The sequence below is a fragment of the Lactuca serriola genome, chromosome 1 (genome assembly GCF_051521515.1).
Source record: "Lactuca serriola cultivar US96UC23 chromosome 1, Lser_US96UC23_V15, whole genome shotgun sequence".
NCBI classification, from domain to species: Eukaryota; Viridiplantae; Streptophyta; class Magnoliopsida; order Asterales; family Asteraceae; genus Lactuca; species Lactuca serriola.
In genome coordinates this window covers 51,168,678-51,240,766 of record NC_136408.1, presented here as the reverse complement: position 1 = coordinate 51,240,766, position 72,089 = coordinate 51,168,678, and the positions used below count along the sequence as shown (strand labels likewise).

At 34.2% G+C, this 72,089-nt stretch overlaps 6 protein-coding genes across 11 annotated transcripts; 3 read left to right on the top strand and 3 right to left on the bottom strand.

The window, feature by feature from the left end:
- The first annotated feature begins 25,714 nt into the window (after positions 1-25,714).
- LOC145088051 (uncharacterized) lies at positions 25,715-30,633 on the top strand. Of its 3 annotated transcripts, XM_079026257.1 has the most exons (13): positions 25,715-25,819; positions 25,949-26,094; positions 28,437-28,485; positions 28,594-28,740; positions 28,836-28,912; positions 28,988-29,057; positions 29,158-29,248; positions 29,313-29,382; positions 29,470-29,565; positions 29,633-29,732; positions 29,808-29,891; positions 30,179-30,255; positions 30,383-30,633. In XM_079026257.1, exons 1-13 carry the CDS (start codon positions 25,768-25,770, stop codon positions 30,521-30,523), a joined length of 1,200 nt encoding a protein of 399 aa, XP_078882383.1. In that variant the 5' UTR covers positions 25,715-25,767; the 3' UTR covers positions 30,524-30,633. The 3 variants fall into 3 exon arrangements, with proteins under 3 accessions (XP_078882383.1, XP_078882376.1, XP_078882391.1); XM_079026250.1 differs by having other exon boundaries at positions 28,836-29,057; XM_079026265.1 differs by lacking the exons at positions 25,715-25,819; positions 25,949-26,094 and adding an exon at positions 26,573-28,167.
- Positions 30,634-34,657: 4,024 nt separating this feature from the next.
- On the top strand, positions 34,658-39,243 carry LOC145088043 (phytochrome B-like). Its single transcript, XM_079026237.1, has 4 exons — positions 34,658-36,923; positions 37,564-38,374; positions 38,456-38,749; positions 38,825-39,243. The coding sequence occupies exons 1-4, from the start codon at positions 34,856-34,858 to the stop codon at positions 39,027-39,029; spliced, it is 3,378 nt and encodes a 1,125-aa protein (XP_078882363.1). The 5' UTR covers positions 34,658-34,855; the 3' UTR covers positions 39,030-39,243.
- Positions 39,244-39,657: 414 nt separating this feature from the next.
- On the bottom strand, positions 39,658-45,436 carry LOC145068595 (putative serine/threonine-protein kinase SIS8). The gene is made up of 11 exons (XM_079015585.1): positions 44,891-45,436; positions 44,768-44,808; positions 44,596-44,664; positions 44,414-44,514; positions 44,230-44,308; positions 44,045-44,143; positions 43,897-43,965; positions 43,619-43,668; positions 43,453-43,534; positions 39,943-40,037; positions 39,658-39,843 (listed from the first exon to the last, which is right to left on the bottom strand). The coding sequence occupies exons 1-11, from the start codon at positions 45,357-45,359 to the stop codon at positions 39,747-39,749; spliced, it is 1,251 nt and encodes a 416-aa protein (XP_078871711.1). The 5' UTR covers positions 45,360-45,436; the 3' UTR covers positions 39,658-39,746.
- LOC145054795 (uncharacterized) lies at positions 45,429-50,846 on the bottom strand (the record flags this gene model as incomplete). The annotated part of the gene is made up of 3 exons (XM_079003055.1): positions 50,614-50,846; positions 50,152-50,500; positions 45,429-45,497 (listed from the first exon to the last, which is right to left on the bottom strand). Coding segments are annotated over exons 1-3 (651 nt in total), but the record flags the coding sequence as incomplete, so codon positions are not given.
- Positions 50,847-61,641: 10,795 nt separating this feature from the next.
- On the bottom strand, positions 61,642-63,391 carry LOC145088022 (uncharacterized). 4 transcript variants are annotated; one of them, XR_013700952.1, is made up of 6 exons: positions 62,685-63,390; positions 62,508-62,586; positions 62,310-62,399; positions 62,151-62,209; positions 61,900-62,076; positions 61,642-61,814 (listed from the first exon to the last, which is right to left on the bottom strand). XR_013700952.1 is itself a non-coding variant. In XM_079026213.1 (6 exons), the coding sequence occupies exons 1-5, from the start codon at positions 62,695-62,697 to the stop codon at positions 62,019-62,021; spliced, it is 327 nt and encodes a 108-aa protein (XP_078882339.1). In that variant the 5' UTR covers positions 62,698-63,391; the 3' UTR covers positions 61,642-61,814; positions 61,900-62,018. The 4 variants fall into 4 exon arrangements, 2 of the variants coding, with proteins under 2 accessions (XP_078882339.1, XP_078882345.1); XR_013700953.1 differs by having other exon boundaries at positions 62,508-62,559; XM_079026213.1 differs by having other exon boundaries at positions 62,508-62,614; positions 62,685-63,391.
- Positions 63,392-65,017: 1,626 nt separating this feature from the next.
- On the top strand, positions 65,018-66,356 carry LOC145054786 (uncharacterized). Its single transcript, XM_079003042.1, has 3 exons — positions 65,018-65,402; positions 65,663-66,103; positions 66,181-66,356. The coding sequence occupies exons 1-3, from the start codon at positions 65,018-65,020 to the stop codon at positions 66,354-66,356; spliced, it is 1,002 nt and encodes a 333-aa protein (XP_078859168.1).
- Positions 66,357-72,089: the final 5,733 nt, after the last annotated feature.

Here is a 72,089-nt window from a genome sequence, read left to right as displayed (position 1 = left end):
TCACAAAATGAATTGCATTTTAGGCACTAAAAAAATACACACCTCAAACTGTGTATTGTTTGTAGCATTTCTAGCAAGAGTCTTTGCATCTTCCTACAACATAACAAAAAGCACAAGTAAAAAAAAAACACCAAATATTAAAACAGAAATACAAGAAGCAAACAAACCTATGATATCATTGTAATAAATAAACTCCTTCCATGTTTCCCTATGCTTAGCTGCAAAGAACCTTATTCACACCACAAATGGAAAAACCCAAATCAAACATCAACACATACCAAAATCAGATAAATCACATATTACACATATCGGAAACTAACTACATAATGATTGAGACTTAATACCACCGAAAAAACCATATAATCAATCTGAAATTACCTCACTGGCTCAATGGTCCACGTCCTATAATCGAAAGTTATAACTATTAATATCGTCCATAAAGTCGTGTGTACCTTCAGGATCCATTACTCGTTTCATGGTTTAACAATATAATACTTATTGATACATTCACATACAAATACTCACAAACACGTATACATACACATATACATGTACACATATATCACAACTCATTCATGTATATAGATATACATATACAAACATAAACCCATTACAAGTTAGTGAAAAGTATATGCATTACAATGTTAAACCATGAAACGAGTAATGGATCCTGAAGGTGCACACGACAATATGAATGATATTAATAGTTATAAGTTGGTGAAAGTATAAATAGTCATGTATAACAGAGATGTGAAAAGACGAAGTGGAAAAAGCGACGTTTGGTGCCCGAAAAATCGAAAATAAGAAAAATTTGTAGTTAATCCGTACTTAATTAACTACGAATTAGCTAGAGAATTCTAACGGAAAGCATATTTCGTAGCTAATTACCTACAGAATACCTACTGATTAACCTCCGTCGCTATTCTATAGCTACCCGTAGCTATTCCGTTGATAAATTAGGGCATCTCATTCCGTAGCCGATCCTTTCCGTAGTTATTCTCTGTAGGAAAACCTCTTCTTTTCTTGTAGTGCATATTATTTCAAATTTGACCATGCATACATTTTTGTAAGTTAAATTTTGTTACCATCATGCAATGTGAAAATGAAATCTTCATCTTTCAAAGATCATGACCCTCCTCTAATCTAGGGGTGACAATTTATGACACGAGACGACAAAAATACAAGACACGAAACGAAATTGTGACGAAACTGAAATTTGAATTCGTGTTCATGTTAACTGTAAAAAACACGATGTCGTGTCGTGTCGTTTTCGTGTTTAGAAATTAACACGAAATTGACACGATTTAGCACTTCTTTATCGTGTTCGTTGTGTTTGTCGCGTTATATTGATAAAGTATTCATTAAAATAAACTAGTATCTGGTATATATGTTATATTTGTCGTGTCGTGTCGTGTTTATCGTTTTTTAATTCGTTCGTTTTCGTGTTAGTTAGAAAAAACACGACATCGTGTCGTGTCGTTTTCGTGTTACATAAAACCTTGTCGTGTCATGTCGTGTCAGACAGAAACACGAAACGATGACACGATTTGTCACCCCTACTCTAATCGGGTTTAACTTTCATGATGTTCTTTGGTGCATCTACTTAATTTGGTAAAACGATATCAAGAAGGAAGCGAAGTAGAAATGCATGATGAAACGGGGTTTCTAGTAATTTAATATTTACATTTTTTGCAACATATATACGCACTTGCTACACATTTTATGTTATTTTCTATCGAATATAACGATTCAGAAGGAAATTGTTAGGCCCCCCACTATAATTACTTTGTTTAAGTTTGTTTATATATTTCACTGCACTTGACAAATGTCACTGTAGAAACTTTGCCTGCAAGTTTTTCGTGTCAATGTTTTTACATGTTAAGCCATTATTGTGTAGGTTGTGTTTATGTGAAGTGATATCGGTTAAAAGATTATTTAAATTGTAATGTATCCAACGGATTAACAACTGTTTTATTGTTTGACTGTTTGTGAGAGGTTTTCGAGAAAATTACCCCATATATCCCATGGTTGAGTTCTAAAAATATATCGCAAAAATGCATATCACATGATATGTCATTTTCAACGATAGATTTGCCTAGGGGATAGTTAGCAACAATTAATATCTTTAGCTAAGGTAAAAGTAGCCAACACAAATTAATGCAATTTTTGTGTAAATCTTGTCCTATTCTCATCAACGTCGCATGTGACAAAAGAGTGATATATATATATATATATATATATATATATATATATATATATATATATATATATATATATATATATATATACACACACACACACAATAGTAGGCTACCCGTGCGATGCGGCGACGCTAGATAATTCCTTTCGGGTGTCAGTTTTCATCAGACAATTAGTTTCATTTTCGTGTTAGTTCATTTCAGTCTTTTAGCGTATTCTTTTGTGTCATATATATATATATATATATATATATATATATATATATATATATATATATATATATATATATATATATATATATATAAACACACACACACACTAATAGGCTACCCGCGCGATGCGGCGACGCTAGATAATTGATAATTCCTTTCGGGCGTCAATTTTCATCAGACAATTAGTTTCATTTTCGTGTTAGTACATTTCAGTCTTTTAGCGTATTCTTTTGTGTCGGATAGTTCCTTTCAGCGAATAGTTTTTAGCTATGTACGTAGATGCAAGAGCGGAATAGTTTTTATCCGGTGTTATCTATTTCTATGGTTTTTATTTTACGCATAATTGCTAGGGATGTGTATAAAGTTAATAAAAAAAATAAAAAACTGATATGATTTTGAAAACGGACGATGATGGCTTTTTTTCAAGCATATTGTTCCTGATAATGTCTTTTTGAATAATACCAAGTATTTTGCATCACATTTTAAACATTATTGTATACACTCCGGTACCCATACAATGCGACAGATGATGGATACAATGACACTGGAAAGATTCTTTTCATAAACGGGTTCCTTTTATTGGTTATTTTTTAAAAAAAAATATAAGGATAAAATGCTAATTAATTTGATTTTAATTAGTTGTATTTGTTAAGTATTTTACAAAAAACACAAATCAATAAGTTAATTTGTTTATCGAAATGTACTAAAAGTTAAAGCAAATAAAGATTTTTTAGTTATATTTATTAGCAACCGGTTATATAAATAGGTCATAAATCATGATTGTGAAATTGAGATCAATATTTTTTCATCAATTCGTTGTGAATATTTTATTATTATTATTATTATTATTATTATTATTATTATTGCTTTTATAATGAGCTCACACATGAGCTCCCCATAAATATGGTTTTTATATAGCAATTTTTTTCCTTTTAAAAAAAATATATTAACTGATATAAGATAATTCTTTATTTAAAAATTATACTGATCAAATTTTATCTTTTAATTTATATGGAATCTTTCCTACATCTAAAAAATTAAATTGTTTATTCTATGTAAATTAAAAAATTCATAAGGCATATTTAATGTGAAATATATCAAATTTCCTAAGTTTCTATATTTGATTGTTTATTATCATTTTTATATATGTATGTTTCTTTAATTCGCGGTATCCTGTCAAGTTTGCAAAAGAGTTTGAGGAATTTTGGTTTCAATTTAATGCCTTTAGGATTTAAAAGATTATGCATTTCATAGTAATGTATTCTTAAATAATTATAAAATCACAACAAACCTTAAAAATAAAGAAATATTTTAGTATGACTGAAGCTCTGAAAGAATAATTATATACAATGACATTAATGCCAACAGAATCATGAATTCCTAGCACAATAAGATTGACTTGCCCAACATCAGAAGAAGCTAAAACCAAAAAAATGACATAAGTCAGCCAAATTAAAAACCAAAAAATATGAATGTGCGTACATTGTCATTACTGCATTCAACCTGTTATATTACTTTCATTCTATTTTTCTTTTATTTTTATTTATTTCTTTCCTCTCTCGCCATCTTTTCTTGAAATCATCAGTTGTCTTCTTGTGGTTATCTGCAAGTTAATACTTACATATCAACATATCTATATCTTGATGTTAATAGGCAAATATTCTTGATGTGATATCATGAATTGTGATTAAAAGGCTTCGAACAAATAAGGATAAAAGGAAGCCATGTGTAACAATTTACAAACTTAGACAAATAAGGATAAAGTGAAGTCCTCTATCTCTAAGCCTCTTTAGCCCTTTGTCATTTAGATTATCACACTATTAAAAGGACAAATAAACCCTTATCACCTTTATAGGGACTCAAAAAGTCAAAAATATTCATTTTGGACGATCTGCAATTGGGGGAAATGATCATAAAGTGTGAGAGTTTTGGGTTAATCACCCGAGGCCATGGTTTATGACTTTATCATTTCCACCCATTATTCATTGACTTAAGCAGAAAAGTATGTGAACTTGGCAAAACAATAATCTTTCATTTACGTGAACACAAAACAACTTCAAAACCAAGATGTCTCTTAATAAAACTGGGCATGGATCCTTACCTTGCAAAGAGATGAACCATCAAACCAATGTAATATCTACCATGACCAAGCCCATCATGCTATTAGAGAGTTCAAATTTCTATGAAAAACAGAAACATAGATATGCTCAATTTTTTTTTTTACAAATACAGTTATGTAACAGTAAATGGTTCCGTAATATAGTGAAAATAGTAGTACTTGGGAACCAGGAACCAAAATAAAAGGATTTTCATTTTGACTCTAATTTGGTTTTCTTAAGATATATTTTTCAAGAGAAATAAAATATCCTCCTACCTTTTATTCCTACTTTTCTTCCTACCTATTTAAGATGATGACAAGTGTACAAATTTAAAATCTCAATCAAATTTAAATTAAATTTAATGACACTTGTCAACATCTAAAATAGGTAGGAGGATAGTAGGAACAAAAAGTAGGAAGCTATTTAATTTCTCATTTTTCAATAAAATGGATCATTGTGAGATAAAAGTTATGAGGGTAAATATGGTAAGAAAGAGTACACTAAATTGTGAATGTGAGGTAAAATTGTCATAAATAACCAAATACTTGATTCTAACTTGTTCATCAACATCATGGGCATAAATGATTCCCCAAATCGGTTGGACCTACATTTAAATTCTCAAAAGTGTCAGCAAATTTTTGAATCAATGGTGTACCTGTAGCTCAAGAAAACTCAAAAAAATCTCATTTTTCTTATTTTACAAACAATAAATCACTAAAAAAACAATAAGTTGAAGAAAATTTAAGTAATGGGAAGAACAAACCCATCAGCTCATGTCATTCCAAATAATCAAAGCAGATATGCAATAGAAACCTAAACTCTTGATAAAAACATATAAACACAAAATTAGGAGAATATTAACATGTTATTCTTGCCAATTTGTTAAAAACCTTCACATGAAGTAAAAGTACCCATCTTAGTGTTTTGTTAGGTGAGTACTGGAAAACAGATCCAATGAACGGTGGATTGTAATGCAATTTTATTTGAATATCCTCCCAATCATGCCATCAAAATTAGGTTGTAATGCTTCAGAATTGATGTAGATATTAGAAATTGAAAAAATAAACACAATAAACATAATCATAACCTAAACCCGAATTTCAAAAATCCATACTTTTGATGTGAATATAGATTTTACCAGAGAGAGGACATTTGTCGATGGTGGTAAGGTGTTTGAGTGACCAGAAAGAGATAGAAAGCTGATGCTCAATGTAAGTGTGTGTTCGTGATTCAATAGTTTAAGGAGATGAGAAAACACACACACATACATAAGCAGTTATGGTGCGGTTATGGTGGTGAGGATGAAGGAGGCAAATTGTAGACTTCATGAATAATACATATAAAAAATTAGAAGCATGATTATTAAGAGAAAAAAAAAAAGACAAACCTGGTGAATTGGAAGGTACTTTGAACCTGGTTGGGACGATTCTGCTGATTTCTCCACCAATCACACTTTTAACTCTAAAAAAACACAAAGTGAAATCAAAAACAAATATCAACATAGATGGAAGAAGATTAACCTTTTTAGTGGATCGAGAGTAAAAGCGATGGAACTGCAATGAGAACAGTGTTTCTTTCTCTGCGATTTAATGACCACACATACAGAAAAAAAGAATAGGGTTCTCGTGTCGCTTCTCCAATGAGAAATGTTGACACTTGTGCAAGAATCCAAAAATTGAGACAAAACTTAAAAAAATTATCAACTTAGGGCTAGAAAACATAAATTGATTAGGACTCTTACCTTGTACTACTGAACATGGCATTGTTGTCGATATTTCAACCACAACCACCTGGAGTGACGCAGAGGACGATGCTGGAGTGGCATGGCGGCGCTAGAGGGGGTGTCGCTGACTTGGTTCTGGTGGCGCTTAGTGGTGGTCGTGGTAGCGGTGATGGGTTGCGCTTAATGGTGTGGAGATGGAGTCGGAGAGAGAGAGTTGAGGGGTAGGAGAAGAAACATGTGTTCATATTGAAGGGTGTGCGGTAACCCAGTTCGTCCTAAATGCGAAAGGACAAAGGACTAAAGGAGAGAAGTGGAGGTATAGCACTATAGGGCAGAGGAAATGGCAACATAGTGGGAAAGTTTGTTGGACATGATAGGAAATGGCGACCAAGTCAAAAAGCTAAGTCAAACAGCTGATTATGTTCCTTGACTTTTTCAACATCAAATAAGGTTTTATGCATACGTCTTAAAATTGTTTTATATTTTTATGCATAAAATTGTTTTATATGATGTTTTAAGGATGATACGTCTTAAAATTCAGCAAAACATCCTAAATGCTTATTAAGGTATATATATATATATATATATATATATATATATATATATATATATATATATATATATATTATCTTATAAAAGAAATCTCACTATTTCTATAAATAGATTGAATATAATAATATTATTTTTTAAAACGTTCAAAACATTAAGCTAACAGTACAAGTAATCACCAATAGAATAATATTAAATTTCAAATTTACCCACATTTAAATTAAATTGTACCAAAAATAATACAATAAATACAAATGTTCAATGCAATAAATAAAAGATGTTAGCCCGACTCACTTTTCCTTCTTATCTTTGCTAATGACCCGATCTTGAACTATTGAATCCCATTTAATTCGGCATTAAAAAAACACATTAATTCCCACTACAACTCAAATTCCGTATCTCTCAGATTTCTTCAAAAAACCCTAGCCACCACCACTACGACCATTGTGGTAGAACACAACCAGCAATCTTCGTTTTCATCTATGCCCCCTTCAACCACTGAATTCATGTCCAACTGAAAATTCTTTTTCTGCAAATGCTTTCTATTTCCGGATCTCTTTTTTTCTCAGATTTCTTATTTTCTCTTTTGTTATCCGATTTCTCTTCTTTTAATGAAAATTCTTTTCCTATTTCTTTCCCTAAATCTTGGATGGGTTTCAATTGGTTGATCGATTGCAATAGATTGAGAAGCGTTTTATGTTTTCGATCCCGTCGCCGCTCCTGGTTTGAACTACTAACAAATACAATACTTTCTTCTCCTTCACACACATACACATACACACACTCTCTAAGAAAATGCATGTAAAATCATTAGGATTTTTACATCACCTCCGGATTTGAAACACTAGGACTTTGGTGTGTTTTCTTTTTCAACCAAACATATAGGAAAAAAAACAGACGCCTCCTTATTTTCTTCTTTCTTGGTCCGATGAAGGCTTTGGTTTTGGTTCTCGATGGTGCTGAGGTGTTCGTTGGCTGCCAAAGGGAGGTTCACGGAGGTTGTCTCGGTGGTTTAAGGAGGCTGTAATCGGATGTGGATTTCAGTGGTGGAGAAGATTAAGGCCGACTGTAATGGTGGTGTGTATGATGGCAGCAATGATGACAGGTGGTATAAGGTGAAGGTAGTTTATGAAATGTTTTTTTAATCTACCACCAACGACCAGACAACTCTGTTTATTTTCAGGTGTGTTTACGCAATTGTGAGTAGGATATGCAGGACTTCAACAGCAACATCAGGTGTGTTTGTTTAATCCACCACCAACCACCACTCTACCGTTTATCAAGACCGATCTCTCCTTTTCATCTCCAAACCATACTTGTAGTATTTTATACTATTTTTTTATCAATTCTCTTTTATTTCTTGGTATTTTTTGTTGTGTTTACAGCTAAAATCAATCAGTGCAAAGTAACACATTAACCATTTTTGTTACCAACACATGATTGAAAACTTATGCTATGGATACCGCGGATGGTGCTCCAAACCGAGACAACCAAAGTCTTTGCAAGATAGTCACCCAGTTTTAATGCATTTTGTATGCTCTTTGATTTTTTTGAACCGCTCAGTAAGCTCTTCGATTTTATATTTATTTAATTTTCATAAAAGTATTTATTTTGCTTCATCTTCTAAAAAAGATACAAGATTTTATCTCTTATTATCTTTTACTATGGGCCTTATCTTTGGACTATGGGACTTTTCTTATTATCTAAAAATATCATGATGAGTTTTTTCATAAAGATCCTGGATAATGTTTGTTAATTTTAGTTTCATCATTTTGGGGATTGTATGTCTTAACTTTGTAAGTTTTAACAGTTTTATGTGATCATTTAATTGATGGATGAACTCATGAGGATATGGAATCTGTGTGTCATGCTGACTATCTGTACATTAGTTTTACGATTTTTCATGTTTTATTTGCAGAAATGATATAAACTGACACAACTTAAAAAACTCAAGACCGAAGCTGACTAAAAAGTCATGACTTTGTACTTCATATCATGTTTTCCATCTTTCTTATCAAATACTCATTCTCTTGATCTTCATAAACTTGAATTATGATCGATTCTGACCAAAACAAATCCAAAAAGAGAAATGGATGATAATAAATGTCAATGCAATAAAACTATGCTCAATTTGTTGTGTTTCTTTCAATTTTTTCATTTTCATTTGTCATTAGATGCCAATTATATATATACTAATTAAGTGATATTTTTATTAGTTATGTGAAATTATAATCATTGATTCAAATAAATATATAAAAATAATGTTTAATATATATTAGACTTTTTTTGTGAATTAATGAAAACAATAATATAAAATTTAAAATTTAATTTAAATTAAAATGGATAATAAATACATTGAAAATAGCATCACATTAATGAGGAGGTTTAATAAATTTAAAATGAAGAACTAATAGATTGACAAGTGGCAACACATTAATTAAGAGGTCTAATATAATGACACATGGCAAAAGAACTACTCTTTTATTAGTATAGGGAAATATATATATATATATATATATATATATATATATATATATATATATATTTGTATTTGACTATTATGTTTGTAGTTTATTTTGCAACCAAGACTACGAGTAGCTCTTTTGTTTCATGGCTCCCTTCATTATGGTATTTTTAAGTTTAGTTATAAAATTGATCAAATATTATGAGAGGTTGTGTGATGATTATGGAGTTTAGGAAATTGGTTAACTTGGTAAATCATGTTTGTGCCGTTTGTGTGATGTGTGTATGAATGAATGCAAAGTTCTGCAGTAAAAACATACAAGTATTTCGTTTTTATTGGTAAAATGACTCGAGTAGGTTGCTATATCTTGCATGTAACCCTTTTAATTTTGGGATAAATGCGAGATATAAAAACATACTTTTACTTATTTTTTCAATATGTAGTTACGACCAACATTATTAGTAAAACGAACAAGAAAATGTCACATTAACAGGGTCCATATTCATACATGTTTCATTTTTAAGTTACAAATTTATGATATTCAACTCTGATGTGTGTATGCATATAATCTGATGCGGGTTTATGTGTATGTGTATAATCTTATGTAGGTCTCCAATTATTATCTGTAGCCCCTGCACTATTTCTCTAACTCGGATAAGACGGAAATCACTAGAGTCCGTCCTACTTGGGGAAAAACTCTTCAATAAATTATAATATTTAATTTGATTTTAAGTATTTCATAGTTTGCTTAGTCTAGAAGGCATATATGTATTTAGAAATTGAATCTCATATGCGTTTGTAAAATTTATGAAGCGATAAACAAATTGTTGCACTTATGGTTTATTTCTGGAACATGAAAATCATTTTTGCTTGTTACATGTTATATAGTCTTTGATTGTAATCTTTTAATTAGTTTGGTGGCTTTTATTGATGTCGATGTGAGTGATAAGAAGGTATCAATTTTAGATTTTGTCCCTTGTAATTATGCTGATGTTAACTTAATAAAAAAAGAATAATATATTGGTTTAAGTTTATCAACATATTATGACTTTTATGTTGGAGTGTTAAGAAAATATCAGTGGATTTTACATTATTTTTTTCAATGTTATCAGTTAATTCAATTACTTTGACTATCGAATTTTGAATTTAACTTTTATATAAATTTTCAAATATAACATCAAAAGTTTTAAATTTTCTACATTTCACATATTAGATCAAAATTTTAAAACATCAAATATTAACTATTTTAAGAAATATAAATATTTGAATGATTTTTTAATAAATTACTTATATCCAAAATAAGTATGTAACAACAAAAAACCGTCATTTATTAATTTTGTTTGAAGATAGGCAATATTTATTTAAAAATAAAATCTAACACGATTAAGGATCTCCGCCTATGTGTCGATGAGTCGTTTGACCTCAGTTTGACCTCAATCTGTTTTGACAAAAAAAAGCAACATAAGTCATAATTATACTGAAAAAACGAAGATTTAAATGCATTTTTATTAATATTGTATATTTATATAAAAACCACAAAAAAACATTTATTTTTAATTCAGAACAACACTTTCTTTTTTAACAAAAAAACGTTTACATACTTCTATTTTTAATTAACTAAAAAGTGACATATTGAATAACAAAGAACACTGAAATGAAACGATTCGTCGAAAAGTAGTTTATGTTCCTTGAAATATAACATATTTCCGTATTGAAATAATTGCTGAAACAAATTATTCGCCGCCCGCTGCTTTGTGCGGGTAAACGACTAGTATATATATATATATATATATATATATATATATATATATATATATACACATACATACATACATACATACATACATATATATATATATATGTAACATCTCAAAATACGAGCCAAAAATTTCATTTTTAAAACGTATACTTTGCAAAACGTTAGAAATAAAACATTCACCGATCATATCATTTCATAAAAGATGTCGCGTGTCTGGAAACCATTTTATAAAACATAATAATGTTAGAGTACAAATCCCCAGGAAGATCTCATAGTGCGGAATACAAGGCATGTATGTGATGTGCCGCTACCGCGCCAGCTCCTTCCCCTTCGAAGAAGAGGTACCTGAAACCAAAACTGTAAACAGTAAGCACAAAGCTTAGTGAGTTCCCCCACTGTACCATATACCATATAACCACATAACATACATATATTGCCAGGCATATCTGGCTGCCCGACCTACCCCTTCGGTCCTCTCGACCGGATACTGCCTAGCACATCTGGGTGCTGGCCTCCCCTTCGGTCCTCACGACCGGATACTGACTAGCATATCTGGGTGCTGGTCTCCCCTTCGGTCCTCTCGACCGGATACTGCCTAGCATATCTGGGTGTTGGCCTCACCTTCGGTCCTCACGACCGGATACTGACTAGCATATCTGGGTGCTGGTCTCCCCTTCGGTCCTCTCCGCCGGATACTGGGGACTATCTCACCCCCTACTACTACCACATAACACATATCACATAATCTATCTAGCATGGCTGGGCATGACTGCCCCTTCGGCCCTATTGACCGGTAATGTGGGGACTATCTCCCCCTACTGTCACTAGCACATAACATCATATCATACTAGCACATTAACATATCACAGGTAGTAGCAACCCTAGATGAATATCACAAAGACAATCATCTATCATACAACTCCTACTGGTGGGCCGGCATTGTGGCCGTAGACCCACCGCTACTGGAAGGTAACTCACCTCGTAGTAGCCGCTGATCTGCGTGAGAACTGTCTGTCTGCTACTGCTGTTTGGGAAATCATCCGGCTGAAATTCCCACCAAGCACTCAGTCAGATACTGCCAATCGACCTTAGAGTAAAATGACCATTTACCCTTAACCAAGTCAAGAGTCAAAGTCAAAGTCAACTTCCAGTTGACCCGACTCGCCGAGTTGGCTCACCAACTCGTCGAGTCCCTATTCATTCGATTGGCCATAATCCCGCTTCTACTCGTCGAGTTAGGCATTGACTCGACGAGTTTTCCTTCTTAAACTGATGTCCAATAGTCCTTCATCCTACTCGCCGAGTTGTATGAACAACTCGTCGAGTTCTTCTGCATCCGAAGAACACTCTATGCTGAGACTCGCCGAGTTGTATGAACAACTCGCTGAGTCTGTTCTTGAGGCAAGAAGATTGCCTTGAATTCGCCGATTCAGGGCGTTGACTCGCCGAGTTGCTCCATGGGTGAGTCTGGCTTCCGACTCACTAAGTCACCCCCCTCCCCCATGACTCACGACTCCACTCAGCAAACACGAAAAAGGGGAAAACTCGGGGACTCGCGACTCGACTCGCCAAGTCTTTCACATGCAATTACTATATACTTAATTTTGCTTGAATCCAGCTCATTCCATACATAGATATGGGTTCTTAGGGCTTGATTAACACGTAAAGTTTCCAATTTTACGTGTAAATCAACACCAAAGAAGGTTTTAGGGCTCAAAATGCACTAAAAGAGTAGATCTAGGGCTTTCATGCAACATGGCTCCATAAAGGTAGTAGATCCGAGATCCTGGAGCTCAATCATGCCTAGATCTAAAGGTTAATCAACTTATCGCAAACCCTAATTCATAATCAAGCTTGGAAATGGCTCAAGAAGGACTTTAATGGAGCTCTAAGGGACTTTTAGCATGAAAACAGAAGGAAACTGAGTTATACCTCAAGGAATCTCTGAAATAACACCAAGATGTCTAGCCTCCTTCTTCTCCTCTTGATCTACTCTCCTTTTTCTCTCAAAATCTTCAAGAAATGACACCAAAGCACTTCAATCTCACAAGGAACGAGGTTAGGATGATATAAGGAGCTCTGAGGGTGAAAGGGGCGAGCTTGGGGGCGCATACGATGGTTTAAATAGGGTGCAAACCGTTGAAATTAGGGTTTCATCAGACAGCGGGGACTCGCCGAGTCCAGAATATGGACTCGCGGAGTCGCCAACTTAAACGTGTTCCATAACCCGGCTCTACTCGGCGAGTCGGGCCTACAACTCGCCGAGTCCAAGGCTAAAAATGCAAAGTACTTGGGTAAATTTTACATACCAGGAACCAGGTGCTACAAATCTCCCCCACTTATTTTAGACTTCGTCCTCGAAGTCTGCTGCTCGATCCTGGAACAGCTCGGGGTAATGCTCTATCATTTCTTCCACCGGCTCCCAAGTCCACTCCGAACCCTTTCGGTGCTGCCATTGCACCTTCACTAATTCCACCCTCTTGTTCCTTAGATCCTCCGACTTCCGGTCTAGAATATCGACTGGGCGCTCAATGTAATTCAGATTGTCATCAACCTGGATATCCTCTAACGGCACCACCGCTGAATCATCCACTAGGCACTTCCACAGCTGGGAGACATGGAAGGTGTTGTGGATCTGACTGAGTTCGGCTAGCAGATCTAGCCTATATGCCACCTTGACCACCCGGGTTACAACCCTGAACGGTCTAATGTATCTCGGGCCCAACTTTCCCCGCTTCCTTAATCAAATAACGCCCTTCCAAGGAGACACTTTCAGGAGAACCATATCCCCGACCTGGAACTCCAGGTCTGATCGGCGCTTGTCGGCGTAACTATTATGCCGACTCTGCGCAGTCTGAAGCCTGCTTCGAACCTGCTGGATTCTCTCGGTCGTCTTGAGCACCACCTCAGTGCTCCCCATGACCCTTTGGCCAACTTAAACCCAACATATCGGGGTCCTGCACCTCTGTCCGTACAACATCTCGAATGGAGGACGGTCAATACTCGCGTGGTAGCTGTTGTTGTACGAGAACTCAGCTAAGGGAAGATAGGTATCCCAACTACCACCGAAGTCTAGCACGCACGCCCGTAACATATCCTCCAAAGTCTGGATGGTCCGCTCGCTCTGACCATTCGTCTGCGGGTGAAAAGCGGTGCTAAAATGCAGACGAGTGCCCAACTCATCATGAAACTTCTTCCAAAACCTGGAAGTGAAACGCACATCTCTGTATGATATCACTGACATCGGCACCCCGTGCCGCGCCACTATCTCCCGGATATAGATATCGGCCAACCTTTCGGCCGAGATGCTCTCTTGGATCAGAATAAAATGGGCGCTCTTGGTCAATCGATCCACGATGACCCATATCGAATCCACTCCTCGCACAGTCCTGGGAAGTTTTGTGATAAAATCCATCGTAATATCTTCCCATTTCCACAACGGGATATCCAACGGTTGCATATTGTCGTGCGGTCTCTGATGCTCGGCCTTGACCTTCTTGCAGGTCAAGCACCACTCGACGTACCAAGCCACATCCCGCTTCATGCAGGGCCACCAATAGTCTAGACGAACATCCCTATACATCTTCGTCGCCCCTGGATGAATGGAGAATCGGGATTTGTGCGCCTCCTCCATCAAGACCTGGCGCACACCTCCGTGATACGACACTCACACCCTACGGTGCAGTGTCAATAATCCTCGACTATCATAATTGAAGGAAGTGACTTGACCCACTATTCGCTCGCTCTTCCGATGCTCCTCCTTCATAGCCTCCTGCTGAGCTTCCCGAATCTGCTCTAGCAGTGGAGTCACCACAGTCATCCTCATACATACATCCCTGATCGGTGCCGCCTTATGGCTAAGCGCATCGGCCACCACATTGGCCTTCCCCGGGTGATAAAGGATCTCGCAATCATAATCCTTCACCACGTCCAACCACCGACACTGCCTCATGTTCAGATTCGGCTGATCCATGAGGTACCTCAAACTCTTGTGGTCCGTGTAGATGGTACACCGAACTCCATAGAGGTAATGTCGCCAAATCTTGAGGGCGAAGACCACCGCCCCCAACTCTAAATCGTGCGTCAGGTAGTTCGCCTAGAGAGGCTTCAGCTGCCTCGAAGCGTAGACGATGACATGCCCTCTTTGCATCAATACCGCGACCAAACCCGAAATGGACGCGTCACAGTACACCACAAAATCCTCAACGCCCTCGGGCAGGGCTAAGATTGGCGCCTCGCACAACCTCTGCCTCAGAATCTCAAACGCCGCCTGCTGCTCAGGCCCCCATCGAAAGACCACGACTTTCTTAGTCAACCGCATCAGGGGTACGACTATCTTGGAGAAATCCTGAATGAATCTTCGATAGTAGCCTGCTAATCCTAGGAAACTCCGAATCTCGGATGGAGACTTCGGAACCTCCCATCTCATCACGACCTTCACTTTGGCCGGGTCTACTGAAATCCCGTTCTGGTTGACAAGGTGCCTAAGAAACTGCACCTCGCGCAACCAAAACTCACATTTGGAGAACTTGGCGTACAAGCTCTCCTTCCTCAAGGTCTCTAAAACCTCTCTCAGATGCTCCTCGTGCTCCTCCTGCGACTTGGAATAAACCAAGATGTCATCAATGAAAACTATCACAGACCAATCCAGCATCGGTCTACACACGCGGTTCATGAGGTCCATGAACGTGGCAGGAGCATTGGTGAGCCCAAACGGCATCACCACGAACTCATAATGGCCATAACGCGTCCGAAACACGGTCTTCTGCACATCCTCCTCTCTGACCCTCATCTGATGATAACCTGAACGCAAATCGATCTTAGAGAACCAAGATGCTCCTCATAACTGATCAAAGAGGTCATCAATCCTTGGGAGTGGGTAACGGTTCTTCACCGTTACCTTATTCAGCTCCCGATAATCTATACATATCCGATGCGACCCGTCCTTCTTCTTCACAAACAGGATCATGGCTCCCCAAGGTGAACTGCTCGGTCGAATGAATCCCTTGTCTAACAGCTCCTGCAGCTGTGTAGACAACTCCTGCATCTCAGGAGGAGCCAACCGATATGACGCCTTGGCTATCGGGGCCGCACTAGGAACTAGGTCGATCCTGAAATCTACCTGACGCTCCGGAGGTATTCCAGGAAGCTCCTCCGGGAACATATCAGCGTAGTCTCGCACCACCGGAACCTCGCTCACCGTCGCCTTACCCGCCTCCCGGGTATCCATAACATACGCGACATATCCCGCACAACCCTGCTGAAGGTAGCGCCTAGCCCTTGCGGCTGAACATACTGTGGGTCCACGCTGCGGCCTCTCGCCGTGGATCACCAACTCTCCCCCACTCGGGGTCCTGATCCGCACTAGTTGTTGTGTGCAATCTATCACCGCCCCATTAGGGCTCAACCAATCCATGCCTATAATCACTTTGTTCCCACGCAACGGAATGGGAACCAAATCCACCAAGTAGCACTCCACAAATAACCTCAGGACACAATCTCTGAACACCGATGATGACCGCACCGATCGATCATCGGCAATCTCTACTTCTAAAGGGCAATCCAACATGCCTAAGGAATCAGTAAACTTCTTGCTAAGCGCAAGAGAAACAAACGATCGGGTGGCTCCCGAGTTAAACAACACGTGAACAGGGATACCGTTCACATGGAACGATCCTAACGCATGTACATAGAGCACATATCAATATCATAACATCATAAAAATAAAATAGAGGGAAAGAATCATACCCGTCACCACATCAGGTGCGGCGCGTGCCTCCTCGGTAGTTATCTGAAATACCCGACTCCTCACCACTGGAGCCTCTGCCTTGCCCTTCCGGTCATCGATAATCCGCAGGGTAGCTGGAGTTGGTGCCTTTACTGGCGCTGATGCTGTCAACTGGGGGCAATTGGCCTTCTTGTGGCCCCTCTGGTTGCAGTGGAAACACAGCAACTCAGACGTCTGTATCACAGTTGCAGGGGCGGTACAATCCTTGCTGAAGTGCCCTGACTTGCCGCACTTGTAGCAGCCTGACGATCCCAACTTGCACGCTCCCTCGTGCGCCTTGCCGCATTTCTTGTAGCAACCCCCCTGTTGGCCTTTCGGCCCCGCATCCGATCCCTTGGGCTTCTTCCCCGAATCCCCCATAACATGCCCCTTTTCCGCCTTCCTCTTCCGGATGTGCTCCAGATCTATCTCCCTCTCTCTTTCCATGGCAATCATAGAGTCTAGGGTAGGGCAAGCTGAAAAACTGACATGCTCCTGAATATCAGCTCGTAGCATGTCATGATAGCGGGTCCTCCTCATATCCTCATCACTCGCGTACTGGGGCACCAGCAACGCCCTCTCCCGGGACTTAGCGGTGATCTCCGCCACAGTCTCCGTCATCTGTCTCATATCTAGGAACTCCCTGGCCAGCTGCTGAAGCTCGACAGCCGGCGCAAACTCTGCCCTGAACCTCGTCACGAAGTCCGACCAGGTCATAACTTCGACAGCCGAGGCTCCCAACGAGTCACCAACGGACTCCCACCAATCCCTAGCTCGATCTCTCAAACATCCTGCTGCAAATCTCACCTTCGACCCCTCAGGGCAGAAGCTAGTCAACTGTGCAGACTCAATGTCTGCAATCCATCGCCTGGCAGCTATGGGGTCCTTCGCCCCGTGAAAATCCGACGCACCACTGCCCCTGAAGTCCTTGAAGGACAGTGTGCGAGATCCTGACTGGCCAGATGCCATGTCGCTCCTGAATGGCCTGAGGCGATCCTCCATTAACTCAACTATCCCCTCCTTGATCGACCCGAAGATAATGGGGGTCGACTCAAGGATGCCTCTGGTGATCTCTGACGCGATGAACTCACGTAGCCCCTCATCTATTGGCTCGGAACCTGATCCCAAACACGATCCCTCTCCTGAACTGCCAACTCCTGGCCTCGAGCGTAGTACCACCATTCGGAAATACATAAATAATAATCATTAGCGATACTGATACCTCTGGAGGGACCGCACCTACTACAAGTTCCCTGGTCTTATCTTGGCCTTCCTCGGTTTGGGTACGGATCCTCTACTTTCAGTAGTACGGGCCCATACTACCTTCCACATCTATCCGTACCTTCTCCAAGGACTGCCTTGACTCCATTAGGTCCTTTTCACTATCGCTGATCACTGCTATACTTATCCTAGGCTTGCCCTAGGGAAATCTCTAACTCCATCCTACTCGGTCCTCAGCTGCCGAAGGCCTCCTTGTAATGCCAATTAGCCATTACCTGAATACCATCACATGTGGTGAGGCTTAGATAATCCTTCGAGTAACAGACTCGGCTCTACGACGGTTAGACTCAGACAAGAGCTGTGCAATAGGGCCAAATCCAGCACTCTAAGATTATTCAACCCTAATCACATGTGACGTGACGTATTCATCTAATGTCTAACTCCCATCACTCAGAGTCCCACGAAGCACAAAGCAAGCAACATTCAGACAAAAGGGAACAATCTCAAGCAAATTCGTCCTCATAGAGAAACTGAACTAGCATACAATGCTAAACTCGTACTATCAGACATAACCTAAACAGACTATCCTAATGCTGCCTACTCAATTCTAGCATGTAGTTTTTCATACACTGAAGCACATAAAGCAGGCACATAAGGCATCACTCCTAGATCCTTAGTCCTATTCTACCATGTTGTTCTACTAAAACCGATAAACATAACATAAGCTTGTATGGGTACTTTGGGGAATACTTACTTGAGCTCGGCCGGTCGCGCACATCACACACTTTGTTCTTTCTTAAAACTCTTTACTTAGCCTTTTTAGAAAACATTTTCTTTTTCAAAATCTTTTAATTCCCTCGATTTGAGTTCAGACACCCCCGAAGGTGTGTCCGAATCCCTCAAACCAGGGCTCTGATACCAACTTGTAACATCCCAAAATACGAGCCAAAAATTTCATTTTTAAAACGTATACTTTGCAAAACGTTAGAAATAAAACATTCACTGATCATATCATTTCATAAAAGATGCCGCGTGTCTGGAAACCATTTTATAAAACATAATAATGTCAGAGTAAAAATCCCCAGGAAGATCTCATAGTGCGGCATACAAGGCATGTATGTGATGTGCCGCTACCGCGCCAGCTCCTTCCCCTTCGAAGAAGAGGTACCTGAAACCAAAACTGTAAACAGTAAGCACAAAGCTTAGTGAGTTCACCCACTGTACCACATACCATATAACCACATAACATACATATATTGCCAGGCATATCTGGATGCCCGGCCTACCCCTTCGGTCCTCTCGACCGGATACTGCCTAGCATATTTGGGTGCTGGCCTCCCCTTCGGTCCTCACAACCGGATACTAACTAGCATATTTGGGTGCAAGTCTCCCCTTCGGTCATCTCGATCGGATACTGCCTAGCATATCTGGGTGCTGGCCTCCCCTTCGGTCCTCACGACCGGATACTGGGGATTATCTTACCCCCTACTACTACCACATAACACATATCACATAATCTATCTAGTATGGCTGGGCATGACTACCCATTCGGCCCTATCGACCGGTAATCTGGGGACTATCACCCCCTACTGTCACTAGCACATAGCATCATATCATACTAGCACATAAACATATCACAAGTAGTAGCAACCCTAGATGAATATCACAAAGACAATCATTTATCATACAACTCCTACTGGTGGGCCGACATTGTAACGCCTGTGTTTCCGGACTTGCCATTTTTAGCAATGTAATAGTCTAGGTTAACCTTTGTAACCCGTTTTGAAATAATAAGATTGTATTATTTGAGTATTATGTGTTTTGTGCTTAATTACTTAATTATGTGGTTTGATTAATTAAGAATAAAATAAGCGTCAAAATTTAAGTGTAAAATAAACTTGATATCTTTGGTTAATGTTGTAGTAGTTGAAACGAGGTTTCCGAATATATATAGAACGCCCAAATCTGACTTCGTATGAGGAAGTTATGATTTATCGAAGTTTCAGCTTAGAGGTATGCAGTCTGAAATACTCGATTTGAGATCAAGCGGTTTTTAGCCGAAGCAATCTAAACGAGAGTCGAAGATCTCGTTGTTGGTATCGAAGCGATAAAAAGTTAGGTGAGAACGGACGTCAAACGAAGAAGTTATGAATTTATAACGAAGTTTTTCTGTCCCGGCCTATTAAAAATAAATAATAAAAATAAAGTTAAAATTAGCCGACGGAGTCTAAACGAAAGTTGTAGAGCATAGTCTCACCTTCGCGTGGATATAACGAACGTCGAAAACGGAGTTCGTATGAAGAAGATATGAATTTCCGAAGTTTATTAAATAATTAATATTTAAAATTAATTATAAAATCCGGTATTATCCGAAGGGGAGTCATCGGACTCATCCGAAGTACGCCCAGCGTACCGCGAAGCATGACGCACCTCGCACTCAAGTGACTTCGGATACGTAAGCAATGACGATTTCGGACCAGTACGCCCCGCGTACTCCGAGGCTCCAGCCTCCTATAAATAGGATGCGAGGGCAGCCGACTCAATTGATATTTCTCTCTCTTCTCTCTCCCGTTTTACCTCGATTTGTGTGCCAGAAGTACCCCGAAGCCCCGATAATATTCTCGAGCCCCGAAGCAAGTCCCGAGATCCCGAAGATTCCGAGAAGTGCGATTCCCGAGTCGAAGCTCTGCCCGGTAGAAGTTCGATTTTTGTGAAGATCTTCTAGATATGCTGAGAATTACTACTTCTACAAGCCGTAGTGTTGTTTGATCATCTTCTGATCAAGTGAGTGTATACTACCTTTCATAAACACGATAATAATACAAGTATGGTTTGAGTGTATTAAGTATATTGTTGTTTATATGTGTGAGTGTGTAGTTACTTTCTTCTAACGCATAATTATGAAGTATTTTATACGGAATACGTATTATGTGTATAATTTTGTGGTTATGTGTGTGAATGTGTATTAACTTTCTTCTATCTCATAGATATGATTTATTCTCTATGAAATACGTGTTATGTGTGTGTGTGCCTCATCTGTTATGTGGAATATGTATTGATTAAAGCATGCTATACAGGTTTTTTAAACTATGTATAAAAATGTATATTTTTATCTACTAATATGTTGGGTAGAACATGGGTAGATAGTTGGTGTGTAATAAAACAGATGAGAGGCCTCGTTGTTGTTTGATTTAGTCATCTAGCGGAGTTTAGATGACGACCACAGACTTTTCTAGACAGTCTTGTGGAAACATTAGCAGGTTCGCCACCTGTAGGTGTTAATGAACTTGGGTGTTCATTCGCTGTACTCCATCCCCCTCATGGTTGCCTTATTTGACTTATATTGCTGAGGAACCCCCGAAGCATGTGTTGTCGCCCCGATGAAATATTCTTAGACTAAGTCCCTTGTGTTAGTTATTTTAGGGACATAAAGTGAGAATAACGAGAATGGGTAATTGGGTTATTGTTGGTTGGTGGAATTAAATATAATTATTTATTGTGGGTTGAAAACCCTATATGCTCACCAGGCTCCCAAGCCTGACCCACTCAGTTTTATTTGTATTACAGGAAGTGGCGCAAGGGCATGAGATGGATGAACCATCAAGTTGTTTTGTTTACAAGTGTGTATATGTATATATTTGTTGAATGACTTATAATGTTATCGTTTATGCTTATTGGTCTGTATCGGAACATGACATCCCGAGTTTTGATTATATAATGAAAATACATTTCTTTTATGAAATGCTTTGGTAAACATTTTTTTTATCACGTTTTGTTTTTGGGAACAAATTCCGCAACTCTTTCAAATCAAAAGGATTTACTCTGAAATTATTTAAAAGCATAAATGAAAATCGGTCTTTTCTGACCGAGATTTTGGGGATGTCACATACATTGTGGCCGTAGACCCACTGCTACTGGAAGGTAACTCACCTCGTAGTAGCCGCTGATCTGCGTGGGAACTGTCTGTCTGCTGCTGCTGCTCCGGAAATCCTCCGGCTGAAATTCCCACCAAGCACTCAGTCAAATACTGCCAATTGACCTTAGAGTAAAATGACCATTTACCCCTAACCAAGTCAAGAGTCAAAGTCAAAGTCAACTTCCAGTTGACCCGACTCGCCGAGTTGGCTCGCCAACTCATCGAGTCCCTACTCATTCGATTGGGCATAATCCCGCTTCTACTTGTCGAGTTAGGCATTGACTCGACGAGTTTTCCTTCTAAACCGATGTCCAATAGTCCTTCATCCTACTCGCCGAGTTGTATGAACAACTCGTCGAGTTCATCTTCATCCGAAGAACGCTCTATGCTGAGACTCGCCGAGTTGTATGAACAACTCGCCGAGTCTGTTCTTGAGGCAAGAAGATTGCCTTGAACTCGCCGAGTCAGGGCGTTGACTCGCCGAGTTGCTCCATGGGTAAGTCTGGCTTCCGACTCACTGAGTCACCCCCCATGACTCACGACTCCACTCAACAAACACGAAAAAGGGGAAAACTCGGGGACTCGCGACTCGACTCGCCGGGTCCGATGAACGACTCGTCGAGTCTTTCACATGCGATTACTATATACTTGATTTTGCTTGAATCCAACTCATTCCATACATAGATCTGGGTTCTTAGGGCTTGATTAACACGTAAAGTTTCCAACTTTACGTGTAAATCAACACCAAAGAAGGTTTTAGGGCTCAAAATGCACTAAAAGAGTAGATCTAGGGCTTTCATGCAATATGGCTCCATAAAGGTAGTAGATCCGAGCTCCTGGAGCTCAATCATGCCTAGATCTAAAGATTAATCAACTTATCGCAAACCCTAATTCATAATCAAGATTGGAAATGGCTCAAGAAGGACTTTAATGGAGCTCTAAGGGACTCTTAGCATGAAAACAGAAGGAAACTGAGTTATACCTCAAGGAATCTCTGAAATAACACCAAGATGTCTGGCCTCCTTCTTCTCCTCTTGATCTACTCTCCTTTTTCTCTCAAAATCTTCAAGAAATGACACCAAAACACTTCAATCTCACAAGGAACGAGGTTAGGATGATATAAGGAGCTCTGAGGGTGAAAGGGGCGAGCTTGGGGGCGCATATGATGGTTTAAATAGGGTGCAAACCGTTGAAATTAGGGTTTCATCAGACAGCGGGGACTCGCCGAGTCCAGAATATGGACTCGCCGAGTCGCCAACTTAAATGTGTTCCATAACCCGACTCTACTCGGCGAGTCGGGCCTACAACTCGCCGAGTCCAAGGCTAAAAATGCAAAGTACTTGGGTAAATTTTACATACCAAGAACCAGGTGCTACAATATATATATATATATATATATATATATATATATATATATATATATATATATAACCATTTATTAAAAATATAATATAGTTTTTAGGGTGGGATTGCTTATTTAACTTAATAAGCACTTTTTCATAAAAATGTTTATTATCTTATGGGTTGACAAAAAATAATTTCTAAAAAAGTGTTTATATTAGTTTATGTGGTAGCAAGAAACCATAAGTTTATAATCCAACAAGTCATTTTAGGTGTTGAAGTCATAAACATTTTTCAAAGTTAGGAGCTAGTGTGTAACCTGTTAAAAACTCATTTTTGAAGTTAATAAAACATTCTTTTTTAGGATAATAAAAATTTGTTTTCAAAAGTACTTTTTTATTTCCCAAATATTTTTAAGTTTATTGAAATTTTGAAAAGTTAATAGGTTAATAATCACTTGTAGAGTCCAAGCTTTTCACAATGCTCATACCCGTAAAGATGATACATTCGATAACCCAATAGCCGAACAAAAATATGTAAGTGTCTATTGCTTAACATTAGAAGTATATTGCTGTTTAATGCTTAAAGTGATTTATAAAGTCGTTTTTATTTAAAGTTAGAAATACATTACTATTTTTTTGCTTTAATTAGAAGTATATCTTAATCATCTTTGTCCCTTGATAACAGTATTTTAGAAATACATTACTGCCTGCCTAGGCTTTGATTTTTTTTTTTTTTTTTTTTTTTTTTTTGTTTTTGTTTTTTTTGTTTTGTTTTTTGTTTTTTTACGTTTGTTTTGTTTATATATTTAAGGTTAATTTAGTATTATTATTTTTATTATAATTTTGCTGCCTTTCCCTTACCCTGCTCTGAAATCTTTTGAAACATAACTAACTGCCTACACATGTAACATTGAATCATCTCTTATGTTTCTTCACGTCCTCTGTAAATAATGTGCTTTTTGTTTTCGAATTAGGGTTTTCTTGGGTTGTTGATTTCTTTTATACTCGGATTTTACAACAGTGTTTATCTTCCTTATTGGAAAAGCTTCTACATGTAAGAATGAAAACTCTATTCTTTTATTGATTGACTCTGTAAATATTTCAAGTATTTGATTTTCGATTTAAGGTTACCATTTGTTTCTTTCTATGGGTTCTAACCAGGGCCAGAGAGATCAATTCATGTCAATATTGTTGTTATGTAGGATGATTATGCTAATTAGTTGGCTACCCGAATAAATGCCCAACAAATAAAATTTTATAAACTTAATGAAACAACTATAGAAAGCAACATATCTATTTGTAGATTTTGTTTATATCTTCCAACAAAAAAAACATAGAAATTTATGTAACTTCCATATATATATATATATATATATATATATATATATATATATATATATATATATATATATATATATATATATATATATATATTCAGAATTAAGAAAACTCATGACATAGAGTTTATGATTTCAAGTAATATTATTTATACAACACAGGTTTTATTGCATGATAACTTCAAATAAGATTTTTATATAATCTTTTTTGATATTAAATTTCCCTTGGTTTTTTTTCTTGAGGAAACCCCGATGAAGTTGTTGGCTTCCTTTGATTCTTAAGAGTGTTGTGTGTAGGCAACGGGGTTATGAAGCCAAATATTGTGATCTCATATTTTAACATGAAGTGAGAGTAGTGTTCCCATGTTATAAAATAGTGTTAAGAGGAGAGAGAAAAAGAGAGAAAAAGAGAAATAAATAATCTGATTGGGTGTTGTCTCTCGTGGTCATTACCACATTTCATAACGTCACATCTTATAACTGGAGGTTGGGACGGTGTTCCAATCGTCACGACATTGAGGTGCCTCCACGTAGGCAAAAACGCCCTTCCACGGGCCCGTACCGAGTACTCTAAGCCATGAAGTAGTTAAAGCACCATGAGTTGTCATCACATAGCATTCAAATCTCAAAATGTTGGATCAATTGAGAACTTGACCTATGTTTCTAGAGTAGGTAAGCAAAAGAGAGCATCAATGAAAGTTCAACGTAGAAATACTAAGTTTAATTTAATAATTATATAATTACTTTGCAAACATTACTTGGAAAAACTTGAGCTGAACTAAAGCTTTAAACATTACTTGGAAAAACTTGAGCTGAATAAAAGCTTTTATATTTACAATAAATCTTAAAAGAATTAAGATTTGTCATGTTGATGGAATGAAATGATAAATGAATGAAATATAACATTCCTTTTTGTTACTTTCTATCTAGACTTCTGTATGTTACCATTACATAATTATTGATAGGTACTAGTAATTTCAAAATTTAAGAACATATATTTGACAAAATCATTTCTCGATTTCAATTATGTTAAACAGAAAGAAGATAAAAATAAAAATGAATTAATTTTATGAAGAGTTATTTTGCTCAACTTGTAATTCTTATGGGGTCAAAGTGTAAATATCTTTCAATTCGTAGATGTGAAGTTTAAACCGATATCTCCTGCCCCTTCTTCTTCAATGGCTCTCAACTTCTCTTGCCATGCCGCTGTTCTCAACACCCACCTCCGCTGTAATATCCATCTCTATACCTCTCTCTCTCTCTCTCTCTCTCTCTCTCTCTCTCTCTCTCACACACACACACACACACACACACGCATAGTATGCATATGACAACCATTTTTTTAACTATGAATCTCAGGTAAATTGGATGCTACTCTGAACAAATCTCTTGAGAAAGTTAGGGATTTACTCATAAAAAATAAGGTTCCCTCAATCACAACTTTCCCACAAAAATCTCTTCAGAAAGGCAATTGGGTCAAGCTAATTTGTGGTGCTAGCTTTGAGGTAAATTCTTTTGACGAGTTTTGATTTTTGAACTTGGGTTTCCACTTATTCGTTGATTGAATGCTAGATACTAATTTTACGTTTCGAATTGTAATTTATATAAGGTATGATGTGATAGACTACACAAAAGGTACCTCCCATAATCTGATTCCACTTTCGATTTTAAAACTTATTCAGTCGATTTAAATAAAATGGATCAGACGATACGTTATATCCACCACATACCACATATGGGGTGGATGCCACATCAGCACCACATTCCACTACCACTAACATGGGATACCTACAACTAACACACCACTTCATATCGTTATTTTTATTTTTTTTAATTCAAAAATACAATAAAATTATTTTTTTTAATTCAAAAATTACAATAAAATTATATTTTTTATAATTAAAAAGCATTCATTTTTTTAAAACTATTTTTTCATTAATTATAAAAATAAAATAACAACTTTAAAATACACTACTTAGTTAATCTAGAAAAAAAAACATTATATTAATAATAAAACGAACAAACGTACATATAAAAATCTTAATCGTCGTTCATGCTATGTTGGTACAAATGTTCCGCGACATCTTCTCGAAAATTGAAACACGTTTCACTGTTATGAATTTCAACAACTCGCTCTAAAAACACATTCGTTCCGGGTACGAACTCCTCAATTGGAACGACAACGTCGTTCGGATCATACGTGCAAATCGCTCGACCTTCATCTTCAATAATCATATTATGCATTATAATACATGCTAGGACCATTCATTTAATTCTTTCTTTATCCCAGAGTCGTGTAATATATTTCACTATATGTCATGTTTGCTTAAGGACTCCAAATGCCCTCTCGATATCCTTTCTCGCCGATTCCTGTTTTTTTGTAAAAAATTTTGCTTTTTCACTTCGAGGAACCGAGTATGCCTTCATCAATGTAGAATAATCCGGGTATATCCCATCACCAAGGTAGTAACCGTAATTGTACGCGTGCCCGTTTACCGTGAACATCATATCAGGTGCTTTGCCGGTCCAAATATCGTTGAAAAGTGGAGACTGACCAAGAACATTAAGGTCGTTGTTAGACCCCGCTACTCCAAAAAAGGCATGCCATATCCACAAATTTTGAGATGCAACAGCTTCTAGGATGATAGTTGGTTCACCTATATCTCCTCGAGTGAACTGACCACGCCATGTAGTTGGACATTTTTCCCAAGCCACATGCGTACAATCTAGACTGCCAAGCATACCAGGAAATCCATGCCTCTCTTCATGAGCCGAATATAATATCTCAATATCACGTTGAGTAGGTTTACGCAAATATTTTTCGTGAAAAACCTCATAAACATATGCAGAAAACCAATCTACGCATTCAACTGCGGTCCTCTCGGATACTTTCAAGTATTCGTCAGATGCATCAAATGCTATACCGTATCCCAAATACCTAAGAGCAGCCGCATATTTTTGTATACTACTAAAACCCATTCTTCCTCTAGCGTCGGGTTTTTGTTTGAAAAAATCATAACGAGATTCTAAAGCATTACTAATACGTAAAAATATAGCCTTATTCAGACAGAAACGACGTTCGAATGAGTCGTCATTATAAAGACAATTATCGGCAAAGTAATCACGTACCAATAAGTCGTGTGCGGCTTGGCGATCACGATTGACGACCGCACTTGTACGCGCTGCATTCGAACTTTCTTCGGCGTGAACGTGTTGCACAACATTGAAGAATGTCTCGACGAATTCTACGTCGTCATCTGAGTCAAAACTTTTTAAAAACTCCATATGTATTGTGGGATCCATGTGTATGTGTTTTGTGGTTTTAGAGAATAGAATGGGATGTAAATTTTGGTATAATAGAAGTGTTATTTATATTAGTAAATTGTGTTTGAAAAAAGAAAAAAAAAGAAACGGCCAAAATAGCCGTTCAACGGCCAAAAAATTCGAACACCAATCACCATTCTCGTTTGAATCTGTCGTCGGGAACACGAATGACAACGACCACGACCTACCACGAACCACCGGGGCGGTGTGCACGAGCATGGTTCGTGGCCACCTCAACCACGAAGTGCCTCGTGGTTAGTATACCATTCGGCCTTATAATTTTTTTGGCAATATCCAATTCAAATGCTTCTAGTTGTAGACTTGTAGTTACAATGCTGTAATTAGAAAAAAAAAATACGATGCTATAATAAACAAATCAATAAAAGTTAGTTGCTATTTTTTTTATTAAACCTTTGAAATATTGCGCATTCTCCCTAAAATGATGAAAGAATTTCTGATTTTTTGACCAAAGTAGTTTTTCCGTATTAGAAAACTTTAACTAATTGTTGCATTTTGGTTCCAGGATGTTGTGGATATTAGGAATCTTTCTCTTGTTTACACTCTGGCTGGAGGTATATAAACTCTATTAATTTTCATCATTAATTTTCCAATACTTTGATCATATTAAAAGAATGACTTTGAATTATTTTTTCTAAATTGTGTTTGTGTATTTATTGTAGTTGACTGTATTGACTGTGCTGCGGATGAGGCAGTAGTGAACGCAGTGAACGAAGGAATCAATGTTGCAATGACTATTTTGCCCCTAAGAAGGCCTTGGGTTATGATAAGTGTCAATGATGATGAAGATCTTCACTTCCGCAAAGCTGGTACATGTCATAAAGCACAATGTACAATTATTTCATGCATGATTCAATATCTGTTTCATTAAAATATGTAACACTAACAATTATTTGTTTAACAGAATTTGACCCAGATGATTGTCCGAAGGACTGTACAAGACCATGTGAAAAAATATGTCCTGCTAATGCGATATTTAAGGTCTTTTTTCTTTTTCTTCTTCGAATTTATATCTTTCACTTTTTTTTTAATGGTGAATTTTTATTTGATATGAAGGCAGGAGTAATAAATGAGCGATGCTATGGCTGTGGACGTTGTTTTCCAGTTTGTCCATACGATAAAATAAGTTTGTATATTTTTTTTATTTTAAATTTTTTAATATTTTTCTCATTAGTATGTGTGAGATCTTCCCAAAATTATACTGATAAATGATTTAAATGATTCAGAAGCAATGAATTATGTAAGAGATGCTTCTGAAACATCTAAACTTCTTGAGAGGGATGATGTTGATGCTATTGAGATACATACAAATGGAAGGTAAATTATTTTATTTTATTTTATAAAATAAAATAAATTTTTATTTTTGGGTAAAAACATTCAGGCAGACTGATTCTTTCAAAGAGCTTTGGAGTGGTTTGGGAGATTCTGTTAATCATCTAAGGCTTGTGGCAGTAAGTATTTTAAATTTATTATTTAATTTTTTTTCTTGAACATAAAATTAAAAATATTTAAATTTTTTTAATTACAAGTAAATGCAGGTTAGTTTACCTTATAATGGAGATTCAACTGTCTCTATGATGAACAAAATGTACTCAATTTTAGAACGCGATCTTTGTTGCTTAAATTTATGGCAGGTATGTGTACATGATTTAATGCATAAAGTACAACATGATAATGCATGATCGAGTGATATAATTTTAGTTAGATGGTCGACCAATGAGTGGAGACATTGGACGCGGGGCCACGCGTGAATGCATTGCTTTTGCTCTTCGTTTGGTTTCTTCTAAAGACAAACCGACAGGTCAGCATCAAATTAGTATGGAATGTACAAGTGTTTAATGCATATTTGATGACGTGTCAAGAAACGATGATATAGGTTTTCTACAACTCGCGGGTGGTACTAACGCGCACACGGTGGACGGGTTAAGAAAACATAACCTCTTCCAAACGACAATTTGTGGTATAAATAAATCTTGTTGTCCCTTTGTTACTAGCCAAATTTACCTATTTGCCCATGTTACTAATGTTTCTAAAAGATTCTTTATTATGTTATTATTGAAGGGTATTTTATACATTTGATTAATAAACAAGTGTATAATTAATTGTTGTTCACTTTCTTGTTTGTTGTCTTGTGAAAGTTTTTCAAACTAAAGTTATCAATATACAATTTAAATGTTGCGATTCTCAAAGTACTCTTTATTTCCCATATTGCCCCTTGAGCTCATTGGTAGCCTTTCCCATCCATAGAAAATTCGGAGAGGTCAATGTTGTCCAACTCAAACGCTTTGATTGGAGGAATTGCTTATGGGGGATATGCCCGTAAGGTTAGTAATAAGTTCTTTTACAAATTTTTGTGTACAAAATGTAACAGAAAAAGCCATTATGAAAGGAGAGGAATATTTTGACCTCGTACATGTTTAATGTTTTTTGTTTGGTTTTGTTTTTTCCCAGATTGTTGGAAGGATTTTGAGTTGTATGGAATCAGAGGGTGGACTTGCTCACATAGAATCGTACCCAGACCTTCTGTTAATGGCTGTTATGGAAGCTCTCAACTTAGTAGGAGGGGTTAAATCTTATACTCATACATTGTAAATAACTAATTGCTAGCTTTAGTAGCATTAGAATCTTAGTCAACAAACAGCAATAGTATACCTTTTTGTCTACTATCAATTCAGAATAATATACACAATAGTGAATGCAAATGGATGATAGTGTTACGTGAAAAAAATAGGGAGAAATATATGTGAAAAGTAGATAGTGTTCCACAAGAGACAATTTGGAAGACTCTGGACGCTAGAAGGATTCCACTGAATTATGTTAGGGCGACAGTCTTTCCTAATGAAAATCGGAGTATATGTTTATTAAAATTTAGGTTTTTTTAGAATATGTTTTTTTCTTTTTAAAAAAACGTAGTTTTATATCTTCTAAAGTTGTTATAATTTTACTTGTTAAAACAAAATAACGACGTTAAAAATTTTATGGTCAATAATATGGTGTGTGAGCTAGCTATTTAAAGAAAAAATAAAAATTTAAAACAAAATTTTGAAGATGGAAATAATATGGTACGAAACACATGCACGTGGAGGTGTGGACCGAGCGCACGTGACATGACCACACAAACTTTGGCGAGGTCAAAAAGGAAGGCGTGGCAAGTTGTGGTCCGTTAGATAAGGCGATAGTGGAAAACAGAGTTCGTGAGCGGAAAGGAATAAAATATATAAAGCATACGAGCGGTGGGCCCGGGTTGTATACAATTTCACGTGTCAGGGATATGATAGACAACCATTGCATGGGGCCAATAATTTAAGGTACAAGTAGCTAGATACAAGTAGAAAGTTGATACAAGTAGATATATTTCTTTTTGGTGTTCGAGTTAAGTTCTTAAATTAGCTTTTATATCAATATACTCATATATTATTTAAGAAAAATGTTAATATAACTGAATGTTTGTTAAGAAATAGCTAGAAAACTATCCCTTGGGGAATAATGAATCATACTACGAAATTTTATTTCTTTGAAATGATTTTTGTTTTATGCTATTTGGTTTTAGTAATGCAATATTCAATATCTAGAACTCCTTCTCACTCTCAGTGGTAGTCTCCTTAAGCTGCTGACCAACGTTTCTAGTGATTGTGTACATACTAAAGCATGAAAACCTTAATCATTTACCTCTATAGGGTGTTAGCCAATTATGCTCTTAATCATTTACCTCTATAGGGTGTTACCCACATTGGCGGATCCATATGCTTGCCTGGGGTAAAAGTTTTGAAAAAAAAATAGTTACTTAATGTGGTACCCAAAATTGTTGATGTGCTGCCTAAGCGATATATATTATTCTCTTGTTAATTGGCTTTAATACCCATTTCATATAAATGTTTTAATGAAGTTTTCTTTTTATATTTTTTTATACTAATATACAATTAAAGCAAGATAGTACTGAAAACATTAATTATTCAAATATGCACTAATGTCAAAATGATTTCCTCAAGATATATAATTTTTTTTTATTCTTTTAAAGTTAGCTTATTTTGATATATCTTTTCAAACTAAATACAAAAATCATTAGTCAAAATCCAATAAAACTACATTACGTTAGATCATATTTATATAGGACTATAGGAGGTTTTCTATGTTCGCGATCCTAATCAAACACATTGATTAGAGATGGGGCACGACAATGTTTAATAAACAACTACATATTAAGCTTGATCTCGAGTAAGTCAATTAACAAGTGGATTATGAATATCTTATAGTTCAAATCGATTACACCCCCTACGTCTAGTCTTCTTGTTATTTGGTATTTGAATGGTTCTTTGGGAATTGTTAGTTTTTATCTTAATTTGGAGACACTTAATCTTAGCTAACGATCCAACATCCAAAGTTAGAGTTTTTCCGGTTTCACCTTTTAGTTTAAAATGTCTATCTTTGGTCTTATGTAGATAAACTTGTGCTACCCATAAAATTTTCTTCTTGATCCGCCATTGGTTACCCATTTGAATTCTTCCACGAGGGTATCTACAAGGGCTCTTTACCGAATAGTTAATGTGACGTTGCTAGTTAAAAAATTAGAGATAAATAAGTGAACCAAGTATGTATTACAAAGTGTTATCTTTTGATGTGTTTAATCCGGTCTTAAATTTAAAGTCTATTTCATCAATGATAGAGACTATTACACAACTAGACTAAGTGTATCTAATTGTATGACACTATAACTTTGGTAAGTAGAGGTGGAGGATATTAAGGGCTAGACATAAAAATATAAAATTTAAATAACCCTTTGTTTTCTGCTTATAAGTAGTTTTACCCACTAATTTATACACACATTAGACATAAAAATATAAAATTTGGGCTATGCCCCCACCCCCAAATAATTTGTTCAGGCTCCGTCCCAGTTGGTAAGATAGGGTTGTAGAACTCAAGGGAACATACATGATTTAGTTCAGAAAATTTAATTTTTAATTAACCTAATAATAGTTAAGCATGCAATGGATATTAGTTGCTATTCATTGATTTCTATACTAATTAAGCCTATTGGTTCGATTATAACTCTAATGATTATAAGGACAACTAACACAATGATAATATAATTTATTACCATTATTTTCAGTCTTATAGTTTGTATCATGAAAGATTTGATCTGGATTGATCTCAATGGTCATAGAAAATCAACTGCTGCACATAATAGTCATCATATGCAATTCATACACATTAGAGTTCATTACTGTATTAACCTAACAATAGAATTTGGTCCATCATCAGTCATAATTGTTCATGGTCATTAACAATTATAATTCAAGCAAATACAATTTGATTGGTCCTACAAACTATATTTACTCAACAATAGAAAATAAATATATATAAACTTGAACACATATGAATTTTTGATTAAACAAGCACAATAAATGAAATAACTCAAAATATCCAAACAATAATCAATCAAAATCTTAAAGGTTTATCTACATCTAATCAAAAGCAAAATGGTTTTTAAGCCCAAAATATGAAGTAGAAAACATAAGGAAATTATAAAAAAAATGATAAACATGGTTAGAAAAGCAAACCAAATAACATCTGTAACGATTTTGCTCATGATCCTTCATATTCCCGCTCCTAGCCAATCTTTCAGCCTCAACACACCTTCTGGACTCTCAAAACTGATGTATTTTTGATCTATGAGTTCAGATATGCCTCCTAGGTCAAGATAATGCATTATTTATAGATTTTTCTGTTGAACTATTTACATGGTGTGCGAGTCAGTTGGATGCAACACATAGTTAGATGAATCCGAGTATAAATTGAACTCTTGATTTCGGCATACAAGAAGCATGTAGGTGGCGCATAATTGATTGATTTCCCTTTTCCAACTTCTTTTATCTCGACATAGAATTCAACTTCAGTTTTCTTCCTAACTCTAACATCTCTATTAATATGCAAAATATCAATTCAAAGCTTTATAAGCACCTCATAGCTTCAAATGCATCAAAATACAACTCACAACATTAAGATATTACTCTTAATGTATTTATACATATAACAATATCATATTTTTTCACCGGTATACGTGGTCTAGCTACAAGGGCTCTTTACTACCCCGGTACTCGGTAATACCATGAGCATGACAAAAGTTAATGTTATAATGATGCTAAATAAAGTAGAATTGAAAAGGAAGTACGTAAACTATAGAAATGACTACCTCTTGCCATGCATATGATCAATATCCCTCTCGGTGACCTCATCATCAAATGAGTCATATAAACAAGTCAAACACCTTGCAATTTGAAACTGAAAAAACGATATTAATTAATAATCATAAAAGCAATTTTCATAAAGTCCACCGTTTCGCAGTTGCCCACTCCTACATGACTACGGAGAAAGATAGAAGCTAAACTATGTTAAGGCATTTCATTAGCCATGATGACTATAATTATCATTTTCTTTTATTTATTTATATAATTTAATTTTATATTATATTAAATTATTCAACAAACTTTCTTTTTACAAGTACAACTATGTATTAAGTCGTTATAAAAATTAAATTTCGTTATGTAAGTTACTAAAATTTTAATAGCATATTGTTCACATGTTAAAATTAAATTCATATTTAATTAAAATAAATTAAAACATATATATATATATATATATATATATATATATATATATATATATATATATATATATATATATATATATATATATATATATATATATTATTTTCTATAAAGTTGCGATGTAATGAGATCAGATGAGATGTGGAGAGAATCCAGGACTGAATGACTATAAATGCAACCAAAGCTTCAAACCAACACCTCAAATCCACCACAAGTATACTTGTAAACCTCATCGCTCCCTTCTTGATCTTGTTGTTAATCACCAAAACTGCATTTAATCTTTCATCCCCAATTCCAAATTCATTCAAGATTCATAAACATGGCTTCTGGGAGCAAAGCAAGTTCTGGGTTTCACCCACAACAAGTTCAACCTCAAAACCCTTCTACATCATCAACGCCTAGGGTTGATTCAATGAGTAAAGCCATTGCACAATACGCAGTCGATGCTAGATTACACGCTGTTTATGAAGAATCCGGTGAATCTGGTAAGTCTTTTGATTACTCACACTCAATCAAAACAGCCACCGATTCAATCGCTGAACAACAAATGACTGCTTATCTATCCAAAATTCAAAGAGGTGGTCACATTCAACCCTTTGGTTGTATGATTGCTATCGATAATTCTAGTTTTAGAGTAATTGCGTTCAGTGAAAATGCTAGAGAACGATTAGGTTTAGCACCACAATCCGTTCCTAGTCTGGAAAAAACCGAAATTTTAACAATTGGAACTGATGTCAAAACCCTTTTCACCCCTTCGAGTGCTATATTGCTGGAAAGGGCTTTCCGGGCTCGCGAAATTACCCTCTTAAACCCTGTCTGGGTTCACTCCAAGAATTCCGGTAAACCATTTTACGCGATTCTGCACAGAATCGATGTTGGTATAGTTATCGATTTGGAACCTGCTAGAACCGAGGATCCTGCTTTATCAATTGCTGGGGCTGTTCAATCTCAGAAGCTCGCTGTTCGAGCCATTTCAAATTTACAGGCGTTGCCAGGTGGCGATATTAAGCTTCTGTGTGACACCGTTGTACAAAACGTGAGAGAGCTCACTGGTTACGATCGTGTAATGGTCTACAAGTTTCACGAAGATGAACATGGTGAAGTGGTGGCGGAATGCAAGAGGCCTGATTTGGATCCTTATCTCGGGTTACATTATCCCGCAACTGATATCCCACAGGCTTCAAGATTCTTGTTTAGGCAGAATCGTGTCAGAATGATAGTTGATTGTCACGCTAACCCTGTTCCTGTAATCCAAGACGATTGTTTGATGCAGCCTTTGTGTTTAGTAGGGTCCACCCTTCGGGCCCCTCATGGTTGCCATGCTCAATACATGGCTAACATGGGTTCAATAGCTTCATTAGCTTTGGCAGTAATCATCAATGGAAACGAAGATTCCGGAGGTGGGAGAGGGACAATGGGGCTATGGGGGTTAGTAGTTTGTCACCATACATCGGCACGATGCATTCCGTTTCCATTACGTTACGCGTGTGAATTCTTGATGCAAGCTTTTGGACTCCAACTAAACTTGGAATTACAATTAGCTTCTCAAATGTTGGAAAAACGGATTCTAAGAACACAAACTTTGTTATGTGATATGCTCCTACGTGATTCCCCTACCGGAATCGTGACTCAAAGTCCAAGCATCATGGATCTTGTGAAATGTGATGGTGCTGCTCTTTTTTACCAAGGAAAGTACTATGCGGCCGGAATCACACCAACGGAATCACAAATCAAAGATATAGTGGAATGGCTATTGGCATGTCATACCGATTCCACCGGTTTAAGCACCGATTCATTAGCGGATGCCGGTTACCCTCAAGCTGCTTCACTTGGTGATGCGGTTTGTGGGATGGCAGTTGCTTATATAACTTCAAAAGATTTCTTGTTTTGGTTCCGGTCCCACACTGCAAAAGAGATGAAATGGGGTGGAGCTAAACATCATCCGGAAGATAAAGATGATGGGCAACGAATGCATCCACGTTCTTCATTCAACGCGTTTCTTGAAGTTGTGAAGAGTAGAAGCTTGCCATGGGAGAATGCTGAAATGGATGCAATCCATTCTTTACAACTTATTTTAAGAGATTCGTTTAAAGAAGAACGTGATTCCAATTCCAAAGCTGTAGTCAAGATTCAAAGTGAGGAAATGGGGTTGCAGGGAATGGATGAACTTAGTTCAGTTGCAAAAGAAATGGTTCGATTGATTGAAACTGCAACTGCTCCCATATTTGCTGTTGATGTTGAAGGAAGAATAAACGGATGGAATGCAAAGATTGCAGAGTTGACTGGTCTTTCGGTTAGTGAAGCTATGGGGAAATCATTGGTTCAAGATCTCATTTTTAAAGAGTCACAAGAAATCGTCATCAGGCTTCTTCATCATGCTTTACAAGGTACTTCTTTATGTCCTCTCCATCATTCCAACATTTCATGGTTTCAAAGTTTCTTGTCTTTTGATGTCAAGATTTCAAGATTGCAAAGTGTCTTGATTTTTAATGCCAAGATTTCAAAATTGCAAACTTTCTTGCTTTTCAATGCCATGATTTCAAGTTGCAAAGTTTATATCTTTTTTTTTTCATACCAAGATTTCAAGATTGCAAAGTTTCCTGCTTTTTAATGCCAATATTCAAGATTGCAATTAAAGATTCTTGCTTATTATGCCAAGATTTCAAGATTTCAAAGTTTCCTGCTCTTTCCTCTCTTTAACCCACAAACAATAATCACATGCACTTGACAACAAGTCATTAATTCTGTTATATACACTGTTTTCACTGTTTTTCAATGCCACAAACAGATTTTAGATAATACAAGATCAACTTTAATCTCTTTAAAATTATGCTATTATAGTATACTATGAATTTAAGGTCCAAAAAACTTTTAAGAACCCCTTGTCGTCCCAAAAGCAATGATCACTTTGTTGTTAGAAAGTTGTTCATGCAGTTGTATACTCTGTTTTCTCTGTTTCTTCCCACAACAAAAAGATCTTGTTGTTTTCTTGTGAACATACACACTTATTTTGCTTTGACATAATAGGTGAAGAAGACAAGAACGTGGAGATCAAACTCCGAACATTCAATTTATCAGAAGAAGAAAACGCGATATTTGTAGTGGTGAATGCTTGTTGTAGCAAAGACTATACAGACAACATCGTTGGAGTTTGTTTCGTGGGTCAAGATGTAACGAGACAAAAAGTCGTAATGGACAAATTCGTCCAAATTCAAGGCGATTATCGGGCCATTGTACATAGTCCAAATCCCTTAATCCCACCCATCTTTGCATCCGATGAAAACACATGTTGCTCAGAATGGAACACCGCTATGGAAAAACTCACAGGGTGGGGGAGAGATGATGTCATCGGGAAAATGTTGGTTGGGGAGATTTTTGGAAGTTGTTGTCGCCTAAAGGGTCCGGATTCTTTAACAAAATTCATGATCATTTTGCATAATGCAATTAGTGGACAAGATAGCGATAAGTATCCGTTTTCATTCTTTGATCGACGTGGGAAATTTGTTCAAGCTTTGTTGTCCGCAAACAAAAGGGTAAATTTGTCCGGTGGTGATGCTACAGGGGCGTTTTGTTTCTTGCAAATCGCAAGCCCCGAGCTACAACAAGCTTTAAAGATACAAAGACAACAAGAGAACAAATGTTTTGCAAGAATGAAAGAATTAGCGTATATTTGTCATGAAATCAAGAGTCCATTAAGTGGGATTCGCTTTGCTAATTTGCTTCTTGAAGCTACGGATTTGTCCGAAGATCAAAAGCAGTTGTTGGAAACCAGCGCAGCTTGTGAGAAACAAATGTTGAAGATTATAAAAGATGTTGATATGGAGAACATTCAAGAAGGGTGAGTTACGTTAGGATTATACTACTATGTTACATTTGTAGAAACAAATAATATAATATGAATATGATCTTGTGTTGGCAGACATTTGGAGGTTGAAAAGCGGGAGTTTGTGGTTGGGAGTGTGATCGATGCGGTGGTTAGCCAAGTGATGTTGATATTGAGGGATCGAGGGGTGCAATTGATTCGGGATATTCCGGAAGAAGTCAAAACGTTGACTGTTTGTGGTGATCAAACTAGGGTTCAACAAGTGTTGACTAATTTCTTGTTGAATATGGTTCAACATTCGCCTTCGCCTAATGGTTGGGTTGAAATTCAGGTTCGACCCAGTTTGAAGCAGGTTTTTGATGGAATCACCAATGCCCATATTGAGTTTAGGTATTTCATTTCATCTTGCTTTCTTTTTTTAAAAATTTTTTTTTAAAAAAAAAATTTGGTTTTTATTTTTGTCAGGATGGTGTGCCCGGGAAACGGTCTTCCAGCTGAGCTGGTTCAAGACATGTTTCAGAGCAGTCAGTGGAGCACAGAGGAAGGTTTAGGATTAAGCATGTGTAGGAAGATCTTAAAGCTAATGAATGGAGAGGTTCAATATATAAGAGAATCTGAAAGGTGTTATTTCCATATTGTGATTGAACTCCCTCTTCCTCGTGGAACATGAAAATGGTGGACCCGGATAATAAAAAGGACATTTGTGGTGTTGTGTTAACTGTTTTATTATGACTTTAAGAGATTAACGGGTTATTTTTTAGTGTGAATTACTCCAAAGGAGTGGGATCGATGGTATTGTTAGAGAGTATATGTATTTGTGGTGTTATATAGGAATGAGATTCTGGTCTGGTTAATATATTAATTGAAAAAATGTATTACTTGTATATCCTACTATCAACCAAATATTTAAAAAACCTATTTGTCACTTTGAGTGAATCACATATCACATATATGATCGATTACTGAACTCCGTCGACTTTACTTTTGTTTAAGCCAGCATGAGAAACCGGTGACTAGTCTATGTGGCATGCCATGTGTTCTGTCAAAATCACACTATGTCGACATGACATTAACGTAACATTCATGTTGACAATTTGTTTAATTTTTGATTTGGATTTTTTTTTTAATTTGTTATCAAAAAGTGGATGCCCATTGTTGACAGGGTATCAACTATCAGTCTTGTCTTTTTATTTCATCGAATTTTCTTAATTCCACGTTCAAGATTTGTTTTTTAACCTATTCGGTATTCTCACGAAGGTATTTTAACTTTTACTTGATACAAATTATTTAACTAAAAAAACAAAATATCAGATCATCTACTTTGTAGAAAATATGAATTTTGTATGAAAAAAAGGGTGAAAACCAACAAGAATGCACACGTGTTGTTCTAGGATTCCTTTCTCCTACGTTCAACCAAAATCTTCTTCTGCAAATCTTTAAGCTTATCTAGTATTTCTTGGAATGTTGGTCGGGATTGCGGTTCACTGAAAAATAAAAAGACAAAATTGCCCATCATTAGTAGAGTAGAGGGTATTTTAGACATTTTAGTAATAGTCAACATTTTTCATGAGAAAGAGGCCAACCTGCACCAACAGCTTTGGATAAGTGAAGCCCACAGTGGATCCACGTCTTTTGGAATCTCTAGTCGTCTATTCATGAACCCTACTGCTCCAATAACCTATTAAACATCGTAATTAAGTAAAATTGCAGTTTGCATTAATCTTTATAATGATCACTGGATTTATATTTGTACAATTATCATATACACAAAAGACAAAAAACTAGATAGAACTCGGGAGTAAAATTTAAACAATTTACAATTTGGTTTTGCTTTTAAAAACCACGATGTTTGACCTCCAAAGTCAAGCAAAGCTAGATATTTTGACTTTTGAGGTCAAGCAAACAACTTTTAATCTTTAAACTTGATATAAAACTTATCTTTTTGTGAAGGCATAAAATTTGTGAAGGCATAAAATTAGAGAGCTGATCCATACACATACTTAACAATTGGTACTTTAAAATGTTGTATTGTACAACTATATATGCATGAATTGTTGTGTACGGCAAAAAACTGTTGTGTACGAATAACTTCCCATAAAATTAAGGTGGCATATAGAGTAGTTTTGACATAGTCAAAGGTATAGTTTCAATTTTTATTTACTTATTTATTATTATTCTTTTTATTGGTTCTTTTTCTAGAGATGCATTTGTGTGCATGAATTTATATACCGCTATCTTTTATAATAGGGTGATTGAAAAAAGTATTTACTATTTTAGTGTCCTTTCAATTTTTTTTTTTTTTTTTTTTCTTCTGAAATGGGTACTTTTAAAAATATTTACCAAAATAGTATTTCTTTTCAGTTTTCCTTAAATGGATAGGGTATAGAGTAGTTTGGACCAAGATTCTAAATAACGTAAGACGTAATTTAACAGCAATGTCAAGCCTTAAACTTTTTCGAGCCGTGGCGAACCATGTCGTTTATAAGGCGTTACTTAAGGTAACAATTGTGTGTGTGTGTCTATATATATATATATATATATATATATATATATATATATATATATATATATATATATATTCATTTTTATACACATATATGACTTAAGACGATATTTTGCTAAAGCTTGGCGGCCAGTACAAACCTTGGAACCATAGGGCGCCGCGACGAACTTTTTAAAACCTTCGTTTTGACATAGTCTAAGGTTTAGTTTCATTTTATTTATATATTTATTATTATTATTCTCTTTATTGGTTCTTTTCCTAGAGATGCACTTATGTAGTGTGCAGTGATTTATACATGGCTATCGAGTTTTTGACTATAATATGGTGACTGAAAAATGTATTTACTATTTTAGTGTACTTTCAATTTATTATTATTATTATTATTATTATTATTATTTTGAAGAGGGTGTTTTCAGAAATATTTACCAAATAATATTTCTTTTCATTTTTCTTTACTTTTCAGTTTTCCTTAATGTTATATTATTATTATTATTATTTTAAAATTTTAAAATTTTCTCCCTTTCTCTTTTATTTCACATTTTTACTTTTTTTAAATTTTTTTATAAATAACAACTTTTATTTCTTTTTTTTACTGTTTTTTTAAAAACAAATTTATTTTTATCTTTTTCTATTTCTGTTTGTTACAATAAAAAAAACTCAAATTAGGCTCCACTCCCTTGCTCCATTATAAATAGAATACATTGACATATTCTATTATCTTGTAGCTTTTGTTTATTTATTGTTTTATTTGCATGCATCCAAATAAACCATTAAAATTAATTTTTATTTGTTTTGTATAATTTGAGTTATGATTCTTCTGTTGGGTAAAACACTAAATTATGCAACTACACTAAATTATGCAACTAGTTACTATATTTTATTTTACTAACTAGGTGTGAGACCCGTGTACGTGTTTATTAAAAATAAAAATTTAATATCAATATATAAATATGAAATATTTTATACAACAAAATATAATCTTTTAAAAATTTGCAAAAGAAATTAAACCATTTGAAGTATTTATGAGAATTTATTACCAAATTAATAGGATGATTTTATCTTCTTATAAAACTCATTACAATTTATGGAATTTTATTTTAAGAAAATAAAAATCCGTATAAAATAACAACAGGAAAATAAAATTTCTAAAATTCTCACAAAATGACAAATGTCAAAATGAAGGAGAAGATGACATGTGGCAAAAAAAACCTTCATTTATTAAAGATGATTTTATAACAAATTAATTTCTAATCAATTTCTACAATGATGTTGAATTCGCCACCAATTTATTAGTTTTTTTTACCATATTGATTGCATATTTGTAAATTAAAATATTATCATATATAGCTTCCTTACATGAAAAAATAAATAATTAGGTCTCCTCTTTTCCTTCAAATGGATCCATTTGAACCGGTGTTCTATATTAAATGCCGTTTTTTTGTTGTCTAATGCAAACAACATAAAAACAAATTCATTTAATTTTAAAGGAAAAAAACATTATGTCCCATTGAATCATATAAACTTTCTACATCTGCAGTATGTTTACTGGTTAGTCATCCAGAAAGAGTTAGCGGCACATCTTATTGCTCGTTTGCCTTCCGTCGATATGTATTGTTTTTTTATCCATGCTCGTGGATTATTCAAAAATTAAGTAAAAATGTTTATTCCGTTAAAAGAAATAATATGAAAACTAAAATAACAAACGTCTTCAAAGTCAAATTGTATAATATTAGAAAACAAAAGCAACTGGACGACCTAATTAATACTTATGAAAGTGAATTTAGCCTTTCTTTTTAAATTTTTTTATATACTATAAAGAATAACAAATATTTAAAATAAAAAAACAGAAATTAATACTTATGATCTTTGGATCAATATTTGAAACATATGGTGGAAATTTTCTCAGATTAATTAGAATTACATTCTTCTAACATTTTTTTTTTTCTGTATACATGTCCAAGTACAAGACTATCATGATTCGAAGAAAAAATTACCATGACAGTCCTGAAAGGGAAAATGTAACATTCATAATTCTATATATGTATATACGCTTTATATTTTTGATGATTCATTCCTTAATAATGGCATGTTATAGTTAACAATGCAGAAGTTGCATCCAATTTTTCTTAAGCATATATATCCCCATCAGGTGTGTGTCCCTTCATTATTTATTTGACTAATTGATGAGGGGATAGAGAAGGTTAGTTGATGAACTTACACTGACCATTTCTTTTGTATCATTTCAAGTTAAGTTGATGTTTTCTAACATACTTTTTTAGGGTATTGTTTAGAAGAAATTAATGGAGCAGTTTTTTTTTTTTTTTTTTTTTTTTTTTTTCATTTATGTTGTTCTATGTTCTTCTCAATAACATTATCAAAAAACAGTTGATCAATTCTGAACTTTTGACTATTTTTAGTTTGCTAAAACTTGGAATACAACATATTTACTTATCTTTTGGGCTTTTAGAATGTTCATCTTGAAAGTCAAAGAAACAATATTGAATTTAATACTTGAGAATAGCATATATATATATATATATATATATATATATATATATATATATATATATATATATATATATATATATACCTGCATTGGGTTAAGATCATCCCAAGGAATCTTCTCGGTGGTAATTTCCCACAATACCACACCATAGCTGTATACATCAGACCTAAAGATTGTCAACAAACAAACAAAATATTAGATTCCAAATCCATGAAAAAAATATTTTCTTTTTCCTCGTACACAGACTTACTTTTCATCTGCTTGCTCGTTACGTAGAATTTCTGGAGCCATCCATTGAGGCTACAAAAAGGAATAATAAATCAGTCAACGCAATGAAGTCAAACCTAGCTATAGCTCCTTAATTTGACTCAAAGTTGAATCTTATTTCTTGTTTATTGTACCCTTTGAGTCATTAATAACTTTGCATTCTGTGGGTCCTATTTGCTTGGTGCGAGAAGAAGAAAAGAAAGATCGACTGTTATTTTTGGAACAAAAAGGAGCATAAATCAAGAAAGAACATTGCAATACCGTTCCTTTCCCTGACTTTGTTTTGAGGTACGTGTGATGCTTGATACGAGAGAGACCAAAGTCACCAACCTAAAATATCATATTAATTATTAGTATAAAAAAAAACTTGGACAAAAGCCACATGAGTACAAAGATAGTCCAATCATACCTTCACAGTCCAATTCTTATCAACAAGAAGATTTGAAGACTTCAAATCACGGTGAATAATCGGTGGGTTACAATGATGAAGATAATTCATGCCTCGTGCCTTGAAAGAATCACTTATAAGAACACAACCAACTCAAAAGAAAAAAAATCCGAATATAAAGGATAACTATTTAGCATGTTACTTACAATATCCATGGCCATATGGAAACGACGTTTCCAATCTAATCGGGTTGTGTTTCGCTGAAGTACCCGAAACAAACTTCCACTACATAGGGATATACATTATTAAATTGAGATTATTTATTATATGTTTGCAAAGATTTTAACAAGAAAAGAAACATCACAATTTTTATTGGATTAAAGAACCAACCGGGGAAGGAACTCTGTGACAATGCATAGATGTGGAGTTGTTGTCACAGCACCCATGAAGAGCAAAATATTTGGATGTCGAAGCTTTTTCATGAGAGATACCTTCAAAAAATATACAAAAACCGTTGCATGCAAAAAGAAAAGCATAAAAAAGGAGTTAATTATGTGTGATGAAAAAAATACCTCCTGTTTAAATGATACTATCAACTCCTCTGGGTATTCTTGATACACAAATAACTTGATCGCAACATCCTACATGTATAAATGTGCAGTCAATAATCTTTATTTGTCCCTTTTTTACAAATAAAAGTGTTTGCATAAATCTTTTAAGAAGCGGGGAAGACGGAAAACGTACTGATCCATACCACAGTGCACGATATACGGTCCCACACGAGCCTGCCAAAAAATATGATAAATAAGAAAAGTTACATTCGTAATACGATAGTTTGTCAAATTGACTAAAATACCCTTGGGGTACCTTGCCCAATCTGTTCTTGAGTTATCAAATCCTCCCACGAGATTTCATAATCAAGGCTGTCGGTTTCTCTTTCCACTTTGATGATGGCATTGCTTTTGATGCTTGCACCGCTACTTGAGCTACTTGTGCTGCTACTAACATGTAATGAAGAAGACCATAACCCTGAAGCCACGATTTTATTATTGGTATTTTCCCATAGTTGAAAGTCTAGTTTTGAGGAAGAACATGAGCTCGTTTGTAGACCAGGCTTGTGTTCTTCAATGATATCTAACCGTTGCCAACCAAAACGACCAAATATAGGATCAAAAGACTCTACTCTTTCGTCTCCTTCCCAAGGCCACACACTTCTTTTTCTACCCATCCATGCATCTGCTTTTGTAGACAAAATCTTGCAAATCCCGGGTTTGTTTTCACTCTCATGACCATAATATATTGTGAGTTTTTTGGTAAAGTGCTCCTCTGTGGCCATGGAAGAATAAGCTCCAAATGGAGACCGAATATGCCCGGTTGGGGTACTTGCTTCACTATGATCACCCACGACATCACTCCCACCTTCATGATCAGTGTAGTTGTCTCTCCTCTTCATCTTCAACTTCACCTTTGAAGCCTGTTACGTGACAAGAATTAATCAAATAAACCTAATCATGTTTGTTGGTCTTAGAATCCAATTGTACCTAAGGTGACAAATATTCTTGAGTGGGTTATCTTAGATTTCTATCATGCTCACTTAACAAGCTAAATTTGATATATGTGGTATAAGCGACTTAAAACAAATTCTAGGGACCATATATGTAAATATGGGAGATTCTAATTAGTATAAATTGGATTTTAATCCCATTACATAGATGATTAGTGTTAAGAAACTCAATAATTATCTTCATCATTTTCTTAGTCATCTATGTTTTCACAACAACGCCTTCATGTATGGGTATTACACGACACCCGTAAGGATGATGTGATGTAGGAGTCCACGCATGAACACAACCCCTTCGGCTTGTGAATGTGGCGTAGCATAGCCACCGGCGGATTTAGTGTAGTTTTTTCTGGGATTTTTTTTTGCTTATTTGTGTTACATGATAGTTTTTGTCGGGAATACTAATTTACTTTAATCTTGGATCCGCCGCTAGCATAGCCACTGCTACAGAGCTTGGCGGAGGAGAAATAACAACTTAAACAGTCTTCTGATCGCTGAGAGATTAAAAAGAAAAGAGTTTAAATAATTTCTTTTATTATCAACCAACTGCAGCATAACCTTATAAATATTATACATTGTTTATCTAATTTTCACACAACCATTTTACAATTCTAGATATCCTACACAAACACCATTGAAAGATGGACAAATTTTCATCTTCATCTTTATCTTCATCTGATAATGGTGATATGTTTTTTTCCCACATATTCCATGAAACAAAAATCACCATATCGGGCCAAGAAACTAAAAGTTCAAATTTTATCAAGAAGACTAGAACCTAATAAACAAGGATTTTAACACTACACACAAACTCTTGGTACTTGATAACTTTGTTGATAATTGCTTTTACGACCATACAACATTCAAACATCATTTCCATTTTAGTAGAAATTCATTCCTATGTATAACTAAAGATTTGAAAGTCAATTATAAATGTTTTCAATTGAAAAGGAATGCTAGAGGTGGACAGAGAAACACACACACACACAATCTCAATCAAAGGCAATAGAATCATGATGATGAGGATGATATGATCAGATTGACAATAACAAGTAGTAGCTTTTATTCTGTAATGTTAAACTTTTAATTTTTATCGTCTTTTTTAAATTTTAGTTATTTAATTTAAAATTTTAATAATAGAATGTTGTATTTGTTTTAAATAATTTTAATTTAGTTTTAATTATGTAAGTATTTTGTTTTTAATTTATATAATTTTAATTATGTAAATGTTTTATTTAAATAATAAAATGACGGATATAATGTGAGTATTGAATATTTTCTAAGGTTTGTGGTATGATAGTGGAACTGAGGTGGCAACACTTTTAGAGTGGGGATATAGTACCCATTCCTCATACCCTTTTTGTGCTTGTGAGCTCATTTGGTGTCTTTAGTGTTTTCTTGAAGAAGATGCTGGTCTTTGGTGCAAGAAGAGGAATTTTCCCATCCTAGTTTCTCCTCCCGTTTCATCTTTTGGACCCTAGAGAGGTATAAAGTCTCCACCTCTATGCTTATTCTCTTCGAATTTAAGTTATAAATGACTTTATGGTCATTTTGGTCCCAACACCTTTGTTTTCTTAGAGTTCGGTGAACTCCAGAGCCTCTTGGTGCATTATTAAGCTTCTGGGCCTTTGTTGATGAAGAAAAATGTCTTGTATGGTTATGCCTTGAGTCCATGAACTAGAATTGGCCTTTTGATTGGATTTTAGACTTAGGGTTATAAATCTTGGCTTATTGAGTTGTCTAAATAGATAAAGTTGGAAACTTAATCCATTAAGACCCCCGAGATATTCAAATCTTTCATATCTGAGATTTGGGACTTCCATCGTAAAGGATTAAGGGTTCAATGAGTGAGGCTAGTAAGCCAAGTTTTATGGCGCGATAACTAGGGTTTCACAGCGAGATTTTAGGTCTGTCCTGACTATTTTGTCGCCTAATGAATCACGACGTGACCATTATCTAGTCAAGGCGTGATTTCTATTGACTGTTGAGTTTCGTTGACTGTTGACTTTTCACGGTCAAACTGAGGGTTTTGAGTATAGACTAACGTTTGACTCCTATCTGGTTAGGAGGTTCGTGTAACTATTCTAGCAGGTCGTTGAGTTTTGATCTTTCAACTTGTTGATTCAGGTGAGTTTTCTCACTATACTACGTGTGACAGTATATGTCCTTGTATGCTAAGATATATGTATTGTCAGGTTATGCTTGTAGGTGTAGATTAGTTAGTCTCCTGTGGGATATATGTTTATTATATGATGCTTTCATGTGATTATTTGGGAGTTGATGAAAAGATCAACTTAAGTGTTGTGAGTCTAGATACTTATGTATGGGAGTTAGCGACATGACCAACTTAAGTGTTGTGAGACTGGATACTTGTATCTAGGAGTTGATGATAAGATCAACTTAAATGTCGTGAGACTAAATACTCAACTTGGTTGTATGATTGTATGTATATTGTTGTATATGGTATTTTTAGGGGAACTCACTAAGCTTTGACTTATAGTTGTGGATTAAATGTTTCAGGTACTTCAGCTGATTGTGGGAAGACAAAGACATGACTGTACAAACTCATCAACAACTTTCATGTTCGAGATTCCACATTGTTTTATGATACTCTGATTTTTAGGATTATGACTTATGGAACAAATGGTTTTATGAAAATGACTTTTTATATTACTTAAAAATTGGAAAATTTGTTGTGAAAATTGGTATGTTACATGAATTCGGGTAGTTGCCTTCCCTTTCTAGTGCTAGATCCGAGTTACTAGCTTTCAAGAGGTACCATAATTCTTCTGAAGAATCCATTAGTGAAGAGTCCCCATATGCAATCTATTTCTTGCTTGCGTTTTAAATTCAATCGAAGCAAGTTAAGTGTTCGATCTTTATTTCAATTTCAGATTGATCCATTTAGACATAAATTTTCACTTGGAACAACTGTACGGAGGGACATGATCACTATGGAAAAGGTTCGATCAAGCTTGCACCCTAGCGAACTACAACACAAAGCACCAAACAACCTTATGGAATGCATTTGTAAAGCAGTATCAGTCTGATCTCCCGGACTCAGGGAAAAAGGTAAAGGAAAACATAGAAGAGGAACATCAAGGTCGCTAGCTCGAAAGTCGAATAAGCAAGATGGATGTCATAGATGTGGAAAAATTAGTCTATGGAAGAACGGGTGCCCAAAGAACAAGGGAAACATGTTGAATGCAAACGATGTGAAAGAATTTTCTAACTTAGAAAAATAGTTGGTTCTCGTTGTTTTTCCGATTGTACCTTTGGGAGATATGTTTCATGTATCTTAGAGGTTTTTCTTGTAGTGTCCATTTGTACCTTTTCAAGTTTATATGTTGTCATGACAAATGAGAATTAATCATACACACAAAGACATTATTTAATGCGGTGCGGTCAATATAACATATGTCAACAGGCATGAAAGAGTATTATTCTCACGATCTTGAAAACGATAGTACAATGAAACCCTAGTTACCAACATAATATATAAACAGAGTACAAAATGTAACCCTGAATAGAATAGGGCCGGGCCCAACTACACATATCTACAATTCCTTTTTCGAGTCTAGTGGGGGAGTCTTATGTTTGTTATAGTTTGTACAAGGTTGAATACCGCGCACACTCAATAATTGTAGTATCATAGTATATGGTGCATGCAGGCAAGGAACATTGGCTAGCGGTCAGAAAATCATTTCGGTACTTGGAAGTCACATCTAATGTAGGTCCTATCTATGGAGGAGTTTGGGGTTGTGTGATCTATACCGAATAAAGTCATTAACCAATTATTTGTTTACAATAGGTAGCGAGATCATGAGTTGCAAGGTAACGCTTCAACCGTATGTTGCTCTATCGACTATCAACTACTCCGAGGAAATGACCTTAACAGAGGCAACAAAGGAGACAATATGGCTGAAGAGGTTGGTAAGTGATCGTAGGGTTTGGAATTATCAAGCATTGGCTTATTGCAATAGCATGAGTGCTATTTGTTTGGATAACGCCCAAGTTTTCAACGAACAAACCATTATCTTTTAATTTCGTTTAAGACGCGAGTGAAACATGATAACCCGACACACATGTTAAATAAGTCGATCATAAAATGAAAATATTGACATTGCTTATTCCTAAACATCCATAGTTGGAATTACAAGAAGGCTTACTTTGAAGTCAAGATGGAGAATTGTGGAACAAGCCACTTCAAACAAAGTCTAGGGGACCATCTATGTAACTAAGGGAGAATCTAATTACTACAAATTAGTCATAGAAAGTCGGTACTCGTTTTCTTCCATTATCTTGTCATCTATGTTTCACATCAATAAAGAACCGAATCACAATCAATGAACAGGTGTTTCAATCGTTTGTGTGTGTTAATGTTTCCTATTAATCAATTAGCAATTTCCGTTTCTGCATAACAAGATAACTTCAAGGCAATGTTTAGTGAATCTACCCATAACTATTTGTTGGTTCTTGAATCTATTTGGACATAAAGTAATCTAATACCCTTACATGCATGGTCTTAAATCTCTATTTAGAAAAATTAATTGTAGGAAATGCTAACCAAATTCGATATCTTTGAGGCAATTGAAATCTGTAGAGGTTGTGGAGAATCAAAGCCAGGTTTGGCTGGCTTTCTTGCATGATACGGACGTGAATCACTCGATATACATAACCCTCCAATTATTCCTCTAATTTCATCACGGAATGGCGTATTAGTAGCAATAACCACAAATCGTTCCCCTTTCTTATTCTTTATAGGAAACTCCCCGGTCCAAGTCTCTCCCTTTAGCGATCGTTCTAGAAGATCATCACATAACGAAGCGTCCTTAGGTTCCACTAAAAGCTCGGTTGGTGTCTTCCCATAGACTTCATCAGGTGTAAAACCATAAAGATTTTCTGCACCCCGGCTCCTACAGGAATCCCGTTCACCAAATATGTTAAAATTTATTAAACGCCTTTGATCTTCTTCATGTTCCACTTGAAATTCAAAACATTAAGAATTTAGTAGTAGCATATTTATTACCAGAAGATTATCCGAAAGTCAATATCATATATATGTAGAGCCTGACCCAGTGACTGCATTATATTAAAATATTGAGCTTCTGTTAGCTTCATAGCTAAAGGCTCAGGTTCTTTCAGGTTACCAGAAAGCATCAGTTTTGAGATTTTTTGTTTGAGTTGAGATTGGCGTTTTTCCAGCTCCTGGATCTTTCTTAAAAGCTCCTCAGCTGATGGTGTTTTTGTGCTTTGCTCCATTTTCACACACCTCTACACAAAAAGACTCACTGTGATTTGAGGATCAAGAAATTGGTTCTTTAAACCTCACGTTATAATTTTGGAGGCAACCCAAATCAATAACTAACAAAAACCCAAGATTGATCACCGTGAGATATAAATCACCATCTTAAACCTATACATGTAGAAAAGTGTTCATTTTTATAAAATAGAAACACAACACCATAAAACACACATTACTGAACTAACTTCACACACAATAACACATCCTTTGATTAGTAAACATATCCATTGCTAGTTTCTTCAACGTTTACCCATCTTCTGGAGAAATCTTAAATCAAGAAATAACAGAAAAGTGAAGTTTAAACTTACAGACACACACATGTTCATAAGCGGAAATGGATATTTTGTTGTTGCAGTTGATCTTTATAAGATGCACCCTCTCTGATATGAACAACCAATTAACTAGGTTTTTTGTCCTTCTACCCTATATCAGACGCAAAAAGAAGCCCAAATCCGTTTATATGTACCTTCATTAAGAGAATAATAAAAAAAAAATTGTGTGTTTGTGACGCTTTGAGAGGTCTACAGACAAACAACCCCAAGCTCCTTCTCATTGTCTCCAAAAAACGTTTTATACTTGAACTTCTATATACGTGTCAGTTTCTCTCTTTTTCAGAGTATTATATAATTGTTCATCCAAAACTACAACCGCCTAGACGTCTACATTTATACATTTATATTATATATAAGGTAATATTATATAGCAAAGTAATTATAATATTAATAGTTATTAAAATCAGTTGGTTTCTTAAACAAAACTAATATAGAATGGTATTTCATATCATAAGGGTTTTTATATCATAGACAAACAATCCGTTATTTTTTTAATGATAATTTTTGTTTTAAATTATATCCATAGAGTTAGAGGTAATAACATATTAAGGAATACTCTACAACCTCCGACGGAAAAAAAAAACCTAAAGTATCAAAAACGAATAATATATATATATATATATATATATATATATATATATATATATATATATATATATATATATATATGTTCAAATGTTTTTCACATCTATTGTGTGCTAGAATGCACCAATAAAAATTTAGTATTAGTTATATGTATATTAAATGTTATCCATACTTATAACTCATTTTTATTCAAACCAATTAAACTCGTCATTAATGTCAACAATAATATTCTTTCAGAATAAATTTATATCTAGAAAAATGATAGTGTATTCCAGCATAATGAGAGTGTATTGTAGTAAAATACACTTTCGTTCTTCATATTCCATGCAACTTTATTGTATTTTAAGTGAGTGGGCCCTGAAACAAATATGAACTCATATATAAAAACCTAGATGTGACTTCATTCCGAAAGAATGTTATTGCTGACATTAATGACAGATTTAATTAGTTTCCATAAAAAGAGAATTATAATTATGGATATCATTTAATATACATATAATTATGGAAATCATTTAATATTTATATTTATTTAATTAAATAATTATTTAATTTACTAAATTCATATTGGTGCATTCTAGCACACAATAAATGTAATAAACAAAATAACCTAGCCCTATATATATATATATATATATATATATATATATATATATATATACATACTAGTTTATAACCCGTGGAAACCACGGTTACAAAATTAATTAAATATTCATAGTAAAAAATTCAAAATTATTAATCAATTATTTTATATAAAATTTTAAATATATTATTAATTAAGAGATTTTTTTATTAGTTATGTAAAATTATAATTATTGATTCAAATAAATATGTGGAATTAATTTATCATATTTATTAGACTCTTTTTATTTGTGAACTAATGAAAACAATAATATAAAATTTAAAATTTAAAATAAAGAATAAATAGATTGACAAATAACATCACATTAATTAGGAGGTTTAATGAATTTAAAATAGAGAATTAATAGAATGACAAGTAGCATCATATTAATTAGGAGTTCTAATATTATGACACTTGGCAAAATGACTACTCTTTTATTAGTATAGAGATATATAGGGTTAGGTTATTTTGTTCTAACTATCTATTGTGTGCATGTAGGATTGATTCTGGACCAATCATTTTAGTTATTTTAAAAAAGTAATTAATGCATATTACATGTTGAATATATAATGAGTATTAATTAAATCTTCAGCATTTAATATGCATTAATTACTTTCTTAAAATAAGTAATATGATTGGTCCAAATTCAATCTTACATGCACACAATAGATAGTAGAAACATTTGAACCTAACTCTCTCTCTCTCTCTCTCTCTCTCTCTCTCTTTCTTTCTCTCTCTCTCTCTCTCTCTCTCTCTCTATATATATATATATATATATATATATATATATATATATATATATATATAGGAGTATGATCAAATGAGAACACCAAAAAGGTTGAGAACGCGAAAACAAAGTATATTCATTTGCGATTCCATGTATTCATTTGTGGAGAAATGATAAATTTTAGGCATTTAACTTCAATTGAAGAGAAAAAGCATATTCATGTTGATTGTGCGTAAAAATTTATTATTTCTCTATAAATGAATACATGGAATCACAAATGAATATATTTGTTCTTGCGTTCTCAACCTTTTAGGTGTTCTCATTTGATATTTTCCCTATATATATATATATATATATATATATATATATATATATATATATATATATCACACAAACACACACACTCACACATTAGGGGTGTGGCCGTGCGATGCGGCGATGCCAAAAAGTTCATTACAACGAATAATTTCTAAGTAGCAGACATTGAATACAAGAGTTTTTGGTTATTTATGTGGATGTTTCGTTAGTATTTTTTTTGTGCGTTATATTTCGAAGATAGTTTTCTTTGGACGTTTTGTTTTAACTATTAGTTTTATTTGCATGTTTCGTATTGACGATAGTTTTCATTTTTTTAATTCAGGCAAAATTTTCAAAGTTTGCTTGTTTTACTTTTTTAATTCTTTTATATGCTAGCTAATTTGTAAATATCGTCTATTATAACTATAAATTTTATTAACAGTTAACACATTTTATTGTTTAAGATGATACAAATAAATTCAAACATATATAAATTATGTTGTTTTGTAATCTTGTCATTTAAGTTGTTAACGTTGGTATAGTTATTTCTATTTGGAAACTTAAATGCAAATTAAATTTCACATGAATATTATTCTTTCATGATATCCTTTAAAAATTAAATATATCATTAAGTTATATTCTGTTTAAATGATATTTTATTACATTAAAAACAACTAAGTATATACTTGACGTTCTAATATAATTGGTGGTTTGTTTTACAAAAAAAAAAACTAATAATATAGACATTTTACTAAAAAAACTAATAATATAGACATCCTAAAAGAATTGGAGATAAAAAGTCCTTTAAATGAAAAAAAAATATAGAAAAAGAAAATGTTAATAAAGTGTTTTATTGTGAAAGTCAAATAAACCCCAAAACTATGACCTAAAAAATAGCTTATTTCATTAAATGTCCATAAAATAAATTCAACCAACTATTTCTAGTTCCCATAAAATTATTTATTGAGTTGTCATTGTCTAGGAAATCGGATTAGACAAAAATGCGTCCTATCATGAACACACCAACCTACCATTCTCATACATTCTATTTTTTATGATAACCATGCACACTTTAATTTAATAGCATATTAGTTGTGAAACCCTTATATTATACGGGTTAATTAAAACATAATGTTAAATAGGAGCGATTAAACAAGAAGTTTATTTTAATTTCATATATGAAATAAGTGAAAATTATGAAAAAAACATTCAAAAAATAAATTAATTAAAATTATGTTCTTAATTGTTAGACTCGTATACTAAACGAGTTATTATAATAAAATGTTAAATACAAAGGTTTAAAGTGTAAATTTATTTGAAATTGAAATTGAAATTTTAAATTTGAAATTTGAAATTAATAATTATTATAGTAGGTTTAATTTATGAGAACTAAATTAATGATAGAGTGGAAATGAATAATGAAGTAATTGACAACTGGAAAATAAATATATTTCAAAAATTATAACAAAATGACATGTGGCGAATTAAATGAGAGAATGACAAGTGACAATAACATTTTCATTTATTATGGTAAATTACTTTTTGTATCCTAATCATATTTATTAACTTTTATAATTGTTTTAAGAATTTCATTAACTTTATCAGTTAAATATTATATTATTCATATCTACTAATTTTATTATTATTTTGAATTTTCTTTTTAAACTTATTTTTTACAAGATTAATAGAACAAAAAATATATAATATTTTTTTTCATAAAATAATATATATAATAAAAAAAGATATATTTAGATAAAGTCCAACGACTGAAGGACCGAATATGTTGTTGTTATTATTATTATTATTATTTAACTTTTAAGCTTAAGTTTAGAATGAAAAAAAAAGCTTATAAATACCATAGATTTATTTTCTTCTTTAAAAAATATTGTTTTTACTTTATATTTTTTGATTTGATATTTTTAGTCATATTTTTTTCCAAAACAATTTATGAAATATGAAAGCTTTATCAATTTTTCTTTTTAAGATTGTTCTAGAAAAAATGAAAAACTAAAGGATTTTAAGAGAAAATAAAAAATACAATGTTGGAAAAAGAAATACAATATAAGATTGTTAATAATAATAACAATATACATGTTAATTTTTTATATCATAAAAAAGTGTCTGATTTTACTTTTTAGATACAATAAAATTTAAAAAGTGCAGCAAATAAATTATATTAAATATAATTTATAAAAATTATAATAATGTATTTGTCTATTTTTAAAAAACAAGAAAAAGAAAATAAAAAACAAAAAAAATATAGTGGTGGTTTCACAATAAACAAAGGAAGGCAGGTATGTTTCAAAATAGGATGTGTAATTGCCTAAACATACAGTTTAATAAATATTTAACTAAGACTTATTATTTTTATACTCCATTCTCTAACAATTATACAGACTATTTTGATTTCTTTTTCAATGAAATGGTTGACTAATTTTTATTGGCTTTTTTAGTGGCTTTTTTATTGTATACCAAAACTATTTTCAAGAAAATTTTCCACTGTTTTCTATATTTAATTTTCTATTTTCCAAAATGAAAACACAAAAAATCATAACTAATTAAATTTACATTGTCTATAAAAATGTTAGTTAATCAGTAGACTTAATAGGGTAAATTACACCAATCGTCCCTCGTGCATATGTCAGAAAGCGTGTTTAGTCCCTATTTTCAAAAATTAACTCGGACCATCCCTCGTTTGTTTAAAACTTGCACATTTCATCCCTCTGGACATAAAAATACTATTTTGCCCTTAAAAAAAATTCCTTTTTAATCTTCTTTTAATGAATTATCATTTTTTATTAAAAAAAAAAAAAGAAAAATGTATATCATGTACCCACCCTCCCTCTTCCCTTTCCCACCGTCCTTTCCTCTTAATAGAAACCTCCTTATCTCCGATCAAAATCATCAGATGAATCACTGACGTATTTTCCATAGCCACTTCATTTTGGTTCCAAAATCGTCTCACCACCTATTCCCCTCCTCTTTACTCGAATCAAAACCGGTCTCACACACCATGTACAACCTCCTTCCCACCATCTAACAACCTCCTGAATCCACCGGTCAAACTCTAACCGTGGTTACGACGCAATCTAGAAGAAGAGATTATTAGTAGTGGTGATGCTCAATCTGAAACCCCCAAAATGAAATCCATCATGAAATGCCCAAAGTTCTCAATCTGAAACCACACATTTCCCCGTATATAAATCTGAAACCCTAGACACACAGGTGAAGAAGGAGATCGTCGATCGGAAAAGGAGGAGGGGAGAGATGTAGTACAGGTGATGGCTCGGGTGAAGAAGGAGATCTTCGGTCTCGAAACCCTAGGTGGCGATTCGAAACCCTGACCTATGCTCAGGGCCGGCCCTAGAGGGAGAGCAAACTGGACGACCGCCCCAGGCCTCGCCAAATTTCGGGGCCCCCGAATTTCGTTAAGTATATATATATATATATATATATATATATATATATATATATATATATATATATATATAACTTTATAATATATATAATATATATGCAACAAAGAAATAAAGATTATTGTAGATGAGTTGGTTTGCGCGCTGTAGAGTTTGAAATTATTAGACCCGAGTTCGAACTTTTTTTTGCCTATTTTCTTGGTATATTTTTAATTTATTTTTTTATATTTTAGTTTGATAAGTTCTCCCATGAGATTCTCAGTTTCAAAGCGGCTTGAGACTTTTCAGTTTCCAAAGTTAATTTTAGGGATTTTTTTTATTCAAGAAATTGATTTCAAGCATCAATACTCGTTCGATCAAGCTCCAATACTCTATCTTCAGGAATTGATATTCTGCAAATCGAGATATATGCTTCGTATCTCGACTTTGATTTCATGCATCAGTTTGTTGCATGTCTAGAACATGGCTAATTGTATTTCTGATTGCTTGAAATCAAAAAGCCCTCATCAAAAGGTAACTAATTCTTCTTGGATGATTGATAACTAGAATTTATTTTTAGTTTATTAAATATGTTCCGTCTTGATTAATTACTCTATTCTTATAAAATTGAGTTCCAGATTTTTTAATGAATCTGTTAATTCCATGGAATCAAAATACTTATTCCTTCATTTTGAGTTATTTGTTCTTGGTGCCAATCTGTGTTTTTTGTGGTTAATTGATCATTGTACATGGTTTTCATAGTTGATTGGCGTGGAGATAATGGTATTTCCTAAGTACATTGTTATTTGATATGAATTTGGCTTGGTTATTTTGTCGATGGAAATGGCCATGTTTGCCAAATGTGTACCAAGGTAGGAAATTGATGGATAATATTTGGTGGTAGTGGGTTTACTGCTGTAAAATAATAACAGGACCTTGCTTTTTTGGGTCTGTCTCGAAAGTTCAATTGTTTTTTTGGGTAATGTAAGTGAAATTCTAATTGATGATGATCTGCTTGGCTGTCAAATACTTAATTTATGTCTATTGTTCATGCCATCTCCATAGTTTTATGCTGTACAATTATCAAACGTACCTTGCTATTTCATTTCTGTCCACACAGCCCACACAAATGAGTAGTTGTAGCTGCATATTGTGAAGGGCAAACATAGAAAAATAAATATATTTTTTAAATTGTTCCTACAATCTTAATTCATGCTTCCTGGTGTTAATTTGTGCTTGACTTGTTGCAAAGAGCAAACATAGAAAAATAGTATATTTTTTTGTAGGTTGTAGCCGATGGCTTGCAATATATTTTTTTTTATTTATTCTGTTCCAAATTTTGGACTTTTGTTTACAAAATTAAAAAGTGATCATATTCTTGTATTGGTATTATTATCTACACTTATTAGTGTATTATTGAAAAAAACAAACGACGTGAATATGGTTTACCCGATAAACCGAGCGAACAACTTGAAATCAATAAAACTTTAAAAAGACAAATATTGATTAAACCGACCAAATAGGACCTCTACAAGGGCCTCATTTATTTTTTTGCCCCGGGCCCCAAATTGGCTTGGACCGGCCCTGCCTATGCTCTTGGTTGTTGAAGGTCGTCGATGAGCCAAGAGTTGTGCTTGGCGGAAGGTGGGTCACGATGAAGAGGATGGTTGAATGGTGGAGAAGATTACAAGATTGTGAGTGGAGAATAAGGGATATCTGATGGGAAAACAAGGAGGACAGAGATGTCATGGTTCTGTAAACAATAATAATGGTGGTGAGTGGTGCTCTAATGACGGTGGCGGACGGTTTTCCGGCGATGGTGGTGGTCGGTGGTCTGACGATGTCCGTCCGGAAAGAAAATGGTGGTGTTTCTGATTTTTTGTGAGGGTGAGGTTTTAGAAACAAATAAGGGGATATACCTTTTTTTCTAAATACTAATATATAATTAATATCAATAAAAAAATCAAAAATAATTGGAAATTAAATAAAAAAGGGCATTATTGTCATTTTAGATTTGACATGGACTAAATTCGCAATAAAACTGCATATCAGGGACGAAGCGTGCAAGTGTTAAACAAACAAGGGACGGTCCGAGTTAATTTTTGAAAATAAGGACTAAATACGCTTTTTGGCAAGTACACGAGGGACGATTGGTGTAATTTACCCAACTTAATACGATAAACTAACTTAATACAAAAAATCAATAAACTTAATACAAGCTGTCGGAAACAAAACATGTTCGCCGGAAAATAGTCGTCGGAGTCGTTGTTCATCGGAAAACGGTAAGTTCTCTCTTTCCAACTTCGTATCTTCATTTATATGTTGTTCACCGGAGTCTGCCATTTGATGGAGGTGGCGGTAGTAAAATCATCGGTTGTTTGCCGGAGGCGAGTTGGTGGTGGCAGTGCTCCGATGGAAAAAATCGGCTTGCTGGCGGCAGTGCTCCATCAAGAGAGAGACATGAACGTGCCACATTTTGCGGCGGCGGCATGGTAGCCGACGAGATTGAAAATCCGGCAAGACGACGAGTTGGTGGTGGCAGTGCTCCGACGGGAAAAAACTTGATTGCTGGCTGCAGTGCTCCGTCGAGAGAGAGAGAGAGAGAGAGAGAGAGAGAGAGAGAGAGAGAGATAGGAACATGCCACCTTTTTGCAGTGACAACATGGTGGCCGACGAGATCGGAAATCCAGCGAGATGATCATGGAATGGAAGAAGAATACGTTAAGTTAGATATGTAGAAACTCATTTGAGTGCTAGGGTTATATATATATATATATATATATATATATATATATATATATATATATATATATATATATATATATATATATATATATATATATACTAGCCGTTTACTCGCGCTAAGCGACGGGTAAGAATAATTTCTTTCGAAAATTAGTTTCTAGAGACGATTATGTTTTAAACCGAATTTCATTTTTGAATCGGTTTTGGATTTCAAACCATTTCAGAACATGAACCAATTATTTTGCCAAACTCCTTTCATAGGGATAGTCTACATTTCAATAAAGTTTGATTGAAGGTATCTGAAGGTTTGGATATCCGAATACATTCATAGGGATAGAGTCAAACCCACTAAAAATAAATAATTAACATTATAAATATAATTGTAGCTTAATTGTATACTTAATAAGTTAATTATTTAATAATGTAAAACCCACTAAAATGAATTTATATGTTCCTAGATAAAATAATTTATTTTAGTTTCATTTTTTTATCAAGATGAATGAATTTAATAGTTGCATTTTACTTATATTAGGATGAGTAAAAATGATAACTGTAATACGATTGAACACAAAACATAAAAAATCAAATACTAATTTCGATTTTGGTTATACATGTAATTATGCATTAAAGAAATATAGAAAGTTGCTTCAACAATATATTTGTGGATGACTCGTTTCAATCGACTTTGTAGCTCATCTATTTATTACAGACAAGTAAATTTTGAATGGCAAGAAAAAAAATCAGATCAATGTTTTCAGACATAAGCAATCCGGCCAAGATCATACAATTGGCAATTAACGTGATCAAATAAAGGGCATGCAGTTATTTATTGCAGTTGACCGAACAAAACAAAAAATGAAAGTAAGATGCTAACATTAACAATTAACAGAAAGTACCTTGATATATTTTGCAATTAGCTGAAAGTATGAGATCAAAATAGGATGAAACGCATCGAATAGCAAAAGACAAAAAATGCATTTTTTTCCATAAACACTCAACCACTCAAGGTACAATATTATAATTAAAAAAAACATCAAAACTATGATGCTAGTTCTTACAAATAGCGGAAAATTTTGAAAATGAAAGTTAGATGCTAAAATATACAATTACATGAAGGTACTTTGCTATTTATTGTAATTAGAATTCAAAAAAAAAATTAAAGTCAATAGTGTAAAATGCCTTACAAAACTTGAAGTAGAGTATGAACCATAGGACTATGCAATTTCCTTCACATAACCTTTCACTTGAAGTAGAGTTTTTTTTTTTTTTCTTTTTTTTTTTTAATCAGAACCTGGTTTTAGAAAGAAACGTCCTTACATGAGGCACTAACAGAATGCAACTAAAGAAGTAACTAAATTACTAAAAAATTATATTGTTTTTTTGTTTGGACAGTGAGTTACTATAATATGTTAAGATTTGGTTGAACCCAAGCGCCTAATGTATTTAAGATTGAAAAAAAAAAAATCCTCAACACATTCAAAGTAAAAAAAAAAAAAAAAAGTAAAAAATTATGACGTCTAATCTTCATAGGAAATTTTATTTAGATAACTGGAGATAAGTATTTAAATACTATTTATATAGGTTGAGTTAATCCATCTTTTACATCCTTATTTTATGTTAGAGAAATCACAGATTAAAAGTTTATTTAAATGTCTAATACATAATGTTAGGCATTAAACATCGTATAATCTCATTTGAATCAAAGAAATCACATATGGGCAACCTCATCTACGATTTCCTATACTCAAAAAAGATTATAGAAATATCTTACGCATAAAATTATATACTTAAATATAAATATTCGTAGAATTTTACTTAAAAAGAGGAAACACAAAAGCAATTTCCATAAATACAATTGGCCTCATATGGCCAAGCCCGTGATGAATTCACAACCTATAAGCTGAAATAGCAACCCAGTAAAAGTGACTATTTGAGTCATTTTTAAATTTTCTTTGGGTTCAGCACTATAATTAGTAAAGTAAGCTAAGTTTGTCCCTTTTTTATTTTAAAGCAAGATACAAAAAAAAAAAACAAACAAACAGTGAAATGGACTAAACAGAAAAGTAGTCTGAAATGGAAGGAAGCAATGAAAAAAATACACAATGGAATTTCAGTCGTCTAAATATCTAAATACAAAACCCTCTGTTTTTAATAGCTAAGCCCTTTTGCAACCTCAAAAAAAAGATTAACATTTTCCTCGGGTGTCCCCACCTTAATCGCATGACCTATTTTTAATATTAAAAAAATAAAGTGTCACAACATTTATCTATAATAAAATGGATTTTATAATTTGTTAGTTTTTTAACTAACCTGGATTCTGGTGTTCATTTCCATGAAGTAAAATTGACCCCTTTCATCAAAAAGAAACTCCATAATACCAACACCAATGTAACCAATTGATGTTGCTGCTGCATCACCCATGGCTTTCATTAGCTCTGGGGTGAATGCAGGTGGGGGTGCTTCTTCAAGCAACTTCTGGTTCCTCCTCTGCAAGAGCAAAATCGTCATTTTTTACAATACATACATATAAATATATAGAAGAAGTAAGCAAGCACACACACCTAAATATTGCAGTCACGCTCTCCAAAGGGAAGAAAATTTCCTTATTTATCTGCAAGAACTTGAAATAAGCATGTCGTTGCAGTTAGAAACTCAACAAGTTGGAAGGGGAAAATTGGTCTTTTCAGTTTCACTATTACAAAAAACACAAAAACACTTACCTGGAACTCAATGTGCCTTGTATTTTGGATGTATTTTTCCAAATAAACACCATCATTTCTAAATGCAACTGCAGCCTCACTCTGGGCTTGCTGTTAAGAGAAAAATACAAACAAAAATATTTAAAATTGGTTATGAAATCATAAACCAAAAAAAAGGAAAAATGTCCATAAAGTAGTTAATTGTGGATTTTATAATACCTGCAAAATTTTGACAAACTCATCACGTTCTTTTGCAAGACGCTCATTCTCACTATGAACATCAAAGGCATGTACAACACTATAATTAGACAAATTCATCCACACACCTACATTAGCAAATAGTGAATGGCAAATAGCAAATAGAAATATAATAATCAATTACGAAAAAGAGCTTACATTTCATCGTCATTTGTTCGCTATTGATGATAGAAGAACGTGAGATGAATCACTCAGCGATTGAAGGAGGGAAGGATCAATAGTGGAGTTCTTGGATAACTGTAATAAAGTCAATAAAGGGACGATTTTTCTGATTTTGAAGTGGGTAGTGAAAACCCCCATTGTTTGTTGTCCAGATTTTGAGAAATTTGAGTATACGATTGCATCTTTGGATGAAGGGAGTATAGAGAGACAGAAATAGAGTTGGATTGTGGTGGGATTGCGAGGCCGAGGTTTGGTGGAGACAGGTGGCGGTGTGCTGCTGGTGTGTAATGTTGCCGGAGTCAGGTGGCGATGGTGGAGACGCTGAATGGTGTGTGATGTTGACGGCAAATTAGGGTTATGGTTAGGGTTTCTGGTAGAGAGAGGAGATAGCGGTGTTTACAAAAGAAGCGGGTGTCGGCACCAACCTGAACCGATGATTCCATGGCGTAGATGTAGCACAACATCGACAATCAGAGAAAGAGACATTTAGAAACGAGGCCATGGGTAGAGGATTTCCAAAGCATTGGTTGTCCAGGGAAGAACACATGATTGACGTCGTGAGGGTGAAGAGATAAGGAGAGAGATGGATGGTATTTGGTTTGATTACGGCTGTTATGTGTAGAAGAGAGGAGATTAGGGTAACACCAAGAGAATATCGTGCAACACCGTAAGATAAATTTACGTACGTAGGTGTACCATGTACACTCTAAGTTTAATATTATTGTCCATTATAAAATTCAAGAAATGTTGAATATGTATTTATATATATATATATATATATATATATATATATATATATATATATATATATATATATATATATATATATATATATATATATATATATATATATATATATATATATATATATATATATATATATAACAAATGAGCTGGTGGTATAGGACTAGTTCATGGGCTGAATTTGGACTAATATTTTGGGTTATAATATTCAGAAGTTTTTTTAGGCTTGAAAAATCTATTAATTCCTAATCATTTTAAAAAAAAAAAAAAAAAAAAAACAGATTATTAATAATATATTTTTTTAAAATAAAATTTAGGTTATTAATCAACATTTTTAATTTATTTTTTTTTATTTTTGCAGGAAAAAATGAAGAATATTTCGGAATTTTCAACCGACCAAGTTTATCTCTAATCTTATTATTGACTTATGTGTAATTAATGTAAGATAATAGGGATAAAATAGCCTTGGAAATTATGAGAATCGTGATTTCACTATCAAATCAAAGTATTGGGTGGTACTTCCTAATCTTTGATTGGATAAGATTCAGAAGAGAAAAGAACAGAGAATGAGTGTATGAATTTTCGTAAGTACCAGAAAAAACTGACCAAAATCGGTTAAATACCTTCTTTGTCTGAAAAATGTCAAAATTGTCATAAAACAGTTTGGCAACAGTCAATAAACTGTCATAAATCCGGGTTTTCTATAAGAATTAATACCAAGTAAAAAACGTGTTAAATATTCTAAATTTGGATTTCTGATGCATTTTCAATACAGCAATATAACCCAAATAAAAAATTTTCTCCCAGCCAGGGGCTCTGCCCCTTGGACCCCGCTCCCAGGGGCGCTGCCCCCGGACCCCCGTTCGTTCAGGGGCTTCGCCCCTAAATGACAGTCTACTTTTAATCTTGAATAAACTTAAACAAGTGTGCACTCCACACCTTCCTTACTTGTTTAATATTTATCAAGATCACTTTTTGTCAACAAAAGTAATCTCATTACACTTAAAACACATTAGTGAAACAAATCACCAACAATTAATTGATGTATTTTATTGATTTTATTAACATGACTTTTTTTTTTCTCAATTGTTAGGTCTTTAGATCTCGTGGAGATTTAATGACTTGGGTGCAAAATGTGGCACGTTCACAAGGTTACGTTATCGTTACTAAACGATCAAAGGCAATAACTAAGGACTTTATTTCTAAAATAGTACTTGGTTGTGATCGTGGTGGCATAACCAGAAATAAAGATGCACAAACAAAACAATTTAATTGTCCATTCCAATTGAGGAAAGTATGTGAAGGCACACGATGGTTGGAAGTTAAGGGTCGTACGTGACGAACACAATCACGAACCATTAATGTACATTGAGGGTCATCGTTTCACAATGCGTTTGTCGGATAAAGAAGCTCGTTTGGTGCAAGATTTGACAGAGTTAGATGTGAAACCGCAAAATATTTTGCCAACACTAAAAATGCAAAATCAAAATAATGTGTCTTCATTGAGAATTATATATAATTTTTTCAAGAAGTTTGGGAGATCTCGGCGAGAAGGGAGAACCCCGATGCGGAATGTTATGCACATTTTGCAAACTAAAGGGTATAACTTACAGTATCGTGTAAACACGATTACTAACGAGCTAGAAGATCTATTTTTTATTCATCCAACATCATTAAAGATGTGGCAAACATTTCCATATGCGGTGTTGATGGATGCTACATATAAAACAAACAAGTATAATCTTCTTTTTCTAGAAATTGTTGGTGTCACTTCTACAAACAAGACGTTTTCCATAGCCTTTGCATTCATACATAATGAAAAAACGAGCAACTATATATCGGCATTGACTTGTTTGAAATTGACGATTAACGATTCTTTCAGTCCTCATGTTATCGTCACCGATAGAGATTTAACATTGATGAAAGCATGCAAAGATGTTTTTTCACAAAGTAATCATTTACTTTGTAGGTGACATATATTCAACGATATAACAAAGCATTGCAGACAACGAATCAAACCACAAAAGACTTGGAATTCTTTTCATGTAAAGTGGAAGAAATTAGTTGAATCTCCAACACTAAATGCATATATGCAAAATTATGCGGACCTTCAAACATTATTGTTCGAACATGCAGGTATTATTCTTATATTTGTTGAAGTAATTATTATTAATTTATTCAAACTAATTTGTTTTTTCTTCACCTTTTAGATGTTTTTGATTATCTTTATACTGTGTGGTTGGGGAAGTATGCTGAAAGATTTGTATCATTGTGGACCGACAAACATATTAATTTTGGAAATTCAACAACAAACAGAGTCGAGAGCCAACATGCCAAACTGAAAAAACACCTGGAATATGCGAAATGTGATTTGGACAAATTCATACATGTTATTGAAAAAGTTGTACAATCACAAGAAACTGCTATCAAAGAAACTTTCACACGTTGCATAATCACTTATATGCCAAGGTTTAAGGATCGGATATTCGAAATATTGCGAAAACGTGTTTCAGTGCATGCTATGGATAAAATCTTGGAAGAGTTTCATCGGTCAAAAAGATTTGCACTAACTCCTGAGAATTGTGGATGTCAATTGCGGACATGTTTTGGATTACCATGTGCTCACGAACTTGTGATGTATGTTGGTACAGGTATGTTTAATCTATTGGATTAAGTTGACATTTTATACTTATAACCACTTTATGATATTTTGTCTGTTTGACTATAGGCTCACCTATTCCATTAGATTCGAATGATGCTTTTTGGAGAAAGCTTGATTTGACGTCTTCTATATCTGTGGAATATGATGATCTTAATGTTGATAATCATATGCAAAGGTTTAAAGAAATATACAAAAATCAACCAGATCATATCAAATACAATTATTTAAGGAGAATGGAGTAGATAACAGATCCAACAATAATTTTGATCAATAAACCTTCGGTTAAGAAAAATAATGTCAACAATGATAATGTAATTTTGTGTGATGTTTAAATCCTTTTTCAACAAATGAAACATATTTCCAAAATAAATCGTATGAATAAATGGTCCAATTTTTTTAAAAAAAATAGTTATATTAACATATGTAAATCACAATATTAAGTTAAAGCGTAAAAAAATATGACGTGGATAGAAAAAAAAAGTCATATTTTTTACTATTTATTTATAAACTATTATTTAAATAATAATAAGACTAATAAAAATTGTTAATTGTAAGAAATAACTAATAATTAAAAAATAAAATTAATAAAATGATTATATAATAATAATAATAATATAATAAATAGTAACAGTTAGTAAAATGATTAATTAACATAATAACCTATAATAACTTATATAGATTAAAATGTATTAGACTAGAGTGGAGTGTCAAAATCAACACCCTAATTAATATTTTGATTGTTTGCAATGCATAATATTCAATGTTTGAAAAGAATACATTTTATATATATTGGTTAGAATTTTGGAAAAACTTTTATAAAAATAAGTGTTATAAAATCCGATACCAAACAAGTAATAATTAAGGAGTAGTGTTAGAAAAAATAGGGTATTAATAGGAGTATTTTAAATGTTCTTTAAATGGAAAAAGTTAGAAAAAGAAAATATTAATAAAGGAATTGAAGAGTTGGAAAGTGTTTTATTGTGAAAGTCAAATAAACCTAAGAACTATGACCTAAATAATAACTTATTTAATTAAATGTCGATAAAATAAATTAAACCAATTATTTTTAGTTCCCATAAAATTATTTATTGAGTTGTCGTTGTCTAGGAAATCGGATTACATAATTGATTATGGAAAAGAAAAAAAGCAATGTCAGGTTTCAAAAATAAACAATGGTAGGTATTCAAACAAAGATACAATCGTGTTTGACACGAAACTTTTGGAAGCGTTTGAGAGTTTGTAGCTTTTAGCTTTTGACAAAACGCTATAGTTTAAACAAAAAACTTCGTTTGACTGTATGAGTGTTTAACTTTTAGTTTAAACAAAATGCTCAAAATCTAAAAGCTACTTCATGTAGCGTTTAACAAAACGCTACTAAGCTTTTGAAATCAATTTTCATAATTACCCTTAAAAATATATTTATATATTTGTTTATTTTTAATCAATTGTCCTTTTATGTAATTTTATATATTTAGCTATTTTTACCAAACACTCATATAACAAATAAAACTTACAGCTTCCCACTACCAGCTACCCGCTACATGCTACCCGTTAGGGGTGAGCAAAAACCGCACCGCAACTAAAATTAACCGCATAAATCGCAACCGCAATAAAAACCAATGGTGAGATTTTTTATTTTTCAAAAACCGCAAATTTGCGGTACGGTACGGTTATAAGTTTTCAAAAACCGCAAAAAAACCGCATCGCACCGCATATATTATATACAATATTATTATTAATTGTTATTATATTAAATATTAAAAATAAAACAAGTTTTATAGATGAAAGATAGATAAAATACTAGAAGACAAAAGTGTTGTTTTTTTTGTTATATTTAACTTTGAAAAATGGTGAAATTAAACAATTTTAAGATATTTATTGTTAATTACTATTGATTTGATGTTTTTAAGATATTAGTTGTTTGTGATTTAAGTTAATTGTCTTATACCTTATGGTTTTTTTTAATCATTAAAAGTAATATGTTTGAACTCTTAAAACCATTTGAGCTCTAAACTATGGTTAAAAACCACACAAAATAACCGCACCAAATCCATGTGGTTATTAACCGCAACACAAAAAAATAAAACCGCACCGCAAAAATAACCGCCTAACCGCACCGCAAAAATAACCGCACCAAGCGGTTTTGAAAATGGATTAACCGCATTTGCGGTTAGTGGTGAGATTTTGGCTAATAACCGCACCGAACCGCATCACGCTCACCCCTACTACCCGTTACCCGCTACCAGCTATCCACTAACCGCTTCCAGCTAACAATTATTTTTGCCAAGCACACCCAATATATCAGGGATTCAAACAAAAATACAGTAATACTTTCTTGTTTGATTTTTTAGAAACCAATAGATAATCAAATGACAGCAAGAGACGTAAGAGAAAAAGACATTTTATCTTTTTAAGAGATAAATGTTTTTGGAAAGACTTTATAGTAAAAGAAAATTGTAATTTTGTGTGATAGAGTAAACATATGCATTAAGGGTGTAAGTGAGACAAGCCAACTAGCGAGAAACTCGAGACCGACTCGGAAAATACTTGAAATCGACTCGACCTTAATCGAGCCGAGCTCGAGCTCGAGCTACTCGAGTACCTTATCGAGCCGAGCTCGAGTACAAAAATACTTAGCTCGTAAGGCTCGCGAGCTTAGTCGAGCTTAGTGTAATTTACATATATGTCATTTCTTTATAATTGTTCATTTATAAGATATATGTCATTTCTTTATAATTATTCATTTATGACATACATGGTTGATGTTATATTGATATTAGGTGATTAATAGTGGTTCTTTTTTTTTTTTTTGTAGTTTGGACATTTACATGTGGAATATTTAATATTTTTTACTCAATTTAGTGATTTTGCTTTTTTTTTTTTAAATATTAGTTGAGCCGAGCCGAGCTCAAGACTGTCGAGTATTTCACGAGCCCGAGCTCGAGCTTAAAATCAATGCTCGAGTCGAATTCAAACCGAGTTTCGAGCTCGAGTATTTTAGTCGAGCCGAGCTTCGAGCTTGGTAATATTCGGCTCGACTCGGCTCGTTTACACCCCTAAATTATGCATGATGATCTTAATCTCTTTTTCACTATTGTTTGTCAGTATATTATAATATAATATACTTTATATTCAGTTATATATGAATAAAATTTTCATTGCTTTTCAATGAAACGTTACACAATTTGTTTCAATATATATTTCACTGTTTTTTATTTTATTATTTTAGAATTCAATATATGTTTATATAAGCGCTAAATATAACAATTATATACATTTATCTTGTTTTTCATCAAGGGATATTACTATTTATATTTATAAATATAAATTTATTCAAAGTAAAAAAGTTACTTTTATTAATAATCAAAGAATATTACCTTTTAGTGTAAGTATATAATTTTTCGTTAAGCATATCAAACTAAGAATTTGAACCAACAGAACTAATTTAAAAAACTTATACCCATTACGAAAGGTTAAATAATAATACTTAAGTATAAATAGTGGTTATTTATTTCGTTTATTTATATCCCAAATAACATTTATTTACAGAAGAAAAAAAATCAAGAATTTACATTTCTATTATGGAATGGTATTATTATTAAGTATAGAAAAATAAATTTTCAAAATTTTCTATTATGGAATGGTGTTATTATTAACTATACCATGTTAACAATATCCACAACTGATCGGAACATACAAGAGCTAGTAATCACATGACTGGAGATAAACATAAGTTTAGAACTCTAAACAAAACAATCCAAGGATATGTGAAGTTTTTCAATGAAGCAAGAGTTAGAATTGAAGAAAAAGGCTCAATTGTGTTTCAATGCAAAGATGGTGGCAACGAAAGCTGAATGAGGTATACTACATTCCTAGTTTATATAGTAATATAATTAGCTTGGGTCAATTAGCAGAAGGCGGAGATGAAATCAGAATCAAGGATCCATTTTTATGGGTTCATGATCCTGTTGGAAATTTATTAATGAAGGTTCGAAGATCAGCAAATCGTCTCTACAAGATAGAGCTAGAAGAAATTGGTGTGATGTGTTTGACCACTCAAGTTGATGACCCAACGTGGTTGTGGCACAAGAGATTGGATCATATCAATTTCAATTCAATAAAACACATGGTGGATAAGAAGTTGATCGAAGGGATGCCAAAGATAAAGATCCCTTCACAAATCACAACCCTGTGAAGGATGTTTGGTTGGAAAGCAGACGAGAAACCCGTTTCCTTCACACACGAATTACAGAGCAAAGAAGAAGCTTGAACTCATTCATGGTGACTTATGTGGGCCAGTCACACCTCCTATACCCTCAGGGAACAGGTATTTCATGCTAATAGTTGATGATTATAGCATGATAATGTGGCTTTACTTGATGAAATCAAAGGATGAAGCTTTGCAAGTCTTTAAGAACTTAAGGGAGAAGGTAGAGACAAGGGATGTCAACGGGGGCAAACGGAACGAGGAGTGCATCCCCCGCCCCCGCCCCCGAAATTTCCTTGTTCCCCCGTCCCCGCCCCCGCCCCCGAAATGTTCAGCCTTCCTACCTCCGCCCCACCCCTGAATCCCCTTTATTATACCCCCACCCCCACACCCGCTCCCCCGCCCCCAATTAATTTTAGACTGTCTTTTTTTTTGGCCAAAAGAAGTTGTTATTTATGTTAAAAGAAGCTATTTTTTAGGTAACAAATAATTATGTATAGTAGAATTTTACATGTTAAAAATAAAAAAAGTTATGACATCTTAAAAACGTTATACTAACAATTTAAAAACATGTTTTTTGATGAATTTTGGAAGCTCAAAATCATGTTATAGTTTATTATATTTATATATTTAATATATGTAAATATATGTGTAATTTATTAACGGGGTCCTCATGGGGGTTTGGGGACGGGATTGGATATCCCCACCCTCGCCCCCGAAATTAAAACGGGAGTTAACCTTGCCCCCGGCCCCGTCCCCGGACCCGATTTCTTTAAAAAATTTCCCCCAAACGGGACGGGGCCCCCATGGGAACGGGGTCCCACGAGACTTTTTGACATCCTAGTAGAGACTGAAACAAGGGAGAAAGTGAAGGTTTTCGGAACAGATCGTGGAGGAGAGTTCTTTTCAAATGAGTTTACCATGTACTGTAACAAAACCGAGTTGGAAAGACGCTACACATCTCCGTACTCCCCACAGGAAAATAGGGTTGTAGAGAGGTAAAATCGAATTGTTTTGGAGATGATGAGATGTAATTTGAAGACTATGGAAATGCCAGACGTATTGTGGGGTGAAGCGGTGAATCACTCTGTTTATGTCCTGAACAGAGCACACACTAAAGCTTAAAAGAATGCAACTCCATACGAGAGGTGGACTGGGAGAAAGCCACATAGAAGACAAGAGCATTCGTCTAGTTCATCTAGGAATCGAAAAAGGGTCAAAAGCTTATTGATTATTGGACCCAGATACTAGGAAATTATATGTAAGTTGTGATGTAGTATTCAAATGTGACATCCTTATTTTCACGGCCAGAAAAGACCGATTTTGTTTATGCTTTATGAAAATCAGAGTACCTCTTTTAATAAAAATGTTGCGGAATTTGTTCCCAGTAAAACATGATAAATACGTTATCAAATCATTTCCAAAGAAAAGTATACTAATCATTTTAAAACATTTGGGATGTCATCATCAATACAGAAACATAAGCATAAACAGAACTTACATTCATTATCACTAGTGATTTATATCTCATTCATCTCTCAGTGTAATGTGACTTCATAACAACACCTGTGATTTAAATAAACTGAGTGGGTCAGGTTGGGAAACCTGGTGAGTACATAGGGTTTTCAACCCACAATAATATAATTATTATGTTTAAACAATTAAGCAATCAACCCAATTACCCATCCCCATTATCTTCTTTATTCTTAAGGATCTACCCTAAAAATCAGCTATTCCTCGTTCATTTATCCCTAAGGATCATTCTAAG

What these genes read in the sequence shown, in the direction of transcription:
- LOC145088022 (XM_079026213.1), bottom strand. An exon ending in AGTTTGTCAAAATTTTGCAG is followed by an intron (nt 62,400 to 62,507) that starts GTATTATAAAAT and finishes TTCTCTTAACAG; the next exon opens with CAAGCCCAGAGTGAGGCTGC. An exon ending in CAAGGCACATTGAGTTCCAG is followed by an intron (nt 62,210 to 62,309) that starts GTAAGTGTTTTT and finishes GCTTATTTCAAG; the next exon opens with TTCTTGCAGATAAATAAGGA.
- LOC145088051 (XM_079026250.1), top strand. Translation starts at nt 25,768, where the DNA reads ATGGCTCTCAACTTCTCTTGCCATGCCGCTGTTCTCAACACCCACCTC. An exon ending in GTTGCTTAAATTTATGGCAG is followed by an intron (nt 29,566 to 29,632) that starts GTATGTGTACAT and finishes ATATAATTTTAG; the next exon opens with TTAGATGGTCGACCAATGAG. An exon ending in ATGGGGGATATGCCCGTAAG is followed by an intron (nt 30,256 to 30,382) that starts GTTAGTAATAAG and finishes GTTTTTTCCCAG; the next exon opens with ATTGTTGGAAGGATTTTGAG.
- LOC145068595 (XM_079015585.1), bottom strand. Translation starts at nt 45,359, where the DNA reads ATGGCCACAGAGGAGCACTTTACCAAAAAACTCACAATATATTATGGT. An exon ending in GTGCACTGTGGTATGGATCA is followed by an intron (nt 44,665 to 44,767) that starts GTACGTTTTCCG and finishes TTATACATGTAG; the next exon opens with GATGTTGCGATCAAGTTATT. An exon ending in GTCACAGAGTTCCTTCCCCG is followed by an intron (nt 44,309 to 44,413) that starts GTTGGTTCTTTA and finishes ATCCCTATGTAG; the next exon opens with TGGAAGTTTGTTTCGGGTAC.
- LOC145054786 (XM_079003042.1), top strand. Translation starts at nt 65,018, where the DNA reads ATGCGGAATGTTATGCACATTTTGCAAACTAAAGGGTATAACTTACAG. An exon ending in CAAAGATGTTTTTTCACAAA is followed by an intron (nt 65,403 to 65,662) that starts GTAATCATTTAC and finishes TTCACCTTTTAG; the next exon opens with ATGTTTTTGATTATCTTTAT. An exon ending in TGTGATGTATGTTGGTACAG is followed by an intron (nt 66,104 to 66,180) that starts GTATGTTTAATC and finishes GTTTGACTATAG; the next exon opens with GCTCACCTATTCCATTAGAT.
- LOC145088043 (XM_079026237.1), top strand. Translation starts at nt 34,856, where the DNA reads ATGGCTTCTGGGAGCAAAGCAAGTTCTGGGTTTCACCCACAACAAGTT. An exon ending in ATGGAGAACATTCAAGAAGG is followed by an intron (nt 38,375 to 38,455) that starts GTGAGTTACGTT and finishes TTGTGTTGGCAG; the next exon opens with ACATTTGGAGGTTGAAAAGC. An exon ending in AATGCCCATATTGAGTTTAG is followed by an intron (nt 38,750 to 38,824) that starts GTATTTCATTTC and finishes TATTTTTGTCAG; the next exon opens with GATGGTGTGCCCGGGAAACG.